General features: G+C 38.9%; 1 protein-coding gene and 2 pseudogenes across 1 annotated transcript; all 3 read left to right on the top strand.

Moving 5' to 3' along the window:
- Positions 1-20,428: 20,428 nt before the first annotated feature.
- On the top strand, positions 20,429-36,158 carry LOC122477110 (annotated as a pseudogene).
- Positions 28,671-30,045, top strand: LOC122477703 (annotated as a pseudogene).
- An 11,786-nt stretch (positions 36,159-47,944) lies between the features above and the next one.
- ARMCX5 (armadillo repeat containing X-linked 5) lies at positions 47,945-51,964 on the top strand. The gene is given in 3 exon segments (XM_043570002.1): positions 47,945-47,984; positions 49,994-50,140; positions 50,143-51,964. Coding segments are annotated over 3 exon segments (1,680 nt in total). The 3' UTR covers positions 51,636-51,964.
- The last annotated feature ends 20,125 nt before the right edge of the window (positions 51,965-72,089 follow it).

Genomic DNA, 72,089 nt, shown 5'->3' on the forward strand with positions numbered 1-72,089 from the left:
CTCTCTGACCCTCCCCCGTTCATGCTATGTCTCTCCCTGTCTCAAAAATAAATAAACGTTAAAAAAATAAAAATAAATAAAAAAAATAAACAACAGCAGTGAGAGTGGACATCCTTGTCATGTTCCTGATCTTAAGGGGAACGCTCTCAGTTTTTCCATATTGAGGATGATATTAGCTGTGGGCTTTTCATAAATGGCCTTCATGATGTTTAAGTATGTTCCTTCTATTCCGAATTTCTCGAGGGTTTTTACTAAGAAAGGATGCTGAATTTTGTCAAATGTTTTTTCTGCATCAATTGACAGGATCATATGGTTCTTCTCTTTTCTTTTATTACTGTGATGTATCACATTGATTGATTTGCGAATGTCGAACCAGCCCTGCAGCCCAGGAATGAATCCCACTTGATCATGCTGAATAGTTTTTTTTTTTTGTATGCTGTTGAATTCTATTTGCTAGTATGTTGTTGAGGATTTTTGCATCCATATTCATCAGGGTTATTGGCCTGTATTTTTGCTGGGTCTCTGTTTTGGGAATCAAAGTAATGCTGGCTTCATAGAATGAGTCTTAAAGTTTCCCTTTCCTTTCTATTATTTGGAATAGCTTGAGAAGGATAGTTATTATCTCTGCTTTAAATTTTTGGTATAATTCCCCAGGGAAGCCATCTGCTCCGACTCTTATTTGTTGGGAGATTTTGATAACTGATTCAATTTCTCACTGGTTATGGGTCTGTTCATCTTTTCTATTTCTTCCTGTTTGAGTTTTGGCAGTGTGTGGGTGCTTAGGAATTTGTCCATTTCTTCCAGGTAGTACAGTTTGTTGGCATATAATTTTTCATAGTATTCCCTGGTAATTGCTTGTATTTCTGAGGGATTGGTATTGGTTGTAATAATTCCATTTTCATTCACCATTTTATCTATTTGGGTCCTCTCCCTTTTCTTTTTGAGAAGCCTGGCCAGAGGCTTATCAATTTTGTTTATTTTTCAAAAAAACAACTTTTGGTTTCATTGATCTGCTACACAGGTTTTTTTTGTTTTGTTTTGTTTTGTTTAGATTCTATACTGTTTGTTTCTGCTCTGATCTTTATTATTTCTCTTCTTCTGCTGGGTTTGGGTTGTATTTGCTGTTCTTCCTCTATTTCCTTTAGGTGTGCTGTTAGATTTTTTCATGTGGGATTTTTCTTGTTTCTTGAGATAAGCCTGGATTGCAATGTATTTCCCTCTCAGGACTGCCTTCACTGCATCCCAAAGCATTTGGATTGTTGTCTTTTCATTGTCATTTGTTTCCATGTATTTTTAAATTTTTTCTCTAATTGCCTGGTTTACCCATTCATTCTTTAGTAGGGTGTTCTTTAACATCCATGCTTTTGGAGGTTTTCCAGACTTTTTCCTGTGGTTGATTTCAAGTTTCATAGAATTATGATCTGAAAGTGTGCATGGTATGATCTCAATTCTTTTATACTTATGAAGGACTGTTTTGTGACCGAGTATGTGATCAATTTTGAACAGTGTTCCATGTGCACTTGAGAGGAAAGTATATTCTATTGCTTTGGGATGCAGAGTTCTAAATATATCTGTCAAGTCCATCTGCTCCAATGTATCATTCAGGGCCCTTGTTTCTTCATTGATTCTGTGTCTAGATGATCTATCCATTGTTGTAAGTGGGGGTATTAACGTCCCCTGCAATTACCATATTCTTATCAATAAGGTTGCTTATGTTTGTGAGTAATTATTTTATATATTGGGGGCTCCCGTATTCAGCACATAGACATTTATAATTGTTAGCTCTTCCTAATGGATAGACCCTGTAATTATTATATAATGCCCTTCTTCATCTCTTGTTATAGCCTTTAACTTTTTTATAGCCTTTAATTTAAAGTCTAGTTTGTCTGCTATAAGTATGGCTACTCCAGCTTTCTTGTGACTTCCAGGAGCATGATAGATAGTTCTCCATCCCCTCACCTTCAATCTGAAGGTGTCTTCAGGTCTAAAATGAATGTCTTGTAGACAGCAAATAGATGGGTCTTTTTTTTTATCCATTCTGATACCTTATGTCTTTTTGTTGGAGCATTTAGTCCATTTACATTCAGTGTTATTATATAAACGTGTGGGTTTAGAGTCATTGTGATGTCTGTAGGTTTCATGCTTGTAGTGATGTCTCTGGTACTTTGTGATCCTTGCAAATTTTCACTCACAGGATCCCCCTTAGGATCTCTTGTAGGGCTGGTTTAGTGGTGATGAATTCCTTCAGTTTTTGTTTGTTTGGAAAGACCTTTATCTCTCCTTCTATTCTGAATGACAGACTTGCTGGATCAAAGATTCTCGGCTGCATAATTTTTCTGTTCATCACATTGAAGATTTCCTGCCGTTCCTTTCTGGCCTGCCAAGTTACAGTAGGTAGGTCTGTTACTACTCTTATGTATTTACCTTTTTAAATTAGGGCCTGTTCATCCCTAGCTGCTTTCAGAATTCTCTCTTTATCCTTGTATTTTTCCAATTTCACTATGATATGTCATGTAGGAGATCGATTCAAATTATGTTTGAAGGGAGTTCTCTGTGCCTCTTGGATTTCAGTGCCTGTTTTCTTCTCCTGATCAGGGAAGTTCTAAGCTATGATTTGTTCACATACACCTTCAGCCCCTTTCTCTCTCTTCTTCTGAAATTCCTATGATACAGATATTGTTCTGTTTGCATCACTTAATTCTCTAATTCTCTCATACTCCTGATTTTTTTTATCTCTCTTTTTCTCAGCTTACTGTTTTTCTATAATTTTATCTTCTAATTCACCTAATATCTCCTCTGCATCTTCAATCTTTGCTGTGGCCACCGCCATTTTATTTTATACCTCATTTATAACATTTTTTAATTCCTCGTGGCTATTTTTCAGTCCCTTGATCTCTGTAGCAATATATTCTCTGCTGTGCTCTATGCTTTTTTCAAGCCCAGCGATTAATTTTATGGCTATTATTCTAAATTCTTGTTCTGTTATATTGCTTAAATCGGTTTTGATCAAGTCGTTGGCTGCCGCTACTTCCTGGAGTTTCTTTTGAGAATTCTTCTGTTTCATCATTTTGGTTAGTCCCTGCAGTATCTCCAAAGTGCAGGGCACTTCCCCTGTGCTGTCTGGAGAAATTTGTTTTGGTTGGCGGGGCTGCAGTCAGATCCAATGTCTGCCCTTAGCCCACCGCTGGGGCCACAGTCAGACTGGTGTGTACCTTATCTTCCTCTCTCCCAGGGTCAGGACTCACTATAGAGCGGTGTGGCCCCTGTCTGGGCTGCTTGCACACTGCCAGGCTTGTGGTGCTGCTTTGATGGGATCTGGCCAAGGGCATATCAGAAGGGGTGGATCCGCCAGGTGTACAGGGGTGGGAGGTGCAGGCTTAGCTAGCTTTGCCATAGGTGGTCCCCTGTGGGAAGGGCCCTGCAACACAGGTTGGGAGGCAGGCCCATAGGAGGGATGGATCCACAGAAGCACAACATTGGGTGTTTGCGTGGTGCAAGCAAGTTCAGTGACTGGAACTGGTTCTCTTTGGAATTTCTGCTGGGGGATGGGAAAAGGAGATGGCGCTTGCCAGTGCCTTTGTTCCCCTGCCAAGCTCTGCCCTTCTGGGACTCAACAACTCTCCCTCCTGGCATCCTTTCACCCTCCCGTCTCCACGTGCAGAGCTGCTGACTTTTAACATTCCAGATGTTAAGTCCTGCTGGCTGTCAGAACTCATGGAGTCCGGCCCCTCCACTTTTGCAAGCCAGACTTTGGAGGCTCTGCCTTGCCTGGCAGGCTGCCCCTCCACTGCCCCGGCTCCCTCCCGCCAGTCCATGTAGTGCGCACCACGTCTCCACCCTTCCTACCCTTTTCTGTGGGCCTCTTGTCTATGCTTGGCTCTGGAGAGTTCATTCTGCTAAATGCCTGGTGGTTTTCTGGGTTATTTACACTTATGTGGGTGGAATATAAGTGATCAGCAGAAGGAGATGATCCCAGCATCCTCCTATGCCACCATCTTTTCTCTTCCCTCCCCATAGAGGTTTCTACAGGCTTGGTTTATGGCTCATATATGATATATTCTGGAATGTTACATGGGTTGTCATGTGCAGTGTTCTATGTCAGTTAAGTAACTTTTGCTACGCATTTAAATCTTCTTTATCTGATTTTTTGTCTGTTTATTCTGTAACTCAAGGAAGTGTATTAAAATTTCCTACTGGGACTGGATTTTTCCATTTCTCCTTTTACTTCTGTCATTTTTTACTGTTTATATTTTCTCCATTTACTTCTATCACTTTTTGCTATATATATTTGGGCTCTATATTAAAAGGTGCATGCAAATTTAAAATTGTTTTATTAATATTTTTATTTTCAATTAAACATTCCATCATTTGCAGTCTCCCTTTTTCTCTAGTAAAACTTTTACTTGAGGTGTATTTTATCTCTTATGAATTGTTATACCAGCTTTCAGTCAGTCATTGCTTAAGTGGTATATTTTAGCCATCTTTTTTTTTTCTCCAAATTTTCTATATCCTTACATTTTATATATGGCCCTTTTAAGGATCGTTTGATTGAATGAATTTTTTTTAATCTAGATTTATGATCTCTGCTTTTTAATTTGAAAGCTTCAGGCCATTTACATGTAATTTAAGATATAATTTGGTTTAAATTATCTTACTGTTTCCCTTGCATGTATTTTCCTGTTCTAGTTTTCTTTTCCTCTATTTTGTTATGTTTAATATTATTATTATTATTTTAATTATTTAATTTTTACCCATTTAGCTTGGTAGTTACATATCCTTTTATCATTTTTGTTGTGTTTACCTTTCAGATTACAACATATATTTTTGCTTTATCACAGTTTAATATAAATTAGTTCTTTTGCATTTCATTAGATAACACTAGCACCTTTCAGTATTATACTCTGTCAATGCACCTCCTGATTTATTGATATGTATTTTAATTATATATAATATATGTATAATATAATTATTATATAATATATATAAATTATTCAAAGAAATCATCAAATGAGTCAATACTCTTTTAGATTTTCCTCCATATTTTCAATGTCATTATTCTTCATTCTTCTTGCATTTATATGCCTTCATCTCAGATCATATTTTTTATCCTGAGCATAAACCTTTAGTTTGAGTTGGCTTGTGACAAATTTGCCTAGCTTTTGTTTGCATTAAAGTATTTATTTCTTTAACTTCCATTTTCGAAAGGTAAGTTTTTTATAGACACAAAATTCTAAGTATGCAGTTATTTTATTTCAGCAGTATGAAGTTAGAATTTCACTTTCTTTTAACTATCATTTATTTTCAAAAATTATGTCAATCTTATTTTCACTCTTTTTAAGATAATTTGTTGTTTTTCTTTCCTCTTTAAATATTTTCTCTCTTTGTGGCACCTGGGTGGCTCAGTCAGTTAAGCATCTGACTTTGGCTCAGGTCATGATCTAGTGGTTCATGGGTTTGAGCCTCATGTTGGGCTCTGTACTGACAGCTCAGAGCCTGGACCCTGCTTCGGATTCTATGTGTGTGTATCTCCCTGCCCCTCCTCTGCTCACACTCTCTCTCACTCTCAAAAATAAATAAACATAAAAAAATATTTTCTCTCTTTATTTGCGTTTCAACAGCTTTATTATGATGGTCATGGATTCCCTCATACCCCAGTATGCTTGGCATATATACTGCTTCTTACATCTGTGACTTGATGTCTTTTGTTACTTTTCAAAATTTCTGAAGCATTCTATCTTGCAATACTATTCTGTACTGTTCTCTCTCCTTTATAGGACTCTAATTAAACATGTTTGATTTATTTTTTTTTCATTTTGTAATCTTTATGTATTTTTGAAAGAGAGAGAGAGAGAGAAAACAAATGGGGGAGCAACAGAGAGAGAAGGAGGCACAGGATCTGAATCAGGCTCCAGGCTCCGAGCTGTTAGCACAGAGCCTGATGCAGGACTCAAACTCATGATCCGCAAGTTCAAGACCTGAGCTGAAGTTGGACGCTCAATGGACTAAGCCACCCAAGTGCCCCTAAACATATGTTTGATTTATTTACTGTATCCCCCTTAACTTTGTTCCATCTCTTACTATATCATTCATAATGTTGTTTCTCCATACTTCATTCTGGATAGTTTCTTCACACTCTTCATTTATTTCTCTAACTCTTCCTTCAGTGTGTCTCATATGCTGCTAATACCATGATTATTCTTAATTCCAGGTATTGCTCTTTTGAGTTCTAGAAATTTCATTCATATTTTATATTATCAAATTGTTAGCTAAAATTTTCAATGTTTTAGGGTTTCTTGACAATTATAAGCATGATTTTTTTAAAGTTTATATCTAATAATGCCATTATCTGGATTTCATGTGGATTATTTTTAATTTCTTTTTTTTCACTCCTTGATTTTCAATCATTTTTTATTATCTCTTTTTAACCTAGTTATTTAAAATTTTCAGAGAACTGTATGTAATAAATTGTAGATTTATTTCCTTCAGTCATAGAATGAAGTTATCTTTCTTCAGGAAAAAAGTTTTTTGTTTGTTTGTTTGTTTGTTTTTCCTGATAAACTGCCAGACAGCAACAAACAACCCCAAATCCCTTTAATCCCATTAGTGGTTGAGATTATTAATCTGGATTTCAGACACTTGGGGGGGGCTGGTCTATTTCCAATTTATCCTTACTTGCCTGGCATAGCTTTCAGAGATCCCTAAGCATGAGTGGTTTTCCAGGGTCCCTTCCCTTCGGAACCCCCACCTTCAACATTTATGTACTTATCCCTATGACTGTAGAAAATCTGGCATGAATTTTCAGCATTTAAGCTGTCCTGTCTCCTTAGGAGTCATCAATTGCTGCTAAAGGAAAAGGAGCCAAACATTAGGATTTTCTTTTTTCCTCTTATCTTTGATCCATAACATCCTACAGCACCGTTAGCTCTTTGATGCTTTCAAATAATACTTTATTTTAAATAATTTTTTACAATTATCTAGTTGTTCTTAGTCGGAAGTTTGGTCCAATTTAGCTTATCTGTCATTGGTAGAAGCAAAACTCTAAATTTATTTTTTTATGCTTAGTTTGGTACAGTCCTTATTATCATTGCTATCTTCTGCACTGTGCTATGTCTGATGTATAGAAGATAATGTAACAAGAACAAGAAAACACAAATAATATGCTTCTCATTAAGTTTTCCAGATGGATATGTCTGGCCAGCACAGATCAACAACTCAGATATTTTTCTTAAGTTTTATTATATTACAAGTGCACATCATCATCTTATCCACCCATTTTTTACTGCTCCTGCTTCTGAGGTCCTCAGGTCAGTTCCAGCCTTCAGCCACGCTTATATTTCAACTATTCCACTGACAATAGATTCTGGATCCTCACTCCATTATATCTTCCTGTTTTGTGTGAATATATATATATATGTGTGTGTGTGTGTGTGTGTGTGTGCAATGTTATTCCAAGAATCAATTAAAAAAATGTCACAGGGAGGGACCAAGATGCCAGAGCAGCATGGAAGTTCTCAGCCTCTCTCATCCCTGAATACAACTAGATCAGCAAGAAACCATTTTGCACACATAGAAAATTGATCTAAGGATTAACGCAACAATCTACGTAACCTGAGCCACAGAATTCAGCAGGTATGTGGCACAGAGAGGTGAACTGGGGGGTGGCACGGAGAAGTGAACTGGGGGTAGAGACGCCATGGAGGGTAGGGAGCTATTTTGTTTGCAGAGAGAGGACAGAGACAAGGGAGAGAGTACAGGAAAAGCACTCCCCCTTAAAGCAGCTGGAGAGAAAGAGAAAGAGTAGAAACACCCAGAAGGGTCTGAACAACAAAGGGGAAAAGGAGAAAGGAGAGGGTTTCAATACCATTAGGACTCTGTAAACAGAGGAGTGCAGAGTCAGAAAATCTGCAGTTTGATACCTGGTGGTGCTCTCATGGGAAGGGCAAATCCCCAGGAGGAGACAGCGAGGTCCGAGGGATCCTCAGGCCACATGGGGGAGGCCTCCTGCTGGGAGGACATTTGGTAGAGGCCATGTGGCCTCCCCATGAGAAAAGGTCCCAGCAGACCCTAGAGAACAGCCATTTATGCTAGTGTTGGAACAAGGACACTAGGGAACCATGAAGCCTGGCACCAGTTGTGTGTTGTGATTTGCCATAGTCCCTGAACCACTGCTGCTACATGATAGCACAAACTTTTTCTGGGGTGGGCTGGCACCCGGACAGTCTCTGGGCCTCTCCAGCAACATGGTTGCATGAGTGTTCCCGTGGGTAAGCCAGCACCCAACACTTGCTTGGCAAGACCCTCCCCCAGAGGGTAAAAGCAGTCCCAAGCTGCAGGGCCCTCAGAAGTGAAGGGTTTGGAAACACAGCCCAATCTTAGATAACATTCAGGACAGAGGTGCCACCTTGCAGGCTGATGCCTTGGTCATGGACCGTGCAGAAGCAGGGAGTTAAATAAGGCCAGAGACAAAGGAAGGGTGCCTAATGGCCAGTAAACGAGAGCACAGAGTTCTGATGCAAGAGACTGGGAACATGCATGATGCCATTTTCAACTCTCCCACTCCTGCACATACACACACCTGTGCAAAAAACTGATCCAACCCACTATCCAGCAGGCTGTCATTAACAATAAAAGAGGAGATAAATAGTTTCTCAGATAAACAATACATAAAGAATTCATAACCACTAAACTGGCTGTGCAAAAATTTTTAAGGGAAACTCTCTGAGGGGAGAAAAGACAAAAACAAACAAAAAAGACCAAAAGCAACAAAAACTAGAAAGGACCAGTAAACATCACCAGAAACTTCAACTCTACAGGAAATACAAAGGCAATAAATTCATATCTTTCAGTACTCACTCTAAATGTCAATGGACTAAATGCTTCAATCAAAAGACACGGGGTAACATAATGGATAAAAAAAGAAGATCTGGGACTCGGGTAGGAAGACGGCAGCATAGGAGGATGCTGGGCTCAACTCGTCCTGCTGTTCACTTAGATTCCACACACATCTCCATAAATAACCCAGAAAACATCTAGAAGACTAGCAGAACAGACTCTATGGAGCCAAGTATAGACAAGAGGCTCACAGATGATAGGAAGGGTGGAGAGGCAGTGCACGCTACACGGACTAGCACGAGAGAGCCTGGGTGGTGGAGGGGCAGCCCAACAGCAAGGCAGAGCCCCCAAGTCTGGCTTGCAAAAGCAGAAGGGCTGGACTGCATGAGTTCTGACAGCCAGCAGGAATTAACATCTGGAATGTTAAAACTCAACAGCTCCGCACTCTGAGAGCGCTGAGGGTGAAAGGACACTGGGAGGGAGATTTGCTGAGCCAGGGAAGACAGAGCTCAGCTCAGAGGGGACAAAGGCGCTGGCAAGCACCATCTCCCTCTCCCATCCCTCAGCTGAAATTCCAAAGGGAACCAATTCCCATCACCGAACTTATTTGCACAGCCCAAACACCCAATGCTGTGCTTCTGTGGATCCATCCCTCTGACAGGTCTGCCTCCCTCCTGGTGCACCAGGGCCCCTTCCAAAGCAGACCATTGAAGGCAAAGCAAGCTGAGTCTGCACCTCCGGCCACTGTGCACCTTGCAGATCCACCCTGGCTAATAAGGCTGATCCCATCAAAGCAGCGCCAAAACTCTGGCAATGTGCAAGTAGCCCATACAGGGGCCACACCACTCCACAGTGAGTCGTGCCCCTGGGAGATGGGAAGATAAGGTGCACACTAGTCTAACAGTGGCCCCAGCGGTGGGCTGGGGGAAGACATCAGGTCTGACTGTGGCCCCGCCCACCAACGAAATTACTCCAGACAGCACAGAGGAAGAGCCCTGCAGTTCTGCGCCATTCCAGTGACTATCCAAAATGATGAAATAGAAGAATTCTCCTCAAAAGAAACTCCAGGAAGTAGCGACAGCTAATGAACTGATCAAAAATGATATATGCAATATAACAGAAAATGAATTTAAAATACTAGTCATAAAATTAATCGCTGGGCTTGAAAAAAGTATACATGACAGCAAAGAATCAATTGCTACAGAGATCAAGGGACTAAGAAACAGTCAGGAAGAGCTAAAAATACTATAAATGAGCTGCAAAATAAAATGGAGGAGATAACAGCTCGGGTTGAAGAGGCAGAGGAGAGAATAGGTGAATTAGAAGACAAAATTATGGAAAAAGAGGAAGCTGAGAAAAAGAGAAATAAAAAAAATATCCAGGAGTATGAGGGGAGAATTAGAGAGGTAAATGATGTGATGAAATGTAATAATATATGCATAATTGGGATTTCAGAGGAGGAAGAGAGAGAGGAAGGTGCTGAAGGTGTACTTGAAGAAATCATAGCTGAGATTTCCTTCCTTGATATGGGGAAGGAAAAAGGCATTGAAATCCAAGAGGCACAGAGAACTCCATTCAGACATAACTTGAACCGATCTTCTGCACGACATATCATGATGAAATTGGAAAAATACAAGGATAAAGAGAAAATTCTGAAAGCAGCTAGGGAGAAACATGCTCTAATATATAAAGGGAGATTGAGGGGGGTTTTGCAAGATGGCGGCTTAGGAAGACGCTGGGCTCACCGCGCGTCCTGCTGATCACTTAGATTCCATCTACACCTGCCTAAATAACCCAGAAAACCGCCAGAGGATTAGCAGAACGGAGTCGCCGGAGCCAAACGCAGACGAGAGGCCCACGGAAGAGGGTAGGAAGGGCGGCGAGGCGGTGCGCGCTCCACGGACTGGCGGGAGGGAGCCGGGGCGGAGGGGTGGCTCGCCGGTCAAGCAGAGCCCCCTAGTCTGGCTTGCAAAAGCGGAGGGGCCTGACGGACTGTGTTCCCACAACAAGCGCGATTTAGCCTCTGGGAGGTCATAAGTTAACAGCTCTGCTCGGAAAGCAGGAAGGCTGGAGGACAAAGGGAGGGAGAGCTGCTGAGCCCCCTGACAACAGAGCTCAGTTTGGTGGGGAACAAAGGGGCTCGCCAGCGCCATCTCCCCTGCCCATCCCCCAGCCAAAATCCCAAAGAGAACCAGTTCCTGCCAGGGAACTTGCTTGCTCCACGCAAACACCCAACTCTGTGCTTCTGCGGAGCCAAACCTGCGGCAGCGGATCTGACTCCCTCCCGCTGCCACAGGGCCGCTCCTGAAGTGGATCACCTAAGGAGAAGCAATCTAAGCCTGCCCCTCCTGCCCCCGTGCACCTTGCCTACCCACCCCAGCTAATACACCAGATCCCCAGCATCACAAGCCTGGCAGGGTGCAAGTAGCCCAGACGAGCCACACCACCCCACAGTGAATCCCGCCCCTAGGAGAGGGGAAGAGAAGGCACACACCAGTCTGACTGTGGCCCCAGCGGTGGGCTGGGGGCAGACATCAGGTCTGACTGCGACCCCATCCACCAACTCCAGTTATACACCACAGCACAGGGGAAGTGCCCTGCAGGTCCTCACCACGCCAGGGACTATCCAAAATGACCAAGCGGAAGAATTCCCCTCAGAAGAATCTCCAGGAAATAACAACAGCTAATGAGCTGATCAAAAAGGATTTAAATAACATAACAGAAAGTGAATTTAGAATAATAGTCATAAAATTAATCGCTGGGCTTGAAAACAGTATACAGGACAGCAGAGAATCTCTTGCTACAGAGATCAAGGGACTAAGGAACAGTCACGAGGAGCTGAAAAACGCTTTAAACGAAATGCATAACAAAATGGAAACCACCACAGCTCGGCTTGAAGAGGCAGAGGAGAGAATAGGTGAACTAGAAGATAAAGTTATGGAAAAAGAGGAAGCTGAGAAAAAGAGAGATAAAAAAATCCAGGAGTATGAGGGGAAAATTAGAGAACTAAGTGATACACTAAAAAGAAATAATATACGCATAATTGGTATCCCAGAGGAGGAAGAGAGAGGGAAAGGTGCTGAAGGGGTACTTGAAGAAATCATAGCTGAGAACTTCCCTGAACTGGGGAAGGAAAAAGGCATTGAAATCCAAGAGGCACAGAGAACTCCCTTCAGACGTAACTTGAATCGATCTTCTGCACGACATATCATAGTGAAACTGGCAAAATACAAGGATAAAGAGAAAATTCTGAAAGCAGCAAGGGGTAAACGTGCCCTCACATATAAAGAGAGTCCTATAAGACTCGTGACTGATCTCTCTTTTGAAACTTGGCAGGCCAGAAAGAATTGGCACGAGATTTTCAGGGTGCTAGACAGAAAAAATATGCAGCCAAGAATCCTTTATCCAGCAAGTCTGTCATTTAGAATAGAAGGAGAGATAAAGGTCTTCCCAAACAAACAAAAACTGAAGGAATTTGTCACCACTAAACCAGCCCTACAAGAGATCCTAAGGGGGACCCTGTGAGACAAAGTCCCAGAGACATCACTATAAGCATAAAACATACAGACATCACAATGACTCTAAACCCGTATCTTTCTATAATAACACTGAATGTAAATGGATTAAATGCGCCAACCAAAAGACATAGGGTATCAGAATGGATAAAAAAACAAGACCCATCTATTTGCTGTCTACAAGAGACTCATTTTAGACCTGAGGACACCTTTAGATTGAGAGTGAGGGGATGGAGAACTATTTATCATGCGACTGGAAGCCAAAAGAAAGCTGGAGTAGCCATACTTATATCAGACAAACTAGACTTTAAATTAAAGGCTGTCATAAGAGATGAAGAAGGACATTATATAATAGTTACAGGGTCTATCCATCAGGAAGAGCTAACAATTATAAATGTCTATGCACCAAATACCGGAGCCCCCAAATATATAAAACAATTACTCATAAACATAAGCAACCTTATTGATAAGAATGTGGTAATTGCAGGGGACTTTAACACCCCACTTACAGAAATGGATAGATCATCTAGACACACGGTCAATAAAGACACAAGGGCCCTGAATGAGACATTGGATCAGATGGACTTGACAGATATATTTAGAACTCTGCATCCCAAAGCAACAGAATATACTTTCTTCTCGAGTGCACATGGAACATTCTCCAAGATAGATCATATACTGGGTCACAAAACAGCCCTTCATAAGTTTACAAGAATTGAAATAATACCATGCTTACTTTCAGACCACAATGCTATGAAGCTTGAAATCAACCACAGGAAAAAGTCTGGAAAACCTCCAAAAGCATGGAGGTTAAAGAACACCCTACTAATGAATGAGTGGGTCAACCAGGAAATTAGAGAAGAAATTAAAAAATATATGGAAACAAACGAAAATGAAAATACAACAATCCAAATGCTTTGGGACGCAGCAAAGGCAGTCCTGAGAGGAAAATACATTGCAATCCAGGCCTATCTCAAGAAACAAGAAAAATCCCAAATACAAAATCTAACAGCACACCTAAAGGAACTAGAAGCAGAACAGCAAAGGCAGCCTAAACCCAGCACAGGAAGAGAAATAATAAAGATCAGAGCAGAAATAAACAATAGAGAATCTAAAAAAACTGTAGAGCAGATCAACAAAACCAAGAGTTGGTTTTTTGAAAAAATAAACAAAATTGACAAACCTCTAGCCAGGCTTCTCAAAAAGAAAAGGGAGAGGACCCAAATAGATAAAATCATGAATGAAAATGGAATTATTACAACCAATCCCTCAGAGATACAAACAATTATCAGGGAATACTATGAAAAATTATATGCCAACAAATTGGACAACCTGGAAGAAATGGACAAATTCCTGAACTACCACACTCTTCCAAAACTCAATCAGGAGGAAATAGAAAGCTTGAACAGACCCATAACCAGCGAAGAAATTGAATCGGTTATCAAAAATCTCCCAACAAATAAGAGTCCAGGACCACATGGCTTCCCAGGGGAGTTCTACCAGACGTTTAAAGCAGAGATAATACCTATCCTTCTCAAGCGATTCCAAGAAATAGAAAGGGAAGGAAAACTTCCAGACTCATTCTATGAAGCCAGTATTACTTTGATTCCTAAACCAGACAGAGACCCAGTAAAAAAAGAGAACTACAGGCCAATATCCCTGATGAATATGGATGCAAAAATTCTCAATAAGATACTAGCAAATCGAATTCAACGGCATATAAAAAGAATTATTCACCATGATCAAGTGGGATTCATTCCTGGGATGCAGGGCTGGTTCAACATTCGCAAATCAATCAACGTGATACATCACATTAACAAAAAAAAAAGAGAAGAACCATATGATCCTGTCAATCGATGCAGAAAAGGCCTTCGACAAAATCCAGCACCCTTTCTTAATAAAAACCCTTGAGAAAGTCGGGATAGAAGGAACATACTTAAAGATCATAAAAGCCATTTATGAAAAGCCCACAGCTAACATCATCCTCAATGGGGAAAAACTGAGAGCTTTTTCCCTGAGATCAGGAACACGACAAGGATGCCCACTCTTACCGCTGCTGTTTAACATAGTGCTGGAAGTTCTAGCATCAGCAATCAGACAACAAAAGGAAATCAAAGGCATCAAAATTGGCAAAGAGGAAGTCAAGCTTTCGCTTTTTGCAGATGACATGATATTATACATGGAAAATCCGATAGACTCCACCAAAAGTCTGCTAGAACTGATACAGGAATTCAGCAAAGTTGCAGGATACAAAATCAATGTACAGAAATCAGTTGCATTCTTATACACTAACAATGAAGCAACAGAAAGACAAATAAAGAAACTGATCCCATTCACAATGGCACCAAGAAGCATAAAATACCTAGGAATAAATCTAACCAAACATGTAGAAGATCTGTATGCTGAAAACTATAGAAAGCTTATGAAGGAAATTGAAGAAGATTTAAAGAAATGGAAAGACATTCCCTGCTCATGGATTGGAAAAACAAATATTGTCAAAATGTCAATACTACCCAAAGCTATCTACACTTTCAATGCAATCCCAATCAAAATTGCACCAGCATTCTTCAGGAAACTAGAACAAGCAATCCTAAAATTCATATGGAACCACAAAAGGGCCCGAATAGCCAAAGGAATTTTGAAGAAGAAGACCAAAGCAGGAGGCATCACAATCCCAGACTTTAGCCTCTACTACAAAGCTGTCATCATCAAGACAGCATGGTATTGGCACAAAAACAGACACATAGACCAATGGAATAGAATAGAAACCCCAGAACTAGACCCACAAAAGTATGGCCAACTCATCTTTGACAAAGCAGGAAAGAACATCCAATGGAAAAAAGACAACCTCTTTAACAAATGGTGCTGGGAGAACTGGACAGCAACATGCAGAAGGTTGAAACTAGACCACTTTCTCACACCATTCACAAAAATAAACTCAAAATGGATAAAGGACCTGAATGTGAGACAGGAAACCATCAAAACCCTAGAGGAGAAAGCAGGAAAAGACCTCTCTGACCTCAGCCGTAGCAATCTCTTACTCGACACATCCCCAAAGGCAAGGGAATTAAAAGCAAAAGTGAATTACTGGGACCTTATGAAGATAAAAAGCTTCTGCACAGCAAAGGAAACAACCAACAAAACTAAAAGGCAACCAACGGAATGGGAAAAGATATTTGCAAATGACATATCGGACAAAGGGCTGGTATCCAAATTCTATAAAGAGCTCACCAAACTCCACACCTGAAAAACAAATAACGCAGTGAAGAAATGAGCAGAAAAAATGAATAGACACTTCTCTAAAGAAGATATCCAGATAGCCAACCGACACATGAAAGAATGCTCAACATCACTCCTCATCAGGGAAATACAAATCAAAACCACAATGAGATACCACCTCACACTAGTCACAATGGTTAAAATGAACAACTCAGGCAACAACAGATTTTAGCAAGTATGTGGAGAAAGGAAGTTTTGCGTTGCTGGTAGAAATGCAATCTGGTGCTGCCCTTCTGGAAAATAGTATTGAGATTCCTCTAAAAAAAAATTACAAATATAACAACTATATGACCGAGCAATTGCACTACTAGGTATTTATTTAAAGGATACAGGTGTGCTGTTTCAGAGGGACGCATATACCCCAATGTTTATAGCAGCTCTATCAACAATAGCCAAAGTATGGAAACAGTACAAATGTCTATCCACAAATGAATGGATAAAGAAAATGTGGTGTATATATAATATATATATATATATACACAATATATATAATATATATTATATATATTATATTATATATGTATAATGTATATATATACATTATATATACATATATATTATATATATAATATATACATATATAATATATATATAATGAAGTATTACTGGACAATTAAAAAGAATGAAATCTTGCCATTTGCAGCTACATGGATGGAACTAGAGTGTGTTATGCTAAGTGAAATTAGAGAAAGACAAATATCATGACTTCCCTCATATGTGGAATTTAAGACACAAAATAGATCAACATAAGGGAAGGGAAGCAAAAAATATATATAAAAACAGGGAGTGAGACAAAACATAAGAGACTCTTAAATATAGAGAACAAACTGAGGATTGCTGGAGGGGTTGTTTTTGGGCGATGGGCTAAATGGGCAAGGGGCATCAAGGAAGATACTTGTTGGAATGAGCACTGGATATTATATGTAGGGGAATGAGTCACTGGATTCTACTCCTTATATCATTATTGTACTATATGCTAACTAACTTGGATGTAAATTTAAATAGATAAGTAAAAAGAAAACAAAAAACAGTAATTGTTTTATCAGCATGTGAGCTTTTAAAATTATTGGTGAACTGGTGAGCAAATAGGCTCATTACCTCACTCTTTTATCATGCAAATAAGTGTAAATATATATATATATGTATATATACCTACATATATATAGTGTGAATATATATGTATATATAGTATAAATATATATGTATATATATTTTTAAGTGACATATATATGTCACTCATAAAAAATTCTTAAAATGGTTAGTTTTCATGTTTTGACTAAAATAATATACTTATGGAAATTAGTGCATGGAAAAACACAAAATACATAGATGCATGTATAATATTTTTCATAGTGGCTTGTAGTAGCACAAACTTGGGAAGATTTGTTAAAATTTGAAACTGTATTATCAGGTTAAAGTTTGCAACAATTAAAATTTTAACTGAAATGATAATCTAATATATAAATTATATGAAAATCAGAACTTATTGTTGGTACATTTTTAAAATAGAGAAAAAGGTATGTTTCAGATCAGTGAAGTTCTTTCTCTGGTAAACAAATTACCTTAGCTTTAATTTCTACAATGTCTTTAAAGAAAAAGCATATTAATTTGGCAAATGATAAAAATCTATTAAATATTTTTGAACATGGAATGACATCAAAAAATTGTTAAATGAAAACAGCAGGTTACAAATATTTTTTAACTGATTATATTTTGAAAAATATATTTGTTGTAGATGCATACTATATTCCATACCATACAAACATACAACAACAAATATATTCTCTTATCTCTCCCCTTCATTTGTTTGTTAAAGAACCTGGTTCAGTTCATTGCATCCCAATGCTGAAAGAAGAACTAAAAGACTTGATCAGATTCAGCTTTGATGTTTTTGACAAGAACGCTTCATAGATAGCGCCTATAACGTAGCACATGATGCCTGGTTGTTGTTGTTGTTGTTGTTGTTGTTGTGTGTGAGAAAAAGAAAGAGAGAGAGAGAGATTTACCAGCCATTTATTGCCTTTATATAGGTCCCTTACTTATGAGTTTTAAAATGATGATACTCAAATTCTGTCATGCCTCCTTCATATATTAGCTAGAATGCACTTATAAAGAGAAACTCCGTCATCAATAAATTGGCTATCTTTATAAACAGCTTATATAGGAAAAAGAATACATATTTTATTCTTCTTTATTTATAAATTTTCGTTAACATAAGTTGATTCACTGGTCTTCTCCAAATGCCACCAATAAAGTTTCTTTGTTGTTGTTGTTATCATGATGAACTCACCTTTTAACATATTGATGGGCTCCAAATACTTTTTTAGGAGTTTCATAGCAAAGGAGTGACAAGATTTTACTTATGCTTTAAAATACTACTCTGCCTTCTGAGTTAAAAATAGACAGTGAGGGAGCATGGGTGAAAACTTAGGGGCCAGTTGGAAGGCAATATAATACAGAAGATTGATGTTGGTAACAACGAGTTTGGTAGCAATAGAAGGGGTAAAATGTAGCTAGATTTGGGACCTATTTTGAGGGCAAACCAAGAGAATTTTTTGATAAATTAGGTGTGGAGTATGGGATAAATAGAATACTATTCTAGGCTAACTCCAAGTTTTTTGGGACTGTGCGTATGAAATTTCTGGTTCAAATGCTTTAATTTCCCTTCCATGCACCATACAAGAAAAGTATCAAAAGTTGTAAGTAGCAGTACAGTGAATGTAACCACTTCCCAAAGGAGTTATTCCAATGTCTGGTCATAATCAGTACATTGTGGAGTAACCAGGAGTGAATAGATCTTTACTATAAGCATGCTCTGAGACAAAATGGAGTAATTAATGTACAATGTACAGCACACAAACCTAGAGAGCCTAAAATGTTAAAACCCAAAGAAAATCTAGTTTCTAACAGTCTAATTGTCTTACTCCTCCCTTCCCCAAAACCACTAGTATTACTATCAACTGATACATTGCTTCAGTTGAGTATAGTGAAAATAAAATAACCTTAGTGAATTTACCTATGGGAGAGATTGAGACAATCTTATTGAAACAATTTTATTTCTGTAGATGTCATAAAAACCTTCCAAATCTCACCACATTGTGAATTAGATATGTTAGTGGCAAGTGTGGGGGCCAATCAAGAAAATTATAGGAGTGAATAGTGTGAAATATTTTTTTTAAAAAAGCATGTTTATATGCATACCTGAGACCACAATACCTGATAAAGTAAACTTTGGAGCAAAGAAAATTAGAGACAGAGAGGATATTACATAATCTAGAAGGATAAATCCACAAAGAAGGGATAACAATCTTTAATGTGTATGCATCCAAAAAACTGAACATCGGAGTACAAGAAACAAAAACTGATGAAGCTGAAAAGACAAATGGCCACATCTGCAATTTTTGTTGGGGGTCTCAACACCTTGTTTTCAGCAAGCAATAGAATTACTAGAGAGAAAATCATCAAGAATATTGAAGAGCTGAATAATACAATCTGCAGTAGCAGAATCTACATAACATATGCCAAAATACTCTACTCAACAACAACAGAGTACACATTTTTTCAAGTTCCCATGTAACCTCATCAAGATATACCATCTGTTGGGTCATAAAACAAACTTAAACTAATCCAAAATAAATGAAATATAGAGTATGTTCTCTGACCATAATGGAATCAAACTATCAACAGAAAGCAAATAGAAAAGTATCTAGACACTTGGAAATTGTAGTTGACATCTATTATTCCAGTTCATTGTTCAGTTCCTTGTTATAAAAGGGAAGAGATTAGAAATAATTGTCTCCTGAGCTGAAGGACATTTCAGACTGGGCAAAAGAAAGCTCACTCAAAATATTTCAGAGCACTGTTGAGAGCAAGACTAAAGGGAGAGAGACAGTTTAGGAGTCTGTAACATCAGTCTCACCTGACATTAAATTTTGTACTATACTAAAAAAAAAAGTACAGCTTGCTGATATTAATTAAATCAGTTTGGTAGCTTATTGGATTTGGAAGGTAAGAGACAGCTTGCCTACCAGGTTGTGGTGAAGTTCTTAAATTAGAGATGCCTGAAAGAAGGCAAGATTCAGATGCCTACCTAGTGTATAACTCATGAACGTCATACTTCTATTCTTTATAAATACCACCCAATTTTCTCAATGGTCCCACATAGTTATCTCCTACTTCAATATTTCCTCCCTGGTTTATGCCATCTGTCAAATAAAGCTTCCATATCTAGACAGGTAAAGAAGTATGCTTTCTGGTGTTTGTATCATTGTTCTATTCGGTCAGGTTAACACTTTGCTTGCCCTACCATGATGTTAGACCAAGATGAGGTACATGGTATTGGGCCACTGATGTGTCTTCATTCGAACTTGTATGTATTTTTTCAATGTTAAAATAAATTTGATTTTAAATTTATTTTTTATTTAAAACAAAAATGATGGCAGTAGCTCTCCTCAAGGAAAAATAAAGGTGGGGATTCTGGCCAGGATAATTTTGGCAAAGGGATCTTTAGTTATGAACATGGTCAGTATTAGCTTCATCCTTCCTACGTTTAGGAGGATGGTGGAAACATGGCAATGAGGCATTCCCAATAGGACCTCCAAATAAGACAGTAACCAGGGAGCCTGGCTTGTATACGCAGCAGCTGAGATGCTGCAACTTTTTACTCGCCATGGTCTTTTTCTTCTTTCATTGGAAAAGTGAAGAGTGATAGAACTTGAGTAACAACTAAGCAATCCTAATTACAGACTTGTTATTATTGGGGTGAGAGTATATAGAAGATTTTGTAGCATTTCTATACATTTATGGACACTCCCTTCTATCCACTTCACCATAGCACTTCCTCTGCCTTCCAAACCAACAATAGCAGTGTGAAATGGCATAAGGAATACCAAAACAGAACATTTCCAGAGAGAGATATGGAGAACACACAGGGTGGAAACCAAGGGGGCTGGTTCAGGATCACAGTAAGTGCCCTGGCACAAAGCAGGGAATGTGCTGGAGAGGCAGATCAAGGGGAGTTGTGTGGGTCTCATATAGAAATGCTAGGAACTTTGTTGAGGACAAGAGGAGATAACATCCTTGATCAACTAAGAGCAGGTTCCCACAAAAAATACAAAGGAAACAGGTTGACTGAAAGAAGGTCACAGGAAGTTGACTAAAGGCAAAAGTTGAAACTACTGCCAAGGATATGGAGCAACTCCTCACCAGATGACACAGCATTCGGCTAAAGTTGACTATGGAGGTGTAGACTCTAAATTCATTTTCAGAAAAATAGGTAAGGTTTTCAATGCATAGGATTTGCTGGAACATTATTAAAGGAATATCATTTTAAATATCTAAATTTTATTGTTTGGAAGTTAAATATTTGAATTGGGAGAATGGATGATTAGAAAATCCATGGCGGCAAAATAAAAAGTTAAAATCATGTCAAAAGTCCTACTTTAGAAGTCTTTTAAAGTTGTGTAGACCCGGGTTGGGTCTGTTCTACAGTCTTAATGCCCTGTTGTCTCCCTTCTCTCCCATCCCTTCTTTTCACCCTTAGATTCCTTACGGAATAAAGTATAACAAGACATGGTTACTAAACTCAATCCAAAATCACTGTAGTGTCCCCTTCACCATGGTCGATGTAAGAAAGGATGGTGAATCCAGATGTGTGGTGAATCCCCTCCATAGGGAGGGGAAAGAGATGGCTCAGCAGGGGCCACAGCCTCTGACACTATTACAGTTGCCTTCAATTCCTGTAGTTCCATTATTTAAAAGACCGGGCCCAGTTCTTTATCCAGGATGGTAGTGCCGCCTCTGCATTGAAGGATATCAACCACAAGATTTGTGATGAGGAAAATAAAAAGGTATGTGTTGAAGATATTACCCGTACCTAGTCCCAATGCAATAAGGCAGGCCAGTGGCTGGTCGTCTTCCTTATAATGAGAGTTCCTAGTGCTTATCCCACCTCTCCTTCTTGTATCTATACGTGTCAATATCTCTGCTGTACCTTACTCTGTTTTTGTTACTTACTATTCTTATCACTCTCAGAATAAATTGGAGCCAGAAGAAATGCAGAAGCTAAAGTTAATGAAGACTTGATACCCATTGTGTGTTCATACCCAGACCTACTCTTCTTCCCCCAACCCCCAACTTCCCTATACCATGACAGACTCAGTGGCTCTCAGTACCTTTCTCTGCAGCTGACCATGAGAAAATGCTATGATATTGTCCAAAAATGTCTTGACCTCCATAAACTTCGTTTTGACCCAGGTACAACTGACAGCAGTAATTCTAGGGGATTGCCTGGGAGTGACACTCAGAGATGGTGATCAAGGAGAGGCTGGTGCTGGTCCTGGACCCCTCTCAGCCTTCTGATTACATTCTCTCACCTTTCTGAAGAGTTGGTGGACCATGATATTGCTATAATACTGAATTGAAGAAACTGCATATCTGCCACCCTGCAGATCATCAAAGAGAATTTCTCCAAGATAAGGCCTTATGCCTTATACTGCTGGTATTATGGTAGGGGGTGGAACAAATGTGGTGGAGGGAAGGCTTATTTCTGAAGCCCTAGATAGTAACAGTCACTCTAATTCTTCTTCACCAAAAGCTTTTGTCTTTGAACTTGTGCAAGAACAAACTGTATCAGCTGGATGGCCTGTCTGACATTATACAGATAGTCCCCACAGTCAAGATCTTGAACCTGTCCAAAAATGAGGTGGGAAGAGGGAAGCAGATCAAAGTTGGGGTTGACGGTGGGTAGTAGTGCTTCTCAGAGTGCCAACTGACCAGAGGCAGGAGAAGGTACCTGAGGTGGTGGGTGGGGACTAAGAGTGTAAAGGCCCAGGTGTCTCTTTATTCCTGGGACATTTTTCCAGGTTTCTTCCTACATTTTTCAGGTACAGTCAGCCTGGGAGTTAAGCAAGATGAAAGGGCTGAAGCTTGAAGAGCTGTGACTAAAAGGGAACACCTTATACAGCACAAACAAGTCCACCTATATAAGGTCTGTGGTAACCTCTGTCACCCCTCCTGGGGACCTTTGCACGTTGGAAGTCTGAATTACCCCTGAGAGTGCCTCCCTAAAGGATGTGGTAGCACTGGTCCTCTAGGAAGACCACAGACCCCTCCCTCCTCTCTCTGTGTCTCTTACCTGTGCTCAGAGGTATTTCCCTTCCTATGACCTGCTCACTTGTTCTCTTGGTCTGGGCTCTGTTTACCCATTCTGCACCTGGTTTTCCATAGTATTCCTTCCCATGAAAATGCTCCAGGAATCAGGGCATCTTCTCTTCAGGAATAGGAGTAACCACCTTGAGCCAGATTCTGTGACCTGAACTGAGAAGGGTCCTCCAGCCCAGGGCCTCATGCTGATACCAGCCTTCCTGCATTCCTGCTTCTCACCAAGAGGAGCCCTATTTCCCTTGAAACAAATGGGCCCCCTCTCTAATCCCAGGTGGCCATGATCGCTTTCCTGCCCCATGATGAGGGCCAAGGTCTTGGGGTGCTACCATCATGGCATCTGTGTGTTCCTCTGACCCAATGCCAGGAACTGGCCCTCCTTCGAAGAAACCAGGTTTCCCTGAGTCAAGTGGCCAGAAGTGGGTGACTGCCAGTGAGCAGAGGGCTTCCTGAGGCAGGAATGAAAGTCAGAGGGAAGAGGTACTTGAGATAGAAGGACAGAACTCTCAGAGGCAACCCCCATACATGTCACATCATCCTAACTGGTCCTTCAGAGGAGCCCTGGGTGGCCCAGCACAGGTATGATTCCTCAGGCTAGGAACCGATTGAGATAGGCACAGGGGCAGGAGGGAAGGTAGTGATCGTAAGAGGGGGCCACGGACCATCAGCCCCATGCTGACTTGGGCTTGACCCTCTACTCTTTCAAGGGAAGCTCTTCTGCTCCCGTAGCTGCCTTGTTCCCCATGCTCAGCTCAGGATGAGCTCACACAAGTGACAAAACTTCAACCAGAGTCCAGTGGGCACCAAGCCCAACATCTTCATGTTTTCCATTCCTACCTTGGGTGCCAGGGCCAGCCAGGGCAGATGAAGGAAAGGGCAGCAACTAGGGGGCCACTTCCCCCTTCTCTCTTCTTCTCTGACCACCACCACCATAGAACTTTTTTTTTCCCTTTCCTTGTGCTTTTTTTTTCTCTTCTTCCTCTATCACTACTCCCCTATGTCCCTCTAACCTCTCTCCTCCCACCTTCACTCCCCCTCGTTCTTCACTTTCCATCCCTGCCTCTTGAGCCCTGCCTCACTCACCTCCCTTCTCCAGCATTCTGGGTCATTCCTGAGGGGTATCATGGTCCTGCAGAATGCTGGACCGCTAGTGAGGTAGCAGAGCCCTGGGCACCCACCCCATACCCTCTTTTCTCTGGAGCCTTCAGTGGGAACCTGGAGGAAGGAAGAAAGGCAGGGAGGGGGAGGCATCCCTAAACCCTGGGATCCAAATATTGCTTCTTGTGATACTGGAGAAGACAATCAAGACAGTTTAGGTGGGAGCTACCCAGGAGGAAGAAGAGACAGAGGGAGAGAACTTTTACAGCCTAAACTATCATTTATTTCTTTCTATTTTTGGTTTTGAAAAGTGTCATCAGAGATTGTTTCCCCATATTGTTATGCCTGGTAAGTGCCTACATTCATCATTGTCTCCTCTTATTAACATTGATGACTTCCACAAGCACCCTACAGCTTTTTGGGGGACTTACATAGGTTATGTTTTTGTATCTGACCTTAGCCTTTTAGGGTCCATAGACTCCTGAAAAAAGCATGGCTATTCTTTTTTTCTTCCTGGGAAAAAATGCCCTTAAACACACACACACACACATACACACACATACACACACACACACACACACACACTCACTCTCTGTCACTCACCTATTCACCCAAGTTTGCATATAATAATAGAGGCATCTGGGACCCTCTGTTGAAGACTCCTACTGTAGTCTTGCTGATAAAATTTTGGGGGCCATTTCACATAGGAACTCTGACCTTTGTTCCCCTTGGACCTATTCATGCCCTTTTTTCATCCATTGCAACATTCGTGGCATGCACTTCTGACTTCCTCTTCCTTCCTCAGGATGGCCAGGTGTTATCAATTTAATTTGGTATATATATATATATATTATATAAATGCATATTATTGGTATATATATATATATATATATATATATATATATATATGGTGTATATTATACCAATATAATTTATATTGAAGTCCCCAAGATAATAACACCTTATAAGGTGAGGATGGACCAAGGAAGATTTGGGATGTTGCAAGGGAGGCTTTGTCTACCACATAGTTTCAAGGCATCTTTTGATATGAAGAAAACTATAAAGGATTTTAGATTCTTACGAATTGAATCCTTCCATTTATGCTTCAGTAAGTACCCTTGGGACCATGAGGCAGAAGAGGACTGGAATGGGACAGGCCACCCAAGCATCGATCTATTACTGGGTTGAGGGGAACTTTCATGTCCCCTTGGTGGCCCAAACCACAGAGATAGCCCATTGCCTTTGTTCCTCTTCAGATATTACTTGATCTATGACTCTGGAGATGAACAAGGTCTCCTCAATGCTTGGCATGATGAGGCGTGCTTCTCCCTGACCATTCCCTTAAACCCTGAAGATGCAGCATTGTGAGTATCACAGCTCAGACTCTGCTCTTAGGCTATGTGTCTCCCCAGCAAACACGGGTCAGCTCCTAGAAACACCTACACTGCCTAGAAACATATATACCACATTCTGTCCCTCTTTTTTTCTAGAAACAGCTTGGAAGAATACTTCAAGGATACCAGGGACATTAAGAAGGTTGAGGACTCTGGTAAATGCATAAAGCAAGATCATCATGGGAAAGGGGATGTGAAGAGAACATATATAGAGGCTGATGACCTGACCCTTACTTCTCTTTTCCCTACAGACCTGTGGATTCAGCTTTTAAGCATACAAAGTATGACATTGTTGACTCCCTCAATATGTTGCCCAAAACTCAGCATGACTTTCACTCCTATGTGGTAGACCTGAGCGTCTGGATGGCGACCATGTATTTCCTGCCTTAGGCAGACCATGAAAGTCAGAAATGGGTAGGAGGTGTAGAAGGATACTGAGAGCCTTAGCAACTGTTCTTTACCTTCCCTGCTCTATTTTTCTGTCAATGGGGTTTTTAAAGAAGGTGAGTGTAGAGTCCCCTCCCCTGATCCTGCACTATATCCTGCCCCTGGCTTGGCTACCTCCCAATTCTCCTGGCTTTCCAAGTTCCTTTCCTTTCCTTTCCTTTCCTTTCCTTTCCTTTCCTTTCCTTTCCTTTCCTTTCCTTTCCCTTCCCTTCCCTTCCCTTCCCTCCCCTCCCCTCCCCTCCCCTCCCCTCCCTTCCCCTCCCCTCCCCTTCCCTTCCTTCCTTTTATTTTCTTCCCTTCCCTCCCCTTTTGATTCCCTTTGTGTTCTCCCATCCCCACCTTGCCCCCAGACTATCTTGGTCTGACGTACATCCATGCCTTTCTTTCCCAACACAGCTTACATGTTAGAGGCACAGGCTGTGGGATTTTATAGCTCTCATCTGAGTTCCTTACTCTGTTACTTTGGTCCCATTACCTAACCTTCCAGTTTCCTCTTTTGTGAAATAAGCTAGTAATACCCTTATCTTGGGCTGCTTTACAAAATGAATCAAGTGAACACATATTTATCAGAGGATCCAATACATGTTGGGGGTCCTATCTCTGGGAGTTGATTATCCCTACTTTTTCCCTCTAAGTCCTTGAAGCCCCCTCATATCTACCAGTGAAAAACCTATCTGGCTCCCATCAGGGTGCTGCAAGACTATCAGGTAAAACCCTGAATGGGGAATATTGCTTGTGTTAAAAGTATGTACAACTCTAAAGGGACATTGCTGTTTGTTGTCATTGAAGTGGAAGGAAATTCTCAAGGTTCTCTCTGTGCTCTCACCTGGACCTTCATCTTGATTTCTGATAGCAATTCCAAGTAAGTGCTGTGTTGTGTACACTGCATGGGAACAAACACCCATCTCTGGCTGAGGCCAGTGGTTTAGGAATGTGGTACAGCATAGAGGTTTTCTCAGTATTTTGGAAAGACAACAGATAGAACTAAGGAGAGTTCTAGGTTAGTGGTTAAGTGTATGGACTCTGGAGTCAGAGTACCAGATTCTTTTCCTGACCTCAACACTCACTAGCCAGCTGAGTGACCTTGGTCAAGATATAACACCTCAGTGACTGACTGTATTACTCTGAAAATGGGGATTGGAGTGCCCATTCTTTGTGCTGCTGTAAAGGGTAAATGCATTAGAATTAAATCTGCATACCTAGCTAAGCTGGTCGACAATCCCTCCAAAAATAGTCTCTGTAGGGGACCAGAAGTAACAGCCAAGGAATCCAGGGGCAGGCACAGTAAGGGTATGGGAAGAATCTGATTGCTAAGTGACAGTGAGAGCAGGATTGTTGTTGGGTATGGGGTTGTCCATTTCTCTAGTTGTCTGAGGGCCCAGCTTTCTCCCAGTCTGTGCATTATGAATGATGACTGTGAGGAATACCAAGACCAAAGAAATTCAGAACACCTTCTCCTTTCCAGTACCCACACCCTTCTCAAACTGCATGCCCACCATCTCCCAGAAGCAGCAGGAAATGATGCAGGTTTTCTGCACTCAGGCTTGGACAAACCTCCTGTGATCTCAGAAGTGAGTGCTTAGAGTCTCTAAGGATAAGAGAGAGCTAGGAGAAATGAAGGAATGGATAATAGGAACTTGAAGTTACTTTGTATAAAATAACTATTTGGATGCTGTACTTTCAAAAAAAGTAAGCTCATGAAAAAGGTATATTAATTTTACTGTGAAATATGTAAATAATTTAAAAATAATATTATGTTGAGATGACATGAGCATGTATATGTAAAGTCCTAAGGAAACTACCAAAACAATATTAGAATTAATAAATAAGTTCGGCATTGTTTCTGGATACAAAATAAATATACAAGAGTAACTTTTGTTACTATACACTAGTAATAAACAATCAGAAAATGAAATTAAGAAAACATTCCATTTACAGTAGCATCCAAAATAACATACTTAGGAAATAGACCCATAAATACAGAAAACAAATTGATGTTTACCAGAAGAGAGGGGATGGATGATGAGCAAAATGGGTAAAGAAGAGTGGGAGGTATAGGCTTACAGCTGTGGAATGAATAAGTCACAAGGATATAAGTTACAGCACAGGAAATATAGTCAATGGTATAGTAATAGCATTGTATGGTGACAGATGGTAACTACACTTATGGTGAGCACAGCATAACGTATAGACTTATTGAATCACTATATTGTACACCTGGAACTAATGTACAATTGTGTGTCAACAATACTTCAGGAAAAAAATTTAAATAACATACTTAGGAAACAAATTTAATAAAATAAATGCAAAATATATACTCCAAAAATCTGTAAAACATTATTGAAGTAAATTTTAAAAGACCTAAATAAGTACAAAGTATATCATGCTCCTGAATCAGAAGACTTACAATTGTTAAGATGGCAATACACCCCAAATTAATAAACAGATTCAGTGCTATCCATATCAAAATCTCAGCTTGTTTCTTTACAGAAATTGATGAGTTAATACTAAAATTCATATGAAAATCCAATGAACCCAGAATAGACAAAATGTTCTTGAAGAATAAAGTTGGGAGACCCATACTTCCCTATTTTAAATCTTACTACAAAGCTAAAGTTATCAATACCATATGGTACTGCCTTAAAGATAAACATGTAGTTTAATGTAATAGAATTAAAGTACACACACACACAAACATACACACCCTCACCTTTATGAACAATTTATTTTCAACCAGAGTTCCAAAAATATTCAGAGTAAAGAATAGTCTTTTCAACAACTGGTTAAAAAAATAACTGGATATCCACCACAAAATAATTAGTTTGTATCCCCATCTCACACCATGTACAAGCATAAATCACCATAAAAATCTTAAAAGCAGTGTCTGTGCCCACTGGCCCTCTGTTCCATCCTGCAGCTACCCACTGCCTTCTCACCACCCACCATGGCTGTGCAGCACGCCAGCCATGTTCTGTCTGAGGTTGCCACCACCTTCCACTGAGGCCTTGCTGCCGTGACTTCTGCCAGAGCCAGCTCCTGGTGGACCCGTGTTGGGATGGGGCCCCCAGATCCCATCCTGGGAGTCACATAAACCTTTAAGAGAGGTGTCAACAGCAAAAAAAAAAATGGTAGTTGGTGCCTACTGAGATGATAACGGAAAGCCTTATGTGCCTTATAGTGTTCAGAAGGCAAAGGCCCAGATTACTGCCAAAAAATTTGACAAGGAATACCTGTCCATCGCAGGATTTGGTAAATTTTGTAAGGCATCTGCAGAACTAGCCCTGAGTGAGAACAATGAAGTGTTGAAAAGTAGCTGGTATGTCACCATACAGACCATTTCTGGAAATGCGGCCTTGATGATTGGAGCCAGTTTTTTGAAAAGATTTTTTAAGTTAAGCCAAGATGTCTTTCTGCCCAACCATCTTGGAGAAATTACACACCCATCTTCAGGGATGCTGGTGTGCAATTACATGATTATCAATACTAAGGCCCCAAGACATGCAGCTGTGACTTTATAGGCACTATAGAGGACATTTTGAAAATGCCACAGCAAAGTGTTCTCCTTCATGCTTGTGTCCACAGTCCAGGAGTAGACCCTTACCCTGATAAATGGAAGGAAGCAGCAACAGTGATGAAGAAAAACAATTTCTTTGTGTCATTTTACATGTCCTACCAAGGCTTTGCCAGTGGTGATGGCAAAAAGATGCCTGGGCTGTATATCACTTCATCTTCATCAAACAGGGAATTACTGTTTGTCTCTGCCAATCCTATACCAAGAACATTGGCTTATACAGTGAGCATGTGGGAGCCTTCATTGTGGTTTGCCAAGATGCTGTGAGGCCAATCACAAATGAAGCTCTTGATCATCCCATATATTCCAACCCTCCAATCAATGGGACCCAGATTGCTTCAACTATCCTGACCAGTCCTGACCTGCAAAAACAGTGGTTGCAGGAAGTAAAAAGCATGGGCCATCACATAATTTGCATGCAAATTCAGCTGGTCTCCAACCTCAAAAGGAAGACTGCCCCCAACTGACAGCCATTACTGACCAGATTGGTATGTTTTGTTTCACAGGACTAAAACCTGAACTGGTTTAGAGGCTGAACAAGGAGTTCTCCATCTACATGACAAAGGATGGATGCATCTCTGTGGCAAGGGTCACCTTGCGCAACGTGGGCTATCTTGCCCATACCATTCAACAATCAAGCATTGAATGCATTTCTCAGAAAAGGACATGGAATAAAGTAGGGCAGAGGCATCTGTGGATGGTGTCTGAAACTTTGTGGCTTAAAACCAAACTCCTGCTCATCCTTTAACTTAAGCTGTTCCAAAAGAGTTTACATGTACAATAAAGACATAGCCCAAAAAACCTCTTGATTATGTCATTGCAATATTTCAGAAGTTTTAACTGAAGCACCTTATAGTGTTGGGGGTACCTCTGTAGAACCAGCATGAGAATAGCATCTACAAGAAGATTTGGGGGAAAGACCTAGTTCTAATATTAGCAGTCAGCCTTGTATTTGTCCTTCTGTGATTGAGCAAACTTATCAAAAGACCTTGTTACAGAAATCTTGTTTCATGAAAACCAGTAAGTCTGCGGCCACTGCAGCGAGGAAAATAAAAGATGCTGTTTTTTGTCTTAAGAAAAAAAACTTTTCTTTTTAATACTTTCAGGCATTTTATTGTTCCCCTCTTCTCCCTTATCATTGCTGTTCTTTTCTTTAGGCACAGAGATCTATAACTAGCCTAGATTCTCATCCTATTCTACTGCATGATTGGTCCTCAACCCCATCCTATATGATTTACTTATTTGAGGAAAAAAGAACATAGCTTACCACTCATCCCATACCCTCACCTTTCTCATCAGAGAATAGCAGAGAGTAGGTAACTACACTTTACTTCAACATCCTCTACAATGATTTTTTTTTATTGTCTCCTGTCGGGATGTCACCTCTGCCCATTTGGAACTTTTACTTCATTCAGTGTGGTTGTGCATCTCATATCATGAGCAAGAGATGCAGGGCCCAACAAGGAAAGAGGATATCTGGGCTTTGGATTTAACCTTTGTGTACTGCCAGCTGGGCTCACACTTCACCCTTTGGAAAGATAACCACCATCTGCTCCAATAATGTAAACTTATTTCAGCCTTGTTTCTCTCTGTTAAAATAAAGCTATTGCAGACCCCAAAAAAGTCTTAAAAGAGGGGTTCCTGGCTGGATCAGTCTGCAGAACATGCAACTCTTCATACCAGGGTCATGAATTCAAGCCTCACATTGGGTATAGAGTTTACTTTAAAAATTTTTTAAAAGAAAATATAAGGGTAAATTCATTGTGCCCTTAAATTAGGCCAACAGTTTGTGACATATAATGCCAAAAGCACAAAAAGAAAAATTGGGTCAATTGGACTTCATCAAAATATGTATTTTTTTTCACATCAAAGGATGCTATAATAAAGTGAAAAGACAACCCACAGAATCAGAGAAAATATTTGCAAATCATATATCTGATAAGGAATGTGTATCCAGAATAAATAAAAAAATAAACTCTTAGAATATAAAAAAGAAAAGTATCCCTGTTAAAATGGTCACAGATCTCAGTATACATAAAAAAGACATGAAAATAATCAAAGGGCACATGGAAAGATACCTAACATCATTAGTCATTTGGGAAATACAAATCAAAATAAAATGAGATACCATTTCACACACTAAGATGGCTACAATTGTTAAGTGAAAATAAATGTTGGCAAAGATGTGGAGAAATTGGAGCACTCATATATTGCTGGTAGGAATGGAAAATGGTGTAGCAACTATGAAAAAGAGTTTGGCAGTTTCTCCAAATGTTAAACATGTGTTGAATAGACATTTTTCCAAAGAAGACACCCAGATGGCTAGCAGGCACATGAAAAGATGCTCAACATTAGTCATCATTGGGGAACTACAAATGAAAATCACAATGAGGTGCTACCTCACACTGTCAGAATGGCTAAAATTAACAATATAGGAAACAACAGATGTTGGTGAGGATGTGGAGAAAGAGGGACTTATACTGGTGGTGGGAATGCAAATTGGTGTAACCACTCTGGAAAACAGTATGGAGGTTCCTCAAAAACTTAAAAATAGAGGTACCCTACAACCAAGCAATTGCACTCTTAGGTATTTACCTAAACAAAGGATACAAAAATATCAATTCTAAGAGGACATATGCACCCTGATGTTTATAGTAGCATTATCAACAAAAGCAAAATTATTAAGAGCCCAGATGTCCACAGAATGATGAATTAATAAAGAAGATATGGTATATATACACATGTATCATGGACTATTACTCAGCCATCAAAAGGAACGATAGCTCACCATTTGCAATGATGTGGATGGAGCTAGAGAGTAGTATGCTAAGTGAAATTAGAGAAAGACAAATACTATATTATTTCACTCTTATATTGAATTTAAGAAACAAAACAGATGAACAAATGGGATGGGGGGGATGATAGACGGGAACAAACCATATGAGACTCTTAAAGATAGAGAACAAACTGAGGGTTGCTGGATGGGAAGTGGGCATGGAATTGGCTAAATGGGTGATGGGTTTTAAGAAGGGCACTTGTGATGAACACTGGGTGTTATATGTAAGTGATTAATCACTAAATTTTACTCCTGAAACCAATATTACACCATATGTTAATAGAAGTTAAATAAAAAATTGAAACAAAAATATTTAAATATCTGATTACCATGTGACCCAGAGAGCCCACTACTAGAGAAATAAAAACATATTTTAACACGAAAACATGTACAGAAACGTTCAGGGTCACCTGGGTGGCTCAATTGGTTGAGTGTCCAACTTTGACTCAGGTCATGGTCTTGCAGTTTGTGAGTTGGAGCCCTGCATCCAGCTCTCTTCCCTCAACATAGATCCTACTTTGGGTCCTCTGTCTCCCTCTCTCCCTGCACCCCCTCCCCCAGCTCCTGTTCTCTTGCTCTCAAAAATAAATAAACATTAAAAAAATATTCATAGCAGCATTATTCATAATAGCCAAAAAGTGGAAACAACCCAAACATCCATCAATTTATGAATAAATGAATAAAATGTGATATATTCATACAATGGACTATTATTCAACAATAAAACATAATGGAGTTTTCATACATGTTTGTACATGGAAGAACCTTGAAACAATTATGCTAAATAAAAGAATCCAGGAACAAAGACCACATATTATGTGAGTCCATTTGTCTGAAATGCCCAAATAGACAAATCCATTGAGATGGATAGCAGAATAATGATTACAGTATTGGGGCACCTGGGTGGCTCAGTTAATTAAGTGTCTGACTCTTGATTTCAGCTCAGGTCATGGTCTCAATGTTCATGAGATCAAGCCCCATGTGACCTGCTTGGGATTCTCTCTCTCACTCTCTTTCTGCCACTACCCCACTCCCGCTCTCTCTCGAAATAAACACTTAAAAAGTACTAATAGTAATAATAATAATGATGATGATGATGATTACCAGCGTCCAGGAAAAAGGAGGACTAGGAAGTGACTGCTAGTGAGTAAGGAGTTTTATTTAAGGTGATAAAAAAAATGCTTTGGTATTAGATTGTGGAATTGTGATTATTACAAAATCTTGTGAATATACTGGAAAGACCTTGAAATAACTGTGCTTACTTCACCTTAAAATGGTGAATACAATATGTACATTATAACAATTTAAAAGTGATTATAAAATTATATTTTTAAATGTTGATTTGTTATTTTTTTATTGTCTTTATTTTTATTAGGCTGTTTTTAAAACAACTCTATTTTTGAATTTTAGTGGGCATGGAACTTAGTGATAGACATAGTCACTAGGTCTTTCTTCATTATAACACATAGTGCACATACTGGTACATATGTCCCGGCCAAAAAAAAAAAAAAAGTGACATAGATTTAGTACTGCATGGTCAGCATCTCTCTACTATGTTACTAATGGAGATCACCTGTTCTCCCACTCCAGGTGTCTTCAGGACAATGAGTGGAACTACACCACAGCTGGTCAGGTCTTCACTATGCTCAAGGTGAGGTTTGGGAATCACTAAGTGGGTTATAGATGGGTGTTTCTGGATTTTCAGGAAAGCTAAGAAGGTGGAGGCTAGGTGGCCTGGGAATGAAACTCTGGGATCTGGCTCTTCTGATGTCTCAACTCCTTCCCTTCAGAACAAGGGAAAGATCCCAGAGGAAGCCTTCAAACTAAGGTTTGGATGTCCACAATATCTTTGTTCTCTTTTCTCCAGCCAAAGGCCATTATTCATTTGTATTTATTGTGCATTTTGTATTCTGTTATTATTTTATGAATATATATGTTATACATATATGTGTTTGTGTAAATATACGAGTACCTAATATAGCAATGCTCAGACAAAAGAGGTAATAATCAACAGGGACCACAAGGACATGGGTAAAATAAAATGGATCACAGGTCCAAGCAGTTGATGTCAGGCATTCACCCTCTGAAAACAACCAGGACCAATCAAACCTAGGATATCACTAATCCAGGGCACAGCTTAGAGCATTTACCTTCCAGTAGCATCAAATAAAGGTCCAGAAGAAGCCATTTGAGTTCTATTCTAGGAACCTTTTCTCCAGTGCCACAGGGCCAAATATGCCACCACTGCCACTTGCCTTCTCATCCCATCCTCCAACCATTCATGTGCCCAAAACTTCATAATAAGAGAATGATTGGGTGCATGGCAAGGCCATTGTGAAAAGCTGTGCTTTCTCAACAAGACAGAGGGTAGTGAACTAGGCAATGCCAGGTGTAGATGGATCCAATGAGGATGGCCAGACCAATTATATATATATATATATATATATATATATATATATATATATATTCCCTACATATTTTAATGTATCTGAGTGTACAGTGAGCAAAGTTGAAATACCAGTTAGATCTGGCAATAAACATTTCCTTCTCATCCTCAACTTAATACTCAGTATATGAGTACATCACATTCTTTCCAGTATGTCCCTTTTTTGTAGCCACCTGAAGAAATAGGATAAATTTCCACCTAGAATTTGATGCAGATATCAAGACTGATGGTGCCAAACACACAGAAAGAGGCATGTAATGTGCACATAATGTGTCTGCTAGGGAGAGCACAGTGGAACTCACAAGATCATTTAAAAATGTATTGAGAAAATAAAGAAAGGGGATTTGGGATTTTTATGGTGTATAAGGGGTGGGGACATAGTGAGGGTTTCTGCACACAGACTCATGTGGTTTGGTTCTCCATTTGGTGTCAAAGAAGGGGGCATTTAGGTTTTCTAATAAGCTTACCAGATGTGGAGCAGAGGTGAGGTTTAAAGTTGTCAGTGATCAAGTATAAAAAAGGATCTGATACCTTTTTCCTGACACCTAGAAACAAGCACAGAGAGTTTGTGGAGTTTATGACTCCACAAATGAGAAGTCAGAAGAGTATGTCTCAAAGAACAGAACAAAATCACAGCAAGAGAGCTAAATGAAATGGAGATAATCAATATGCCTGATAGAGAATTCAAAGTAATGGTCACAAAGATACTTATTAGACTTGAGAAAATAGTGGAGGATCTCAGTAAGATCTTCAACAAAGATACAGAAAATATTTAAAAAGCACCACTTAGAGATGAAGAACTCAATAACTGGAATTAAAAATACACTAGAGGGGAGAGGGATCCAACATGGCAGAGAAGTACCGGGATCTGAAGTTCTCTCATCTCCCAAACACAGCAGTGTTGAGGCCAAAGGACTTTGGACTCCAAGAATCTGGGCAGCAAAGAGACAGAGTTGCTTCCTGGGACTCACTGGGACAACCTGGCAGGCCACAGGTGCATGATTGCAAACTGGGAGAGATAAAATGGGCAGTGGAGGAAGAGAGTGGCAGGATCCCCTTCTGCAGAAAGACAAAGGGAAGAGAAAGAGAGGCTGGGGAAGTGTAGGACTGTATTAGGACAAGAGAAAAACCACGGACCAGGACAGAGAAAGATCCAATCTCTAACTACAGGGCTTTCTCCTGACTGGGGATGGCTGCCCTATTCATGCACCCCGGGGGAGGAGGGGAGCCAGTCCCGGGCTCAGTAACTAGTTCAGACTGGATCAGAAGCACAGTCCGTAGTGGGAGAAAGCAATCCCCTCCCTAGAATGCTGTGGGAAGAAGGTATATAACCATTCAAAGGACAAAGACTGCCTGCACCCGCCAACCAGAGACCATATATTGGGAGAAGCGGAGCAGCACTTCTCCGAAACCAGGGCGTATGGAGTGGGAAGTTTTAAGATATCAGGGTTTAAGTCCCAGCCAAGCACCACAGAGGCATGGAAGTCGGCTGAGTGGGACAAACTGTGTTTGCAGCACTGTGAGGCGGTACAGAGTGGCTCTTGACTGGAACCGGGACGCATGGAGCGGGACATTTTAGGACATTAGGGATTAAATCCCAGCCAAGCGCCAGGGAGGCATGGGAGTTGGCAGAGCAGGACAAACCACCTCATTCATGCCCACAGCACAGTGAGGATGGCCTGAACAGAGTGGTTTGGGACACCTGGTCCATGGAGGAGAGACTGAGGTGTCACCATTTTTCTCCCCATCACCAACAAGATGGGGCTTCAAGGAACATACAGAGGGCCCACAGGGGAGGCAGGACCTCCACTACACCAAAGCAGGTCCCTCCATGCCTGGTAACTCAATATCTACTTGAGCGGAATTGACGCTGAGGAACAAGACAGCCCTTCCTCCAGACTAGCGCTGTTGCATTGCCTGATTTAATTCTCGAAAATTCTTATCATATATATATATACATATATATATGTATATATATATGTATATATGTATATATATGTATATATGTGTGTATATATATACATATATATGTGTATATATATATATACATATATATATATACATATATATATATATATATATATATATTCTTCCTTCCTTTTTTGCTTCTTATCCCTTCCCTCCTCTAGTCTAGTTATTCTGGTTGTTGGTTTGTTTAAGCAGGAATATTTAATCTGTTCTTTTATACATGCTCTACACCTCCTTCTTTATTTTCCTTTCTCTCTCTCTGGATTAAGCCATATAGTTTCTCTGTCTGGTCAATTTTCTTTTCTTTTTCCCCACTCCTGTCATTTCTCTCTTTGTATGGAACAAGGCCTCTTCCATCAGCACTGCCTCCACTCTGTTGTTAACATGTAGATGGTGTTTCTGGTTTTTGTTTTTGGGCTTTTTGATGGTTAATGTGTTTTTGTTTGTTTCGTTTTTGTTTTTTGCTTATTTGTTTGTCTTCCTTTCCAGGGCTACTTCAAAGAACAAATCAAAGCACACCTGGTGGAGGGTCGAAAACATCACCATGAGTAGGGAGATAAAAGTAACCAAAGTCACAACAACAGAGAACAAGTAACACACTCCAAAAAACACTTCTTGAAGGGCCAGGTCCTGGACAGTGTATGACCCCTCTTGAATATAGTAGTGCTCACAGGTGCAGAGCACATAAAAAGCTTTTAGAACACATAGGGACAGAAAACTAGCCAAAATGATGAAATGGAACAATTCTCCTCAAAAGAAATTCCACGAAGAAATGACAGCTAAAGAATTGATCAAAACAGATATAAACAATATACCTCAAAATGAATTTAGAATAATAATCCTAAGATTAATCACTGGGATTGAAAAAGCATAGAAGACAGCAGAGAATCTATTGTTGCAGAGATCAAGGAACTAAAAAATAGTCATGACGATTAAAAAGGGCTGTAAATGAGATGCAAAACAAACCAAAGGCGGTGATAGTGAGGATTAAAGAGGCAGACAGGAGAATCAGTGAAATAGAAGATAAAATTATGGAAAAAGATGAAGCTGAGAAAACGAAAGATAAAAAAAAAATTCTGGACCATGAGGGGAGAGTTAGAGAACTAAATGATTCAATGAAACAGAATAATATCTGCATCATAGGAGTTCCAGAACAAGAAGAGAGAGAGCAAAGGGGGCTGAAGGTGTACTTGAATAAATCATAGTTGAGAACTTCCGCAATCTGGGGAAGGAAACATACATTGAAATCCAGGAGGCACAGAGAACTCACTTCAGATGTAACTTGAGACAATCTTCTGCATGGCATATCATAGTGAAACTGGCAAAGTACAAAGATAAAGAGAGAATTCTGAAATCAGCTAGGGACAAATGGGCCTTAACCTACAAGAGTAGACATATAAGAAGAGTAGCACACCTATCTACTGAAACTTGACAGGCCAGAAAGGAGTGGCAGGAAATTTTCAATGTGATGAACAGGAAAAATATGCAGCCAAGAATCCTTTATTCAGTAAGACGGTCATTCAGAATAGAAGCAGAGATAAAGATTTCCCAGACAAAAACTGAAGGAATTCATCACCACTAAACTACCCCTACAATAGATCCTAAGGGGGGCTCTGTGAGTGTTGCAAAGACCACAAAGGGCCAGAGACATGACTATAAGCATGAAACCTACAGATAACACAATGACTCTAAACCCATTATCTTTCAATAATAGCACTGAATGTAAATGGATTAAAGGCTCCAACCAAAAGTCATAGGGTCTCAGAATGAATAAAAAAAAAAAACCAAGACCCATCTATTTGCTGTCTACAAGAGACCCATTTTAGACCTGAGGACACCTTCAGATTGAGAGTGAGGGGATGGAGAACCATATATTGTGCTACTGGAAGTCAAAAGAAAGCTGGGGTAGCCATACTCACATCAGACAAACTAGACTTTAAATTAAAGGCTGTAACAAGAGATGAAGATGGGCATTATATAATAATTACAGGGTCTATCCATCAAGTAGAGCTAACAATTATAAATGTTTATGCACCAGATACAAAAGCACCCAAATATATAAAACAATTAATCACAAACATAAGCAACCTTATTGGTAAGAATGTGGTAATTGCTGGTGACTTTAATACTCCACTTATAACAATGGACAGATCATCTAGACAGAGAATCAATAAAGAAACAATGGCCCCCAAATGATACACTGAACCAGATGGACTTGACAGATATATTCAGAAATTTTCATCCTAAAGAAGCAGAATACGCATTCTTCTCAAGTGCATATGGAATGTTCTCCAAGATATATCACATACTGAGTCACAAAACAGCCCTTAACAAATATAAAAGAATTGACATCATACCATGCACATTTTCAGATCACAGTGCTATGGAAGTTGAAATCAACCACAGGAAAAAGTTTGGAAAACCTCCAAAGGCCTGGAGGTTAAAGAACATCCTACTAAAGAATGAATGGGTCAATCAGGCAATTAGGGAAGAAATTTAAAAAAAACATATGGAAACAAATGAAATTGAAAACACAACAATCCAAACCTTTTGGGATGCAGCAAAGGCAGTCTCAAGAGGAAAATGCATTGCAATCCAGGCCTATCTCAAGAAACAAGAAAAATCCCAAATACAAAATCCAGCAGCACACCTAAAAGAACTAGAAGCAGAAATAATAAAGATCAGAGCAGAAATAAACACTATAGAACAACAAACAAAAAAAACAAACAAACAAACCCAAAACAGTAGAACAGGTCAATGAAACCAGGAGCTGGTTTTTTGAAAAAATCAACAAAATTGATAACCCCCTAGCCAGACTTCTCAAAAAGAAAAGAGAGAGGACCCTAATAGGTAAAATCATGAATGAAAATTGATTTATCACAACCAATCCCTCAGGAATACAAGTAATTATCAGAGAATATGATGAAAAATTATTTGCCAACAAACTGGACAACCTGGAAGAAATGAACAAATTCCTAGACACACACACACTATCAAAACTCAAACAGGAAGAAATAGAAAATGTGAGCAGACCCATAACTAGTGAACAAATTGAATCAGTTATCAAAAATCTCCCAACAAAAAAGAGTCCTGAGCCAGATGGCTTCCCTGCGAAATTCTACCAGACATTTAAAGCAGAGCTAATACCTATTCTTCTCAAATTGTTCCAAAAAATAGAAATGGCAGTAAAACTTATGGACTCATACTATGAAGCCAGCATTACCTTCATTCCCAAGCTAGACAGACACCCCACAAAAAAAGTCAATATCCCTGATGAACATGGATGCAAAACTCTGCAATGAGACACTAGTAAATCGAATTCAACAGCATATAAAAAGAATTATTCACCATGATCAAATGGGATTCATTCCTGTGTTGCATTGCTGGTTCAGTGATTGCAAATCAATCAATGTGATACATCATATTAATAAAAGAAAAGATAAGAACCATATGATCCTGTCAATAGATGCAGAAAAAGAATTTGACAAATATAGCATCATTTCTTAACAAAAACCCTCTAGAAAGTCGGGATAGAAGGAACGTGCCTAAACATCATAAAAGCCATATATGAAAACCCCACAGCTAACATCACCATCAATGGGGAAAAACTGAGAGCTTTCCTTCTGAGATCAGGGATACAAAAGGGATATTCACTCTCACCACTGTTGTTTAACATAGTGTTGGAAGTCCTAGAATCAGTAATAAGACAAGAAAATAAAATAAAGGCATTAACATTGGCAAAGAAGAAGTCAAACTTTCATTTTTTCACAGACGATGTGATACTCTATATGGAAAACCCAGAAGACTCCACCAAAAGGCTGCTAGAACTGATACATGAATTCAGCAAAGTCAAAGGGGACAAAATCAATATACAGAAGTCTGTTGCATTTTTATACACCATTAAGTAAGGAACAGAAAGAGAAATAAAGAAACTGATCCCATTTACAATTGCACCAAGACCATAAAATACTTACGAATAAACCTAACCCAAGATATAAAAGATCTGTATGCTGAAAACTATAGAAAATTTATGAAGGAAATTGAAGAAGACACAAAGAAATGGAAAAACATTCCATGCTCATGGTTTGGAAGAATAAATATTGTCAAAACGTCAATACTACCCAAGGCAATCTACACGTTCATTGCAATATCAATCAAAATTGCACTGACATTCTTCTCAAAGCTAGAACAAACAATCCTAAAATTTGTATGAAACCACAAAAGACTCTGAATAGCCAAAGTAATACTGAAGAAGAAAACCAAAACTGGAGGCATCACAATCCTAGAATTTAGCCTCTACTACAAAGCTGTAATCATCAAGACAGCATGGTATTGGCACAAAAACAGACACATAGACCAATGGGATAGAATAGAGACCCCAGAATTGGACCCACAAATATATGGCCAATGAATCTCTGACAAAGCAGGAAAGAGTATCCAATGGAAAAAAAAAACAGTCTCTTTAACAAATGGTGCTTGGAGAACTGGAAAGCAACATGCAGAAGATTTAAACTAGATCAATGTCTTACACCATACACAAAAATAAACTCAAAATGGATGTAAGACCTAAATATGAGACAGGAAACCATCAAAACCCTAGAGGAGAAAGCAGGCAACAACATCTTTGACCTCAGCTGCAGCAATTTCTTGCTTGACACATCTCCAAAGGCAAGGGAATTAAAAGCAAAAATGAACTATTGGGACCTCATCAAGATAAAAAGCTTCTGCACGCCAAAAGAAACAATCAACAAAACTAAAAAGCAACTGACGGAATGGGAAAAGATATTTGCAAATGACATATTGAATAAAGGGTTAGTATCCAAAATCTGTAAAGAACTTACCAAACTCAGCACCCAAAAAACAAATAATCCAGTGAATAAATGGGCAGAAGACATGAATAGTCATCTTTCCAAAGAAGACATCCAGGTGGCAAATAGACACATGAAAAGATGCTCAGTGTCACTCCTCATCAAGGGAATACAAATCAAAAACACACTGAGATACCACCTCACACTGGTTAGGGACTAAAATGGACAACTCAGTAAATTACAGATGCTGGCCAGGATGTTGAGAAATGGGAACCCTCTTGCACTGTTGGTAGAAATGTAAATGGTGCAGCAGCTCTGGAAAACAGTGTGGAGGTTCCTCAAAAAATTAAAAATAGAAGTACCCTATGACCCAGCAGTAGCACTACTAGGAATTTACCCAAGGGATACAGGATTGCTGGTTCATAGGGGCACATGTACCCCAATGTTTATAGCAGTGCTTTCAACAATAGCCCAATTATGGAAAGGGCCTGAATGTCTATCAACTGATGAATGGATAAAGAAGATGTGGTTTATATATACAATGGAATACTACTTGGCAATGTGAAAGAATGAAATCATCCCACTTGCAGCAATGTGGATTGAACTGGAAGGTATTATGCTGAGTGAAATAAGTCAGTCAGAGAAGGAAAGATACCATATGTTTTCATTTATATGTGGATCTTGAGAAAATTAACAGAAGACCATGGGGAAAGGGAAGGGGAAAAAATAGTTTCAAACAGAAAGGGAGGGAGGCAAACCATAATAGACTCTTAAACACAGAGAGAAAACTGAGGGTTGATGGGGAGTTGGGGGAGAAGGGCAAATTGGTGATGGGCATTGAGGAGGGCATTTGCTGGGATGAGCACTGGGTGTTGTATGTAAGCTATGAACCATGGGAATCTATCCCAAAAACTAAGAGCACACTTTACACACTCTATGTTAGCCAATTTGACAATAAGGTATATTTAAAAAAATTAAACATAGTTACCATATGATCCAGCAATTCTGTTTCTATGTATATGTCCCAAAGAATTGGAAGCACAGACTCAAACAGATATTTATACAACAATGTTCACTGCAGCTTTGTTCACAATAGTGAAAAGGAGGAAACAACCCAAATGCACATTCACAGATAAATGGATAAACAAAACATGGTATATACCTGCAGTGGAATATTATTTAGCCATGCAAAATGAAGTATTGGTACATGCTACAACATGAATGAACTGTGAAAAAGTTACTCTAAATAAGGTAAGTCACAAAGGACCACATATTGTATGATTCCATTTATATAAAATATCCAGAATAATCCATAGATATAGAAAGTATATTTAGTGTTTTCCAGGGGCTAGGAAAAGGGGGAAATGGGGACATGACTGCTTAATAGATATGGGGTCTGCTTTTAGAGTGATGAAAACGTTCTGGAACTAGATAGTGGTGATGATTGTACAAAACTTTATTGTACTATATGCAACTAATTGTACACTTTAAAATTGTTAAAAAGGTGAATTTTATGTTATAGGACATTCTCCACAATAAAAAATAGCTAAAACATGGATTAACCTTGAAAACATTTTGGAAAATGAAAAAAAGTCATTTATATGAAATATCCAGAATAGGTGAGCCACAGCAACAGAAAGCAGATTAGTGGTTGCCAGAAGCTGGGTGGGGGAGGAATGGTAGTGAGTGATTAGTGGCATGAGGTTTCTGAATAATTTCTGAAACTAGATAATGATGATGGTTGTACAACATTTTCGATGTACTTAATGCCACTGAATTGTATACTTTAAAATGATTAAAATGTTAAATGTTATGTTGTCTGTATTTTTCCACAATTTAAAAAAATCCACAGTGGGGTCCTTTAAAAAAATAATACTGACTTTTTCATGAATATAACATACTTATTGTAGAAATGTGGGAAATACAGAAGGATATAAAATTATGGTGAGAAATCTCACATAATCCAAACCATAAATACAATAACTACTGCTGATTTTTGCTTTTCTTTGCACATATTATTTCTTTTTATAATTTATATTCTGGATGAAATTGTTTTAGAGAATATATATATATTTTCACTTGGCATCATTTCACAAGAATTTTCCTTATGTCATTAAAATTTTCCTAAACATAATTTCAAGAAAGAAAATTGAAATAATACTATAAATAAACAAGTAGAAAAATCTTTGGAGCAAGAAATAGTGGAGGCACAAGTGTTGGGGAAAGAGAGGTCTCAAGATAGTATGTTTTTAAAATGGGAGAAATAACAGAATGTTTTATGTTGCTGGAAAGGTAATTTATTACAATGAAATAAGTATAATGAAATCTTTTTTTTTGAAGATGTGTGTGTGTTGGGGGGGCGGTGTGTAAATATATATACACATATTTGCATTTCTAAAAGTCTGGAAGGATATATACTAAAATGTTAGGAGTATTTATCAGTGTTAGGAAATGCAATATCTTTTTCTTTTAATTTTCATATAATTACTAGGTTTTCAACTGTGAACATATATAACTTAGGTAATAAAAAATAAGTTAAAGCATGTGTAAAACAGACATTCCTGGAAATTTCAATAGAAAATGATGCAATAGAAAAGAAACTAAATCATTTTCAGAATATGGGACATTTCTAAAGCAACGTATGAATTCAATTAAAAGTATGATCATGAGAACTATTATCTCACTGTTCTCTGTTTCCTCCAATGAAAGGGCCCAAATCTGGAACCTCTCCAAAACAATAAAGATGCCTATGAAATATAAAGCATAGCTCCCATAATCATTATTTTCAATAGCTACCCTTTCTACTCCTTGGGTGTTTTATGAGTATCAAGAGTGCTGTTTCACATCACATTTCTGTAAGGATTCAAACACAATCTTCTAAATGGAAAGCATTATCTTTAGTAGTAGTATTAGTACTAGAACATCATTTATTATGGACTTACTTAGTAAACTAGATTGTGAATTGCACAGGAGAAGTGTGTAGATAAAGGATTCTTGGAACAAGCTTGTCCTTCAAATCCGGAGGGTAAGCCATTTACCCTCATTAATGCTATTACGGAATTGGAAACATTCCTAAACAAACAAAAACGACTCTCTTATTGTCTTTTACCGACATGGTGGCCGAGCTTAGAGTCCAGGTATGTAGGCCTGAGGAGTTTAGCATTTCTAAGAACATGTGGTTTAAGTTTTTAAATATCCTCAGATGCTAAGGAATATTTTATTTAAATTACAATTTTTAATAGTTAATACAAACATGAGGTTCAAAATTCAAAAAGCACAGAAGTTCATACACATAAGTCATCAAGTGTACTTCACATCTTTGTCTGCCAATAGGTTGTCCTCCAAAAAACCAAAAAAAAACCAAAAACCAAAAACCAAACAAAACAAAAAACAAGCCCTATTACCAGTTACTTGTTGATATTAACAGAGATATTCATTATATGCATATATATAATAAAATAAAATATTATTAAACAAATGATGGCACACTAAACATTGTTATGCATCTTGCTTTCTTCACTTAAAAATGTGTTTTGGACATCATTCCTGTATCAGTATATGTAGATAGAGCTGCTCGTTTTTAACAGCTGCATGTTGCATGGAGATACACTAAAATTTATTTAACCTTCCCTTATTTATGATTATTTCAAAAATTCCCAATCTTTTACTATTAAAGGCAATTCTGCAATGAATATCCTTATACATATAGCATTTTTCAATGTACAAATAATACTTTAGGATAGTTTATTAAAGTATAATCACTGGTCAATTGTTATGTACATTAGTATTTTGATAAACATTGACAAATAACCTTCACAGAGGGTGTAACAATTTATACTCCAACTAATAATGTATAGGAATGCCAGTTTTCTCACCTCTTCTCCAATACAGTTTGTTTCCAAATCTTTTGTTCTTTGCCAATATGATAGATGAAAAACAATATATCACTGTAATTATAATTTGCACTTAGATTACCAGTGAGATGAAATATTTTCTCATATACTTAAGAAACATAGACTTGTCTTTTTAATGAACAGTCTGTTCATTTATTTGCCTATTTTTCTATCGGGATGTTGGTCATTATATTTTCTTTATAAATTCATTGGGGTTTGCTATATACTAGGGAGCTTAGTAACGCATAATTCTAAACATGAATAGAAGACAAAAAAAGAATAACAAACCACTAATACCAAATCCAAATTATATGTATCTTCCAAATGTAATTACAATATAAGATATGAAGATACCCAGGTTTCTTTCTAAAATATATTTTGGTAAACCCTTGCTTTCTTCCTCCATAGAAAAATTACATATAAAGCATCTCCTGTGTGGCAAACTCTGGGCTAAGCCCTGGAGTTACAGACATCAAAGACAAAGACACTTATAGACAGCCATTGATCTACAAGCAACAGAAGATACCATGGAATTCTCATGATTCAATGGCCTTCAACCCCTTCAACTATTAACTGACTACTTTGCCTTCCATGTATGGCACTGAGGATACAGTGGTGAACAAGCCTGAGAACAGGGGAAACAAAGACTGAGAAAGGGGATTTGAATTCATGTAATTTGAATTACAGTCTAATTCAAATTCCCTCCTGATACTGCTCAGAATGGAAATTCAAAGAAATATATATAGTCAGGGAGAAAGAGCATATGCATTCATTAGGCAGAATGTAGTGGTAAAAGAAAAGGAGTCATGAAAGCAGCTAGGATCTACCTTGGGAAGTGCATGAGTAGTGTCCCTTTTCCTCAGAGAGGAGCATGTAAGAGAATCCAGAACTGGCTCTACCTAGTGCCTGACACCTGGCTGTGAGGTGACAGATAGGGAGGAGCACATGACCCGGTCTGGATCCTTACAGGGACAAGTCTTTTTTCTTGGGCAACTGTGGGGACCTGGAAATGGCACAGTGTGCTACCATTTCTAATAAGAACAAAAAAACAACAGTGTGGTAGAAAGAATGACTCTGGGCACAGACTAGTGGTTCATTTCTTTGAGTTAGAGGTCAAGATCTGCTTTCCTTTAGAAGACAGTGATGAGGCCTCCGTGGGAGCCCCCTCCCACTTTCTTCCTTTCCATGGCCCAATGAACAATGAAAAAACTTAGGAAGGCCACCCTAGAACCTCCAGTACGGGTAATTTATGGGTACAAAGTTACTTGAATATTAATCCTCTTTCATGAGAACAGAGTTGTTTTCCTCTTGCCCATGCTCAGGCCCATGCATATTTAGATGTAGGAAATATCGTGAACATGAGGAGGGGAGGCAGAGCTTGAGAATGGGACAGGTACACACAGGGGTAGTTTGGTATTAATATGCTTCTCTCCGTCCATCACTGTTTTCCCTATATCTTTACCCCACCTTACATTCGACTATTTCAAGTGCAAGAAACATAATAAGTAATAAAGATGAGAGACTTAGGGGAGAGAAGCAATGAAAGCCTAAGGTGTTTGATATTGATCACAGGTTAGACCACAGCAGTTTTCTAGAAGCCAATCCCACAGTAGCCCAATTCGTGCACAGAATTAAATGCTTGGAACGGCAGTTTGGAGGGACTTCTCTCATAGGGGACAAAGCTTTAGAACAGATTAGGATGCACTCCCTTCTCTCAGTCTTGAACTTCTTTCCAGACTCTTTTATCTTGGTCCCCTCCCCCAACCCACCTATTTAGGTGGGCCCAGGACTTTGGAAAGGTGGAATGTGTAAACACAACACTCTGGTATCCTTCCGCAAGATCGGGCCAGAGCAAAGTGACCCCCGAAAGTCGCATGCGTTTCAGTTCAAGAAAAAAAAAATGTAGGCCTGGTGGGGGAGATCTTGAAAGAGGGGAACTAATGCCGAGACCCTTTGATATTGGCTTCCTTCTCTCCGTCCAGCGCTGCTTCCTCTATAACCAGATGCTGCCCCTGCACTTCCCAGGAAAAATAGCCAGGGTGGAGCTCACAGAGGGCGAAGTGGCGCCATGCAAAGCTTGGTATCATTCCGCCTACATAAAGCCGGATCCCCTTACACTACGCTCTAGCTCCTCCCGCTGCCGCTTTTGGTACTGGGGACGTGGCCAAAGTCTGCAGAGGAAAAGGTAGCTGTTAATAAGTCTCTACGCGTGCGTCCCAGAGGAGGGTTGGGGACGGGAGGAAGGGATATACCGAAAAGTAACAATCGTTTGCCAATTACAGCTTTTACTCTGACGAAGCAGGTATCGCGCGTCCTAAATCCCAGGTGCCGGGCCAGTCCCCAAACATAGTCGCCGCCATTGTCTCGTGTCCTCGTATCCATCTGACTGTCCGTCCCTCTTTCTGTAGATCACGGCACCCCCTTGAGGCAAGGAAATAAGAAAACTCCCTCTGATCCGAGTAAAGCAGGTCAGTGAGAAGGCGGGAATCACTTGGGAGTGTGGAGATGGGTATCAGAGGAACGTGGGATACGTGACCTGGTCTAGGGTGCCAGCGGTGAGAGGGAGGGGTCAGGGGTAATTTGAGTGGCACATAACTATAAATTTAAAATGATCTGCTTCTTGCTAGCTTGATTTCCAAACACAAATCCCGTGTTTGGGAAGGTAAAGGAGTATAGTAGCGGCTTCTAGGAGAGAAATGGCGATTTATATGATAGCAGGAGGGGCGGCTGCTGCCGGTGAGAACGGTTGTTCGGGGAACCCTGGGAGGGAGAGAGTGTGAAAAGAAGTTGTAACTGTTTGATAATCATGACCCTGGATTAGATTAGAATATCGTTTCATGTACTGGTTACTAGTCTGATTATTAATAATCAAGTCTCTCCGACTGTCTTTTCATTTGGTCTTTGGGTGTAACCTGTGTTTATATGTGTAGGCCTGTTCTTAAGTTTTTGGTACAGCATGTTTGTGTAAAGATCTGTAGAGGCCCGCGGACCACAAAGGAAGGGGATAAGAAAAGGAAACTTGGCCTGATTTCTCCTGGGTGGGCAGTGCTTGGAGTTGGTAGATGGCTAAGACTAGAAGGTAGGAGTCTAGGGGACACTCCAGATCTCCTTTCTGCATGCTTTCTAGACAGTCCTCCCTTGCTACTGTTGTGTTGCAGAAAATGATAGGCTTTAGGAAAAGGAAGGAAACATAAGAGCTTACCTGAAATTTGGAAATCATACTTTTCATTGACTTCCAAACAACTTCCATGGCTTGTCTGAGCCTTCCATCTCTACTATCACCACCACTATCTTGCAGGGATATTTGAGTTGTCTGTGCATGGGAATTGTCAGACTTTTGGAATGGAGCAGAGGAACTTGGAGGGAGAAGAAGGAGAGGTGCAGAAAATTTTGGCAAACAGGTACCTGTATCCAGAAAGGATACAGATCTCAGGTGCTAATATCTACCAAGGACCCAGTCTCCATTGTCACCTATGTTTCCTTTTATTTATCTCTGCATTTGTGAATCTCTGTGTACAGAACCATCACCAGGTCTGTGGAACTCTCAGTTGTGGAGATTTGCAAGTCACAGCCCAACTTGAACTTAGAAAATAATGAAGAGAAACATGCCCTGTGTCTGTTACGATTGGTGTGAGGGTAGAGGGACATAAGATGATTGAGACTAGATAATTCTATTCTCCTTTGTTCTCCAGTTTAGTAATCACTGTTTGGTCCTCTGCTGATGTAGTTGGGAGTCTTTGAAAGCTTTGGGGGTATAGGAAGTTGCTTGTTTTTCTTATTTCCCACTTTCTTTTCCTATTCTTAAGATTCACCCAGGCCAATTTTGAATGAGAGAAATGGAAGGGCAGTCAGTCACTGATCAAGAAAATGGTGGGCAACAGGGAGGAGGAGGGTCAGTCCTGAATTAGGGCAATGGGATTATGGGACCAGAAGGAGGCAAATACTAGACAAACTACAAATACAGGGACCAGGGACCAAGATCTTTTAAGCAAGAGATCAGTTTCCATATCCTCTTGTTTGTTTATTTGTCCATCGATCTGCCTGTAGGTCTGCTGTAAGTCTTGTCAACATTGGAAGCAAGGAAAGGAGGAGAAAATTTCTCCAGATCAGTGAAGTTTGGTATGAGTATGGAGACTTCCCCAGTAGACCTGTAGGATGAAGTAATAGAGATCTGCTTGGGTCCAGCAGGGATAAAGAGCCAGTCTAGGGATTTTTTAGCCTGTCTCACTCCCATTCAGCTTTCCCACCCATTCTCCATACTTCTGTTTTGTGTCTGCAAACAAGATTAGTAGCACCTTCAGTTTTGTAGAGAGTGTGAAATGAGGACAGAGTGTGCTAAGTATCTACCTCTCCCACTTAGCACTGAATGTCCATAACTCTCCTGTCTCTCTGTGCTAATCAACATAAGAAATAAATTGGAAGAGACTCAAAGCCCCATTTCCTTCCTCCACCCCTAGGTCCAACTTCAATGGCAGATCTGATGGCCTTGGAGTGGCTGAAGACACCCACCCTCCACAGGGCTGCGCTCAGGCACACAGCCATTCTTCCTTTCCCAGAGTGAGCTTCTTCTGCACGTTGTTTATATCATTGACAGAGCCTGTAGTTGGAAAGAGGGCCAAGTGACGACTGGACTTTGTATGAAAACACCAACCTGGGACAGACCTTCAGTCAATGCTGAGACAGGGTTGGAGGTATAGAACGTGGCCTTGTCTTTAACTTGGATCATGACTGGCTCTGAGGGTAAGGCAGGGGCAGAGGAGGGGCTGAGGTTTGCCTAAAAGCTGGAATCAGTGGCCCTGCCAACCCTAGAGCCAAGGCTAAGATCCAGGCCAAGTCTGGGGATGGAGCAGTGGCCAGGACACAGACAGTGACCTACACTGAGGCCGTGGCTATGACAGGGATGTGAGCAAGATGGAAGCTATGGCTAAGACTAGAGTCATGACTGAGACTAAGGCAAAATCCCTGGCAGAACCTGGTATAGTGCCCCAAATCAAGTCAAAGCTGATGCCTATGGCCAGGGTCAGTGCTGTGAACAAGTACGAAGTCAAGGCTGGTGCTGGAAATGAAACCAATATCAGGTCCTTTGCCAAGGCTGATGATAAGGTCAATATTGAGTCCAGGTCCCAGGGAAGGAGAGAGGACAGCATCAAATTCAGGGCTGGGGCTGGGGACAGAGCTGGTATTGTAATCGAGTCCAGTGATGAGGATGAAGAAAATGTCTGCTCCTGGTTCTGGACAGGAGAAGAGCCTAGTGTAGGATCCTGGTTCTGGCCTGAAGAGGAGACTCCTTCTCAAGTTTATAAGCCTCTACCTAAGATCCAGGAAAAGCCCAAGCCCATACCCAAACCTGAACTCACTATAAAACAAAAAGCAGCAGCATGGTCAAGGGCCAGGTATAGTGTCCTAGTCCCAATAGAGGGAGGGAAGCCATCCTTGCCTCCAGAAGGGAATTGGACTCTCGTTGAGACTTTGATTGAAACTCCTCTGGGGATTCGGCCTCTGACCAAGATCCCACCCTATAATGGACCTTACTTCCAAACCTTAGCTGAGATCAAAAGCCAGGTTAGGTATAGAGAAAAGTATGGGCCCAATCCAAGAGCCTGCCGCTGTAAATCACGTGACTTTAGTTTAGAGCCTAAAGAGTTCGATAAACTCGTTGCCCTACTTAAGTTAACTAAGGATCCTTTTATTCATGAAATAGCAACAATGATAATGGGCATTAGTCCTGCTTATCCATTTACCCAAGATATAATTCATGATGTAGGTATTACTGTTATGATTGAAAACTTGGTCAATAATCCCAATGTTATAGAACACCCTAGAGCTTTAAATATAGTAGATGACAACTCTGAGTCTTCTGAAGAACCCAAACCAGGAGAGTCATACGTATATCAAGTTTGTAAGGACATATTCTCTTATCCCTTGAACTCCCCTGTGCAACTGGCTGGACTAAAATTATTAGTGCAGCTGAGTGTGAAATTTGAGGATCACCATATAATTATTAATTACATTCCAGATTTCCTCACCTTGTTAAGCAAAGGAAGTGTCAAAACCAAGTTTTATGTTTTAAAAGTGTTTTTGCGCTTGTCTAAAAATCAAGCCAATACAAGAGAACTGATTAGTGCCAAAGTACTGTCATCATTGGTTGCACCCTTTAACAAGAATGAGTCGAAGGCTAATATTCTTAATATCATTGAAATATTTGAGAATATAAATTTCCAATTCAAAAAGAAGGTGAAGCTATTTACCAAAGAAGAGTTCACTAAATCTGAGCTTATTTCCATATTTCAGGAAGCAAAAGAGTTTGGTCAGAAACTCCAAGACTTAGTAGAGCACAGTGATCCTGAGGTGAGAGATAAAGTTATACGATTAATACTTAAACTCTAAATAGCTGTATGTTCTCACAGAGCCATGAACATTTTTTTTGTGTTATAATATGAAGCTATGCATATAATAATTGTAAGTTCAATATTTGTTATTTGTGTTGGTTGATGGAGGCAACTTTATGCATACCAAATGATCTTGAGAGCTTGAATGTTTGTTGATTTTTACTGTGCTATTTAAATTGAGATATTTTTAATCTTTCTGCAACGTGACCTGATAATGAACCTATTCATGCTGAGCAAGCTATATTTCTGTGCTTTATATTGACATAGTGTATTCGTTTGAGGCTTCATTTACATGTTAATAAAGTTGCATGCTAAAACTGGTGAAAACATTGTTGTAGTTCTTTAGTTGAAGTCTAGTCAGAAAGATAAAGCACAAATAACACAAAGATGATAAAGAGCACTGTCGGTGTTTGTAGGAGGGTACAGACCAAACAAGCTCACATTGATAGATCCTTTACTTTCAACATGTTCAAGGAATAGAATCACACTACACAAGAAGACAGGACTGTTACCAGATGTAACTAGTGTTACTAGATGTGTTACTACTAGATGACATCTGGGCAGATCTGGGGAAAGGGGTAAGGACACTGACCTAGGAGAAAGGGAACACAGATACTTTCATTCCAGTCTGAATCCCAGAACTTCTGTTCACCTTTTAACATAGGACATCTCATTAGGATATCTTGAAGCTTTTAAGCTCCCAAGAGGATTCCTGGTTCTCATCCCCATTCAGAAAAGCCATGGAAGTATGTTTCTGAAAGGACCCAGCCCCACTGTGCCCTCAACCTCCAGGTATGCCCATCCAGGGGTACCAGGTTTACTGTTTCATCTGAGAGTCCCTTCCCCTGTAGTCCTGGGCCTCAGAGGAGGGTCTTCCTGGAGACCAACTACTGAAACTGCTTCATGGATAGTCTCATTTGCCCTGCCTTGGTGATGGTTTACTCTCATCCTTACTTTTGTTTGCTGGCCAATGGTTTGAACTTGGTAATTTGCACCTATCCTTGGTGGCAGCAATGTGTTTGTTCTGATCCCTTTTGGTCAGAGCTCAGAATGTTGAGCTCAGTGAGATAGCTACAAGATTCCAGAGTCCTTTAAGGATGTGTAATTAGGAAGGAATTAATTCCCTAATTCCATTATCCTATCTTATTTGTACAGTTTATAGAGCTGAAGCAATGTTCTCTATACTGCTTCAGCTCCTCCTGAGTATACTTAATGAAAACTAGGTTCTGGCTGGCATAGAATGCCAGAGTATAGATTTGGATCAGGGGTCACCTCTGCCTCCTTTTGCTGTTCTTGTTCTGTTTCCTTTACTGCCCAGAATTGGGAAATACAGATATTAGGTTCAGTGTACAAATACTAGTCTTTCTTTTGAACTTCCTCTCTCTCCTAATTTATGTATTTTGTGGAAGGCCTAAACTGAAAGAATCTCAACAGAGTGTCTGTCATGTACTCCTGGTTTTAGAAGCTATCCCTAGTTTAATTTCTATTAAGGTCAGTTCTGAACTTATCTGTTATACATCTAGGAATTAAAATGAAGGGCAACTGGCCACATATGTTCATTAAGGGTGAAAAAAAGTAGGGTTTTTGCAATGTGCAGCTGTAACTTAGATGATTTTTGAAGTTCTTTATAATTTGTTTTTTAATCCTTTGTAATTCTAGCTGTGTGTACTAATTTGAGAATTGGGGTCTTCACAATACAATTGGAGCAGACCCTTTGGAAATATTCCGGGTCTTAAATGGCCTATGGAGCACAAGATCAATTGATAGCCATAGAATTTCCAATCAGCTAAAGAGAAAAATGAGTGTGAGGTATGCAGGTATTTGTGTCAAGGCAACAAGCTGATGGCCTCTCCTTAGGTGGGAGTTATGGGAGACAGTCATTTCCCAAAGTTTTCCTGGGATGTACTTGAGTCAAAACCCTGTTGCTCATCTCATATTTTCTAGAAAAATAATTCAGGCAACACCATGTAGTATCAGGGCTGACCTGGATGTTACTTTTCTTAAAATGTTGCCTCTTAAAAATCAGGATGGATTTCTCATCTTTCCTGCCATGAAGTAAAGTAATTAACTAATCTTCCTACAGCACACCATACCGTCAAATTTAAAAGAGGAATTTTCAATGGGAATTCATCTATACAATATCACCAAATTCTCTAGCAAGGCTTTCAAAGCTCTGTATCCTTTGGCATTTTCCGTTTTTCCCATTATATCCCACCATGTGACCTACATTCAAGCCTCACTGGGCTATTGTTTCCTGACTATTTTATGCAGTTTCCTGCTTTTATGTCTCAAGTGCCAGGTCATTTTGAAGTCTTCATGACACATTTATCCCCCCTCTCCATGTTGGAATTAATAGCTCCTTCTGCATTTCCAAAATTTTTTATTTACTACTGTATTTTAGCATTTGTGTCTTTATACTATACCCTGGAGTCTTAGTAAGTTGGAGCTTGTGTTTAGAGACAGCTTAGAGGGGGGAAGCTTGGACTTTGAGAATGTCTCAACTCCAAAGTGTGAACTTTTTGTTGTGTATACTAATAATAATGATTAATATTTATACATTTATTAAGTGCTTACTATGCGCCAGATACCATACTATGTGCTTTATTTGTATTAACTCATTTAGTTCCTAAAACATGTGAGAAAGTGGAGATACTGATTGGTTAAATAATTTGGCCAACTTCATTGAGTTGGTTAGTAGCAGAGCTGATATTCAAACCTTTGCAGTCTGAATCTGGAGCCAGCATGTATACCTACTTTGTAACTCTGTAACCCCACACAGCCCTTAGTAAAGTACATGGCCCATCCTAAACTTAAATTTGACTGTGGTCAGACACACCTGTCCCTTATCTATTCTGCTTTTTCCATTTGTGTAGGCCTCCTCCTGCCTTACCTTCATTCCTTGCCCAACTAAGCCTTCATGGTCCATCACTTTCAACATGTTTCACATTTTTTCTTGTGGTAAAATATATATGTAACATGAAAGTTGCCATTTAGTGCACATGAAAGTGCACAATTTAGTGATATTAATTGCATTCACAGTGTGCCATCAATACTATTTCCAAACTTTTTCATCTCCCAAAAGAGAAACTGAGTAACCATTAAGCAATAACTCTCAATTTCCCACTCCTTTCAGCCCCTGGTAATTCCCAATCTACATTCTGTCTCCATAAATACGCCTATTCTAAATATTTCTTATAAATGGGTACATTTTTCATACAATATGTGTTCTTTTGTGTCTGGTTTATTTCACTTAACATGTTTTCAAAGTTTATCCATGTTGTAGCATGTATCAGAACTTTATCCCTTTTTAATAGCCAAGTATTGTTCCACTGTGTGTGTGTGCACCACATTTTGCTTACCCATTCACTTGATGGGCATTTAAGTTGTTTCCACCTATTGGCTATTATAAATAATACTTCATTGAACATTGGCGAACAAGTATCTATTAGACTCTCTGCTTTGAAATTTTTTAAATATATACCTAGAACTAGAATTGCTGAGCCATATGGTAATTCTATGTTTAGCTTTTTGACAAACTGCCAAACTGTTTTCCATAGCAGCTACATCATTTTACATTTCCAACAGCAACATACAGGGAGGGGTTCCAGTTTGTCCACATCCTTAGCAACACTTGTTATTTTCCATTTTTTAATAGTTATCCTAGTAGGTGTGAAGTGGTATTTCATGGTGGTTTTCACTTGCATTTCCCTAATGACTAATGGTGTTGGGCATTTTTTCATGTACCTATTGGTTGTTTGCATATCTTCTTTGGAGTAATGTCTACCCAAGTTTTATTATTGTTATATTGTAGTAGTTCTTTATATTCAAGGTACAAGTCCCTTATTGGCTATATGACTTGCAAATATTTTCTTTTATTCTGTAAGATTTTTTAATGTTAATGATGTCCCTTGATGCATAAAAGTTTTTAATTTTTATGATATCCATTTTATCTATTTTTTGTGCTTTTGATGTCATATCTAAGAATCCATTGCCAAATCCAAAAGCTAGGAAGATTTATTCTTGTTTTCTTCTAAGAGTTTTATAGTTTTAACTTATGTTTAAGTCATTGATCCGTTTTGAGTTGATTTTTGCATATGGAATTAGGAAAGGGTCCAACTTCATTTTCTACTTGTGGGAATCCACTTGTTTTAGCATCATTTGTTGAATAGACCAGTCTTTCTCCATTGAAGGTACTTGGCACTCTTCTCAAAATTAATTTGCTGTAGACATTATTGGTTTATTTCTGGACTCTTAATTCTGTTCCATTCATCTCTAGGTCTATCTTTATGCATGTACTACAAGATTTTGATTACTGTAGCTTTGTAGTAAGAAATCAAAAAGTGTAAGTGTAAGTGCTCCAACTTTTCTTCTTTTTCAAAAAAAATTTTTTTTAATCTGAATCCCTTTCCATTCCATATGAATTTTAGGATCAGCTTTTCCATTTACATCAAATAAGCCATTGGAATTTTGACAGAGATTGTATTGAATCTGTAGATTCCTTTGGGGGTATTGTCATGTCAACAATATTAAGTCTTCTGGGGTGTCTGTGTGTCTCAGTTGCTTATGTGTACCACTCTTGCTTTTAGCTCAGGTCATGATCTTGTGGTTTCATGATTTCAAGCCCTGTGTCAGGCTCTGTGCTGGCAGCACAGTGCCTGCTTGGGATTCTATATCTCCCCCTCTCTCTGCCCCTCCCCCACTCGTGCAGTCTCTGTCTTTCAAAATAAATAAACTTAAAAAAATATTACCTTCCAATATATAATAACGGGATACCTTTTTATTCATGTAAATCTTTAATTCCTTTTAGCAATATTTTGTAGTTTGTGTACAAGGATTTCATCTCCTTGGTTACAATTATTCCTAGAGGATTTATTCTTTTTTTTTTTAATGTTTATTTATTATTTTTGAGAGAGAGAGTGCAACTGGGGGAGGGGCAGAGAGAGAGGGAGACACAGAATCTGAAGCAGGTTCCAGGCTCCATGCTGTCAGCACAAAGCCCGACGCAGGGCTAGAACTCACAAATTGTGAGATCATGACCTGAACTGAAGTCAGACGCTTAACCGTCTGAGCCACCCAGGCGCTCCCAGTTTATTCTTTTAGATACTATCATAAGTGAAATTGTTTTCTTAATTCCATTTGCAGATTATTCATTGCTGGTATATATATAGACTCATAACTGATTTTTGTGTGTTGATCTTTTGTGATTTTTGTGTGTTGTAACATGTAGCTTTGCTGAATTTGTTTATTAACTTTAGTAGCTTTTTTGTGCATTCTTTGGGAATTTCTGTATAAAGGATTATGTCATCTACAAATAACAATACTTTTCTTTCTTATTTGGATACATTTTATTTCTTTTTTCTGTCTAACTATTCTGGCTAGAACTTCTAGAACAATGTTAAATAACATTGGTGACAATGGACTTGCTTGTCTTTTTCCTGAACTTAGGGGGAAAGTTTTTAGTCTTTCATTGTTGAGCATAATGTTAACTGTGGGTTTTTCATAAATGCTCTTTATCACGTTAAGGAAGTTCCCTTCTCTGCTTTATTTTCTGAATGTTTTTTACCATGAAAGAGTATCAGATTTACACAAAGGTCTTTTTTTTTGCATCAAATGAGGTTATCATGTGGCTTTTATTGTTGTTGTTCTATTAAGGTAATGTATTACACTATTCTAGTATAGTGATGTATTACATTCATTGACTTTCAAATGTTTACCACTCTTGTATTCTTTTCTTTATGTTTTATTTATTTATTTTGAGAGAGAGAGTAAGCATACATGAGGGTGTGTGCACAAGTGGAAGAGGGGCTGAGAGAGGGAAAGAGAAAATCCCAAGCAGTCTCTGCACTGTCCTCACAGAGCCCGACGTAGGGTCAAACTCACGAATCATGAGATCATGACCTGAGCTGAAATCAAGAGTTGGTCACTTAACTGACTGAGCCACCTGGGTGCCCCACCATACTTGTATTCTTGGAGTAAATCCCACTTGGTCATGGTATATAATCCTTTTGACATGCTAGTGGATTCCGTGTGCTAGTATTTTGTTGAGAATTTTTGCATCTATATCTCAAATCTATATTCATAAGGTCTCTAACGTTCTTTCCTTGTAACATCTTTATTTGGCTTTGGTATCAGGGTAATGGTGGCTTCATAAAATTAGTTAGGAAATGTTTACTTCTCTGTGTTTTGGAAAGTAGAATATTGGTGTTAATTCCATTTTAAATATTTGGTTCCAGTGAAATCATCTGGTCCTAGACTTCTTTTTTGGGAGGTTTCTAAGTACTGATTCTATCTCTTTAATATTTATGGATCTGTTGAAATTTTCTATTTCTTTTTAAGTCAGTTCAGGTAATTTTTGTGCTTTTAGGAATTTGTCAATTTTACCTACATTATATAATTTGTTTTGTACAATTATTTATAGTGTTCTCATATTTTTCTTTAAATTTCTGTGTGGTTGGTAGTAGTGTCTCCACTTTCATTTCTGATTTTAGTTATTTGTGTCTTGTCTCTTATTTTCTTTGTCAGTCTAGTTAAAGGTTTGTCATTCTTGTTGATCTTTTCAAAGAACCAACATTTGTTTTTATTGATTGTCTCTACTATTTTTCTATTCTCTATTTCGTTTATCTCCACTCTAATCTTTATTATTTCCTTCCTTCTGCTAAGTTTGAGTTTTGTCTTCTTTTCCTAGTTTCTCAAGATGTAAAGCTAGGTAATTGATTTAAGAGTTTTCTTTTTTTAATACAGACATTTATAGTTATAAATTCCCCTGTGAACACTGTCTTGCTGCATCCCTTAAGATTTCCTATAATACTTTTTTCATTTTCATTCATCTCTAAGTATTTTATGATTTCCCTTGTGACTTCTTCTTTGACCAAATTGGCTGTTTAAGAGTCTGTTGTTTAATTTCCACATTGGTTAATTTTCCAATTTTCCACTGGAATTGGTTCTCAGCTTCATCTGTTGTGGTCGTGAAGATACTTCATATGATTTCAATCATCGTATGTTTATTAAGACATGTTTTGTGTCCTAACATGTCTGGAGAATGCTCCCTGTGCATTTGAGAAAAATGTGTATCCTGCTGTTGATTGGTGGATTATTCTACATAGGTCTAGTTGATTTATTTATTTATTTTTATTTAAAAAAAAATTAATGTTTATTTTTGAGAGTGAGAGAGACAGAGTGTGAGCAGGGGAGTAGCAGAGAGAGAGGGAGACACAGAATCTGAAGCAGGCTCTAGGCTCTGAGTTGTCAGCACAGAGCCTGACGTGGGACTCGAACTCATGAACTATGAGATCATGACCTGAGCCAAAGTCACCCAACCGACTGAGCCACCCGGGTGCCCCAGGTATAGTTGATTTATGACACTGCTGAAATCCCCTGTTTTCTTTTTGACGTTCTGACCAAATGTTCTATCCATTGAGTGTGATGTTTGAACTCTCCAACTATTACTATAGAACTGTCTATTTCTCCTCTCAATTCTGTTAATGTTCGCTTCTTAGAGATTTTGCCTTCCTGATATCTCTGCTCATTTTTTAAATGTTTATTTATTTTTGAGAGAGAGAGAGAGAGAGAGAGAGAGAGAGAGAGTGTGTGTGTGTGTGTGTATGTGTGTGTGTGTTTGAATGGGGGAAGGGCAAAGAGAGAGGAAGACAGAGGACCTGAAGTGGGCTCTGCACTGATAGCAGCAAACCCAATGTGGGGCTCAAACTCACAAGCCATGAGATCATGACCTGAACTGAAGTTGGATGCTCAACTGAATGAACCATCCACACATCTGCTCTATTTTTAATCCCATTCTATCTATAGGTTCCTCTGTATCTGCATGGGAAAATTTATCTTTTCTTCAACTCTTAACTCCACACACGTTTCCACTTACCACCCTATCTTTGTCTACCCTTTCACAACAGTTTTTTCTACATTTTTACATGATTTTTCTACTTTCTTATCTTCTACTCAGTCCTCACACAATTGCAATCTAGTTTCTTTCTCTAGTCTGTATTGAAACTGCAGTCAAAATCACCAAATCCCTCGTCTTCCCAAAAGAAAACAGACAATTTAATTTTAAAAATATTTTATTTAAACATACTGTTAGAGATTAATACTATTTTTCCACTTTTTATGTATCTTCCAAGTGGTGGAAACTTCATTAGAATGACAACTCTGACATTTCTCTGCCCTTGCCCTTACTCATTCTTTTCTTTGCATCTTCCCTTTCTCTTGAAATTTTACCTTCTCACAGAGGCCTGTGCTGTGTCCTACTTTGGTTTTACATAATAAAGGGTTTATGTGTAGATTGAAATAGGACTGCAGTTTCTAACTGGGTGGGATATTGTAGCAAATTCTAGGATTTATTTTTAGGAACACTATTGTCATATTTGTCTGTATCAGATTTGTCAGTAGCAAAGATTCTTTTATTCCCCAGTTTTACAGAGATATTATTGACATATCACATGTAAATTTAAGTTGTACAACATCATGATTTGATACACATATATATTGTAAGATGATTATCACAGTAAGGTTAGTTAACACCACCATTCCCTTACGTGATAACCAGTTTTTTTTTCCTGTGGTGGTAACATTTAAGATTTACTGTCTTAATAACTTTCATGTATACAATACAGTATTGTTAAATATAGTCACAATGCTGTACATTAGATTACCAAGATTACCAGGACTTATTCATCTTATAGCTGGAAGTTTGTACCCTTTGACCAACATCTCCTCATCTCATCCACTCCCAGCCCCTGGCTACCACCATATTACTTTCTTTTTCTATTAGTTGTTTTCTTATATTCCACATATAAGTGAGAACATAGAGTATTTGTCTTTGTCTGGCTCATTTCACATGATATAAAGCCTTCAAGGCCCATTGTTATTGTACCCCGAGGCAGGATTTCCATTTTTATGGATGAATTATATTCTGTTGTATATACACCACATTTTAATTATCCATTCATCTGTCAATGGACACTTAGGTTGTCTCCATGTCTTAGCTATTGTTAATAATGCTCCAATGAATATGGAGGTAACGATATCTCTTTTGGCATAGTGATTTCATTTCCTTCAGATATATATCTGGAAGTGGGATTACTAGGTCATATGGTAGCTATATTTTTAATTTTTTGAGGAACTTCCATACTGTTTTCCATAGTGACTGAACGTTTACCCTACCACTGTATGCACAGTGGTTTACTGTTACAAGTCTCCCTCTTAGATAGGCTTTTGTTGCATCCCACAAGTTTTGGTATATTGTGTGTCCACTTTCATTTGTTTGAAGATATTTTTAAATTTCCCTTTAGGTTTTACCTTTGATCCATTGGTTGTTCAAGAGTATGTTGCTTAATTTCCATTTATTTGTGAATTTTCAGGGTTTCCTCTTGTTGTCTTCAGCTTAAAGAACTCCTTTCGTCATTTCTTGTAAGGCAGGTCTAATGGTGATGAATTGCCTCAGCTTTTGTTTTTTTGGAAAATTATTTATCTCTCATTTATGAAAGACAACTTTGCTGGGTAATATATTCTTGGTTGGCAGTTTTTTTTTTCTTTCAGCACTTTGAATATATTACCCCACTCTCTCTTGGTTTGTAATATTTCCACTGAGAAATCCACTGGTAGCATTATGGAGGTTCCCTTGTAAGTTACAATCTTATCTTTGCTGCTTTTAAGATTCTGTCTTTGTCAGAGCAGCTGGATGGCTCAATTGGTTGAGTGTCTGACTCTTGATTTTGCCTCAGGTCATGATCCCAGAGTCATAGGATTGAGCCCCATGTTATGCTCCATGCTGAGCATGGAGCCTGTTTGGGATTTTCTCTCTCCTTCTGCCCCTCTCCCCTGCTCTATTTCTAAAAGAAAAAAAAAAGATTTTCTTTTTGTCTTTGACAATGACAAAGTGCCCTTGAATTTGAGACAATTTTATTATAACGTATCTTAGAAAAGCTTGTTTTAGGTTGAAAATTGGGTTACCTATGACCTTCATGAAATTGTATGTCCAAATCTCTTCCCAAATTTGGCATCTTCTTAGCCATTGTTTCTTTATTTTTTAAATTTATTTACAAATTTTTATTTATTTATTTATTTATTTATTTATTTATTTATTTTGAGAGAGAGAGACAGAGACAGAGACAGAGCACAAGCAGGGGAGGGGCAGAGAGAGAGGGAGACACAGAATCCGAAGCAGGCTCCAGGCTCTGAGCTGTCAGCACAACACAGAGTGAGGCTAGAACTCACAAACCAGGAGGTAATGACCTGAGCCAAAGTCAGATGCTTAACCAAGTGAGCCACCCAGGCACCCCAAAGCCATTGTTTCTTTCAATTAGATTTCTTCTCCTTTCTCCCTCTCTTTTCATGGGATTCCAATAATGCAGATATTTTTTTTCTTTTAATGCTATCCCCTAATTCATGTAGTATTTCTTCACTCTATTTCATTATACTTTTGTTTTGCTCTTTTTACTGAAAGATTTCAAATGACCTTCAAATGTCTTCTTGTTCACTAATTCTCCTTGGTTGAGTATGCTGTTGAAGCCCTGTTTTGAATTCTTCAGTTCATTCAATGTTTTCTTCAACTCTAGGATTTCTATTTGGTTTTTAATGGTTTCTGTATCTTTATTTAACTTCTCATTTTGTTTTTGCATTTTTCTCTAATTTCATTTACTTGTCTGTGTTTTCATATAACTCACTGAATTTAAGAGGATTATTCTGAATTCTTTGTCAGACAGTTCATAGATCTGTTTCTGTAGGATCATTGAAATTTTATTAGTTTCCTTTGAGGAAGTCATGTTTCCTTGATTATTCATGATCCTTGTGGCCTTGATTTAGTGCCTACACATTTGAGGAATTAGAATCTCTTCTAGTCTTTATAGACTGCTTCTATAGACAAAGCCCGTCACCAATCAACCCATCCAGAGATTCTGGATAGGCCATCTAGTGGTGTCCATGGTGGGCTTTCTGCTGGACTCTATGTGGGCAGGTCTGGTGCCTTGGTCAGGAAGTGGGCAGGCATCATGTTTGTGTACATGGGGATTGGCCTGTTACCTGGATACAAGGAGGCAGGCCTGGAGCCTAGGTTCACTGGGGCCTAATAGGCACCAGGGACCACTGGAGTGGGCCTGATGTCTCAGTACACAAGGACCAGTCCTATACTGGGAAAAGCTGTGAGCCTGGTTTCATAGGAGCCAGCCTGAAGGCTGGTGCCATTGTGGCTTATCTGGTGCTGGGGCAGGCTAGGCCCCTGGCACCTGGGTATGTGGGAGCTGTCCTTGAGGCTGCACCACAGAGGCTGGCCTGGCACTAGGGCAGGCTGAGAGCCTGGGTCCATAAGAGCTTGCCTAGAGTTAAGTCTGCAGGGGCTGGTCTGGAACTGGGGTAGGTCAAAGACTGGGTCTGGAGTATCCTTCCTGGTGTTGGGCCCAGCTGAGAGCCTGAATTCATAGTACCTAATTGGTTTCCTTAGGTGACAGGAACTACCTGGGGCTGTGGGAGCTGGCAAGCACAAGGATGTGCTGGGTGCCTGGGCCACAAAGTCATTCCAGGCCTCAGGAGTCAGCCAGCATTGTGGTAAGCCAAGAACCTGGGTTTGCAGTAGCCTTCCATGAGTATGGGCCCACAGATGCCACGCTAGACCATTGGGGCTGATTATTGCCAGGGTGAGCCAGAAGTCTGAGTTCATGAGAACCCTCTGGGATCTAGGTTCCACAGAAGCCACCTGAAGCCACAGGAGTTGGCAAACACCAGGATGAGTCAGAGGCTTGGGCTTAGGGAAGCCCCCAGGAGCCTGATGCTCTAGGATCTGTCTGGGGCCATGGGAGCCACTTGGGCATGCTGGAGCCAATAGGTACTGGGATGAGCCAGGAGCCTGTGTTTGCAGTAGCTAATGGGGTGCCTGGTATCATGGGAGATGCCTAAAGCTGTGGAGCTGGTAGGCACTGAAGTGAACTAACGTCCTGGATTTGAGGGAGCCTGTAGAGAGACACCTAGGGCCTTAAGAGTTGACCTTGTGCTGGGACAGTCTGACTTGGGAGTCTGTGGTGAAGTTGGAAACTCACTTCATTCTCCATTTCCTGTGGGAACACATTCTCTCTCCATCCTCGGATACTGCTTCTTGGGGGAGAGGTGATGGAATTAATGTGAATCTATCTTTCCTACCCTTCTCAACACATCTTTTCTTATTTCTGTGCTTCACCCAGGTGCTGTCATCTCTCAAGTGGAATCCTTGGCTCCTTTGAAGGTATTTTTGCGCATGGATAGTTATTCAAGTTGGTATTTCTGAGGTGGTTGAGCACTATGAAGCCCTATGCATCTGTTTTGCTGACATCACTCCCTGCTTTATTAATTTTTACTCACGTTATCTAGAGCATGGGTAGGGGGAAAGGATAGGTATTTATTTCATTCCACAAACCCTTACATGTGCATTATCTTAATACATTCTAGTTTCAAAAAATGAACATCATAAAGACTTCTTTGAATGCAACTTCAATCCTTTTCCCCTTCCTAAAGGCAACACAAATTGTCAATTTCTAGAACTTTTCAATGCATTGCCTGCAAACAAAGATATGCAAGTATCCTGAGGATTTTTAAAGTATTAAATTTTATCATAGTTTATGTATTATTGTGAAACATTTTTTTCAGTAGTATGTCTTAGAGATTTTTCCATGTAAGCATATATCTATCTCTTTCCTCTTAGTGCTGTATCATATTTCATGGTATTGCAGTATCATTTTTGCTTCTCTGGGTGATTCTGAGTAGTCTTCTGGGTCATAGGTACTTTTCATTTTAATAGACATTTGAAATCTCCTTAGAAAGGGATTATATCATTTGAGAGTCCTTGGTTCCCCACACATCCACCAACAGTTCTGACTGTTTACATATTTAAACATATCTGCCAATCTGATAGATGAAAAATGGTATCACCTTGTTTTAATTTAAATTTTGCTAATATTGAAGAAAATATAAAAACTCCATTAACTCACAGAAAAGAATCAGATGAGGAAAATGAATTTTCTCTTTAACAAAATGCAACTTAATTTTTTAAGAAGCTAAATGCTTCTTAGCAGCTTTTGGGGGGCTGTGGAAAAGTCTGAAAAAAACATTTTTTTTCACAAACTTAAGATTCTTAAGACATGCAAAGAAAAATAAGCATTCTTATAGTGCTAATAAATGTGAGAGTTTACTATTATGAGTTCTAAGATCTTTTAGTATTTTAATTGTTTCAATTATGTGGAGATTATGTTCAGATAATTATATAAGTCATTAATATAAGTCATCAAAAAGTAGTGTAATAAGTGATGATTTAGCAGTAAGATTACTAAACTTTTCTAAAGAGAAAGGACACAAGGGGAAATTATCAACTTATTTATATGTGAGGCAGAATAGAAGGAGAGGTGAAACTTAAAAGCTGACAGTAGTCAAAGATCAAAAAGTGGAGCCAGCTTTTTTGTTACACAGACTATAAAATATCTGTTTTGTTTACCAGTCATAACTAGAAGCATATACACATAGGTTTCCATTGTGATTGAAGCAAAATGTCAATTTTGGTTTATCAAATTTCTCTGAAATATATACTTTTGTTCTGGCATCTTTGTCCCGAAAACTAAATGTACAAGTATACCCATGAGTTGCAAGGATTCAATAAATCAATGGCATGGATATCTTGAGTAATTCAAATATTGGCCCCATTACATCAATAACAAGGTTTGGCAATTAATATAATGAATACCATGTATTTTCCTTTAGAACTTTTTAGAGCAAAGCTATTAGGCTTACTCAATTTGGTTTTAAAAGTAGTGACATGTTTGAAATGATACCATCAATAAAGTAAAAAGATGACTCAACGCATAGGAGAAAGTATTTGCAAATTATATATATAATATGGGTCTAGTACCCGTAATATTTATTTATTTTGAAAGAGAGAAAGGGAGAGAGTGTGCATGCATGCATGAGGAGGGCAGAGGTGAGGGAGATAGAGTCCCAAGCAGGCTTCACACTCAGCTCAGTGTGGAGCCTGATGCAGAGCTTGATCTCACAACTGTGACTTCATGACCTGAGCCCAAATCAAGAGTCAGGATGCTCAACCGACTGAGCCCACCCAGATGCTCCTATATTTGGTCTTTATCCATGATTCCTGGCTCCCAGCTCCCAGAAACTCTTGGAATTTCCTGAATGATAAGAGCAATGGGGGCATCTTTTGTCATAGTACTTGGTCTCTTGTCCTCAGTTCCTGAACTCCACTTAAGAGCCATTAACATGAAATGGGTGTCATGTTATTTATAACAAGCACTTTTTTTTTTTTAGCACAATTGGGTTTATGTTAACGAAGTGACTTTTAGAAAGCACCTAAGGATGGTGGCTGGTTTCAGGGGAACCAGCCCTGTGGTAGAAAGTTGGAACTTTCAGTCCAACCCCCTACCCTCACATCCCACCCCTACCTCCTGGAAGAGGAGAGGGCCTGGAAGTTGAATCAGTCCCCAATGACAAATAATTTAATCAATCATGCCTACATAATAAACCATCCAGAAAGACAGCTCAGAGAGCTTCTGCATTGGCAAACACATGAAGATTCTGGGATACTGGAGCACTGGGAGAGCACATGGAAGCTCTACACCCATTCCCCATACTTTGCCCTATGCATTACTTCCATCTGGTTGTTAATGAGTTATATCCTTTTATGAAAAAATGGTAATCCAATAAATAAAATGTTTCTATGAGTTCTGTGAACTGCTCTAGCAAATTAATCAAGTTTAAGGAGGGAGTTTTTGGAACCTCCCATCTATATAGCCTGTCAGTTGGAAGCAGATATGGTAATCTGGACTTGAGACTGGCATTCAAAGGTGAGGGGCGTACTGTCTTGTAGGACTGAGCCCATAACCTGTGGGGTCTGATGATATTTCCACGTAGATAGTGTCAGAATTGAGGTGAATTGTAGGGCACTCTGCTGGTGTCCAAGCATCTCTTACTGGTGTGGGAATCCCTCCCTCCACACACACATTGGAATTTCTGCCAGAATACCTTTATTTTGAAATTAGGAGGAATGAGTGCCAACTTACTTTTCTTTTTAAGATTATTTTGTTTATTTGGGATCCCTTGAGATTCCATATGAATTTTAGGATAGATTTTTCTATTTTTGCAGAATATGTCATTGGGACTTTGATAGAGATAGCTGTGGATCTAATAGATCTGTGTAGTGTTGAAATCTTAGCAATGTTAAATCTTACAGTTGATGAACATGAGATGTGTTTCCATATATTTATATCTTTAAATTTGTTTCAGCAATGTTTTGTAGTTTTCAGTGTATGGTCTTTGGTCTAATTCATTGTATTCTTATGTATTGTGTTCTTTTGATGCTATTGTAAATGAAATGGCTTTTGTAATTTATTTTTTATTTTATTTCATTTTATTTTTTAATGTTTATTTTTGAGAGAGAGAGAGAGAGAGAGAGAGAGAGCACATGGAGGTGGAGGGGGGGCTGGGGCAGAGGGAGGGATGGGCAGAGGATCCAAGCGGCTCTTACTGACAGCAGAGAGCCAGATGCAAGGCTTGAACTCACAATCAGAAGTCAGACTCTTAACCGACTGAGCCATCCAGGCGCCCCTCTTAATTTTTTAGATTGTTCATTGTTATTGTATAGAAAGGCAACCAATTTTTGTGTGTTGATATTGAATCTTGCAACTTTGCTGAATTTGTATATTAGCTTTAAGATATTTTTGCAGAATCTTTGGGGTTTTCTATATATATGCCATCCATGTGAGCACAGATCATTTTATTTCTTCCATTACAATTTAGGTCCCTTTTATTTCTTTGTCTTTACTTGTTACAGCTGAAACCTCTAATACTACAATAAATATAATTGGAGAATGTGGACATCCTTGACTTGTCATTCATAAAGAAAAAGGTTTTAGTCTTTGACTATTGAATATGATGTTTAGATGTGGGCTTTTCATATATGGCCTTTATTCTCTTGAGGATGTTTCCTTCTATTCCTGGATTCTCAAGTGTTTTGATGAAAGGGTGTTGAATTTTGTTAAGTGCTATTTCTACATGAATTGAGATGATATGTTTTTTGCCTTCATTTTGTTAATGTGGTGTGTTGCAGTAAATGATTTTTGTATGTTGAATCACCCTTAAATTCCAGAAGTAAACACCAAGTGGCCATGATACAGAATTCATTAAATTATGCTGCTGAATTTGTTTTTTTTAGCATTTTGTTGGAGAATCAACATCAATTTGCATCAATATTATAAAACATACTTGACAATAATTTTCTTTCCTTCCATTGTCTTTCTCTGACTTTGGTACCAGGGTAATGCTGGCTTATTGGAATTTTAGGAAGTGTTCCCTTCTCCATTTTTTGGGAAAAATTTGAGAAGATTTGCTGTAATTCTTTTACTGTTAATTCAGTAGTAGTGAAGCCATCTGGTTCAGGGTGATTTTTTTTTTTTTTTTTTGGAGGGAGGAGGTATTTGATTACTTATTCAATATTTATTTATTTATTTATTTATTTATTTATTTATTTATTTTCAGAGAAAGAGAGAGAGCAAGCCTGAGTCAGGGAGAGGGGCAGAGGGAGGGGGGGGAGAGAGAGAGAGAGAGAGAGAGGGAGAGAGAGAGAGAGAGAGAGAATATCTTAAGCAGGTTCCATACTCAGCATGGAACCCTATTTGGGGCTTGATCCCATGACCCTGGGATCATGACCTGAGCTGAAATCAGGAGTCAGACGCTCAACGAACTGAACCACCTACGTGCCCCAATTCAATAATAGGCCTGTGAACATTTTATATTTTTTCATGATTCAGTCTTGGTAAGTTGTGTGTTTGTATGAGTGTTTTCATTTCTCCTAGGTTATTCTATTTGTTTAGTTTACAATTGTTCATTGTATCCCTGTATAATGCTTTTTATTTCTGTGAAATTGGCAAGGTTTCCATTTTCATTTTTGATTTTAGTAATTTGAGTCTTCTCTCTTTTTTTCTTAGTTAATCTAGCCACAAGTTTGTCAAGTTTTTTGATCTTTTGAAGAACTAAGTTTTGGTTTCATTGATTTTCTTTATTATTCTCCTATCCTCTATGTTTATTACTTTCTTCCATCTTTTGACTCTGGGTTTCATTTGCTATTCTTTTTCTAATTCCTTTGAGGTATATGGTTTAGTTGTTGGTTTGAGATCTTTTTTTAATGTAAGTAATTAGTAGTATATTACTGCTTTTGCTGCATCCCATAGGTATAGTATGTTTTAACTTTCACTTTCTGTTATTTTCTAATTTCCTTTGTGATTTCTTCTTTGGCCTGTTGGTTGTTGAAGAGTGTATTATTTAATTTTCACATATTTACGAAGTTTACAATTTTCCTTCCATTATTGGTCTTTAGTTTCATTCCAGTGTGATCAGAAATGGTACTTTATAGGAGTGTCTGGGTGGCTCAGTCAGTTAAGCATCCAACTTCAGCTCAGGTCATGATCTCGCGGTTCATGGGTTCAAGCCCTGCATCAGGCTCTGTGCTGACAGCTCAGAGCCTGGAGCCTGCTTTGGATTCTGTGTCTCCCCCCAGCTCTCTCCCTCTGCCCCTCCACGCCCATGCTCTGTCTCTCTTGGTCTCTCAAAAATGAATAAATATTGAAAATTGCTTTTTAATTAAAAAAAGTGGTACTTTGTATGATTTCATCCTTTTTAAAAATATTAAGACTTTTGTGATATAACATATGGTCTATTCTGGAGAATATTCCATGTGTACTTGTGAAAAATGTTTATTCTGCTGTTACTGGATGGCATGTTTTGTATATTTCTATTAGATCCAATTGGTCAATAGTATTACTTAAGTCCTCTATTTCTTTATTGATCCTCTGTCTGGTTTTCTATCCATTACTGAATGTGGGGTTACTGATGTCTTTAACCATTAGTTTTAAACTGTCCATTTCTCCTGTCAATTTTGTAATTTGTTAATATATTTGGAAATCTGATGTTTTGTGCATATGTTCATAATTGTCACATCTTAGTGAATTGGCCCTTCATTTTCAATATAAAATGTACTTTGTCCCTTCTAAGTCTTTGACTGAGTTTCTTAGTTTTTTATTGCTCCTGTAACAAGTTACTACAAATATTGTTGCTGAAAACAACATGAATTTATTATGTCAGTGTTCTGTAAGTTAAAATTCCAAAATTAGTCTTACTAGGCTAAAGTGAAGGTATCAACAGGGCTGAGGTTGTGAGAGGAGAATCTGTTTCCTTGCCTTTTTAAAAATGTTTATTTTGAGAGAGAGAGAGAGAGAGAGAGAGAGAGAGCGAGCATGAGGTGAGATAAACACATAGAGAGTGAGAGAGAGAATCCCAAGTATTCTCTGTGCTCTCAGTGCAGAGCCTGGCACAGGGCTTGATTCCATGAACTGTGAGATCATGACCTGAGCCAAAATCAAGAGTCAGATGCTTAACTGGCTGAGCCACCCAGGCACCCCTTCCTTGCGTTTTTTGAACATTATAGTCTGCCTGCATTCCTTGACTCATGGCTCTTTCCTTGCACCAGTTTAACCTTTGATGCCATTGCCCTATCTCTGTCTTCTGTCTTTCACCTTCTTGTCTCTGTTTTAAGGATCCTGCAATTACATTGGGTCTATCTGCATAATCCAGGATGATCTTCCCATCTCAAGAGCCTTAACTTAATTACATTAGCAAAGTAGCTTTTTGCCCTGTAAAATAACATACTGATAGGTTTCAGGCATCAGAATATTGACATATTTGGGGGGGGGCATTATTCAACCTGCCACACCACTTACAGTAAAGGCAGTAGTCACAGAAACAGTAAAGCAAGTTCCAGATGGGAAATAAATGCTGTGGTAAAACAGGCTACTCATATACTTTGAGTTTAGGGCATTTTATGGACATCTTTTGTAGACTTCCAACCAATCATCACCATGCCACCATCCATGAATTCGTAAAGGGTATTTTATAATAAGTAAAACATAAATGAGTGTCAGACTCCCCAGATTTCCATAACAAAGTGAAATTTGGCCATTGTAAGTTTCACCTCACCATGAATGATAGGACAACTTGGAAACATGTCCTGTGATAGAGTTCCTAAAATATGATAGGGGTTTATTTTAACACTCTTTTTCCCATGAGCTATCCCCAAATTCATATGTTGAAGCCTTATACTCTGGTATCTTAGAATGTGATTATATTTGGATACAGGGCATTCAAATAGGTGATTAAATTAAAATGAGGCTATTGGACTGGGGCCTAACCCATTCTGACTGGTGTCCTTATAAAAAGTAGATTTGAACACACAGAGAGACACCAGACATGCATGCACACAGAGGAAAGACCATGTGAGGACATAGCAATAAGGTATTTATTGAAAGCCAAGAAAGAGCCCTCAGGAAAACTAAAACGTGCTGACACCTTGATCTTGGACTTCTAGCATCCATAACTGTGAGAAAATAAACTTCTGTTGTTTAAGCCACCCAGTCTGTAGTATTTTATTATGGTAGCCCCACCAAACTAATACATACTCAAACTTCTATTTATTGGCTCAATATCTTACATCAGCTTAAGAAAAAAGAAGCTTCATCCTTATGGTAAATGTATTGAATTTTGTGAAAGCTTTATTAAAATTCTAAACTGTATAAATATTAGCAAACCTACAACTTTTTTTAAGTATTATTTTCCAGTTTGGAAGTATACACATGACCTTTCCACCTGTTTTAGTTGGTAGAATAGTGGAAAAAAAAAAACACTGGGTGTGATACTTTCACCTTAACTTACACAAAATATTATCTCCCAACAAAATAGTCTAAAGATTTTTAGTGGGGTGCTTCTTAGTCTCTTTGGTCAATAATAGAAGCATAAAGCATAATAACTCTCCTCAGATTTTAAATTATTGTGTAAACTGATCTTATTTACATAATCACCAACAAAAAAGCACCTCAGAGATCCAGAGAGGTTTATATACTCAGCAAATATTTATTGAGCAATCTGTTGTGTGCCAGGCCCTGTTTCTAGGGAATATAGCATACAATAAGATAAAGTGCCATACTCATGGAGCTTACATATAAGAATGGAGGGAAACAGATAATAAGAAAGTCAATATATAAAATATACATTATAATATTGAATAGTGATAAATGCTATGCATAAAAATAAAACAAAGTATGAGGATAAAGGATATTTGAAGGGGGAATACTATTTTAGATCAGATAATCAGAGAAATTCTCTCCAAGCAACTACCTGAATGAAATGAGAGAATGGACCATGAAACTGTTATCTTAGGGGAAAGTATTATAAGCACTGGGAAACAATAAATGCAGAGCCCCTTGGGTAGGGATATGCTTGGTTTGTTCAGGAAACAGCAAGGAGGCTAGTGTAGCTCAAATGGAGCAAGCAATGGAAGAATGGTTGAATATGAGTTTAGAGTGGTAGCCAGGGACCAGATCTTGTGAGATATTGTAAGCCATGGAAAGAAGGTTGGATATTATTCTAAAGG

The sequence above is a fragment of the Prionailurus bengalensis genome, chromosome X (assembly GCF_016509475.1).
Source record: "Prionailurus bengalensis isolate Pbe53 chromosome X, Fcat_Pben_1.1_paternal_pri, whole genome shotgun sequence".
Classification (NCBI taxonomy): domain Eukaryota; kingdom Metazoa; phylum Chordata; class Mammalia; order Carnivora; family Felidae; genus Prionailurus; species Prionailurus bengalensis.